The 66,296-nt window shown below is 30.8% G+C and overlaps 3 protein-coding genes and 1 long non-coding RNA gene across 9 annotated transcripts; 1 reads left to right on the plus strand and 3 right to left on the minus strand.

Annotated features, from left to right (window-relative positions):
• Positions 1-5,633: 5,633 nt before the first annotated feature.
• LOC111636648 (metabotropic glutamate receptor 8-like) lies at positions 5,634-20,654 on the minus strand. 4 transcript variants are annotated; one of them, XM_023381931.1, is made up of 5 exons: positions 18,997-20,653; positions 11,447-11,653; positions 9,072-10,045; positions 7,000-7,183; positions 5,634-6,907 (listed from the first exon to the last, which is right to left on the minus strand). In XM_023381931.1, exons 3-4 carry the CDS (start codon positions 10,006-10,008, stop codon positions 7,017-7,019), a joined length of 1,104 nt encoding a protein of 367 aa, XP_023237699.1. In that variant the 5' UTR covers positions 10,009-10,045; positions 11,447-11,653; positions 18,997-20,653; the 3' UTR covers positions 5,634-6,907; positions 7,000-7,016. The 4 variants fall into 4 exon arrangements, with proteins under 4 accessions (XP_023237699.1, XP_023237698.1, XP_023237700.1 ...); XM_023381930.1 differs by lacking the exon at positions 11,447-11,653; XM_023381932.1 differs by lacking the exons at positions 11,447-11,653; positions 18,997-20,653 and adding an exon at positions 10,140-10,381.
• Positions 20,655-30,081: 9,427 nt separating this feature from the next.
• LOC111636640 (peroxisome biogenesis factor 2-like) lies at positions 30,082-42,478 on the minus strand. Its single transcript, XM_023381921.1, has 7 exons — positions 42,217-42,478; positions 40,005-40,082; positions 37,713-37,775; positions 36,564-36,755; positions 35,222-35,269; positions 30,486-30,686; positions 30,082-30,404 (listed from the first exon to the last, which is right to left on the minus strand). The coding sequence occupies exons 1-7, from the start codon at positions 42,262-42,264 to the stop codon at positions 30,315-30,317; spliced, it is 720 nt and encodes a 239-aa protein (XP_023237689.1). The 5' UTR covers positions 42,265-42,478; the 3' UTR covers positions 30,082-30,314.
• Positions 42,479-42,706: 228 nt separating this feature from the next.
• Positions 42,707-54,756, plus strand: LOC111636652 (FAST kinase domain-containing protein 1, mitochondrial-like). Of its 3 annotated transcripts, XM_023381936.1 has the most exons (7): positions 42,707-43,421; positions 44,336-44,397; positions 44,484-44,590; positions 44,875-45,013; positions 45,092-45,191; positions 49,882-49,996; positions 54,594-54,756. In XM_023381936.1, exons 1-7 carry the CDS (start codon positions 43,411-43,413, stop codon positions 54,732-54,734), a joined length of 675 nt encoding a protein of 224 aa, XP_023237704.1. In that variant the 5' UTR covers positions 42,707-43,410; the 3' UTR covers positions 54,735-54,756. The 3 variants fall into 3 exon arrangements, 2 of the variants coding, with proteins under 2 accessions (XP_023237704.1, XP_023237702.1); XM_023381934.1 differs by having other exon boundaries at positions 42,707-44,397; XR_002758564.1 differs by lacking the exon at positions 45,092-45,191 and having other exon boundaries at positions 42,707-44,397; positions 54,594-54,626.
• A 900-nt stretch (positions 54,757-55,656) lies between these two features.
• Positions 55,657-56,343, minus strand: LOC111636646. The gene is made up of 3 exons (XR_002758562.1): positions 56,280-56,343; positions 56,113-56,202; positions 55,657-55,956 (listed from the first exon to the last, which is right to left on the minus strand). It is a non-coding gene; the product is annotated as an uncharacterized LOC111636646 (long non-coding RNA).
• Positions 56,344-66,296: the final 9,953 nt, after the last annotated feature.

The following is a 66,296-nucleotide window of genomic DNA, read 5'->3' on the forward strand; positions in this document are numbered from 1 at the left end:
CAAGGTGATGGAGAGAATTGGCCTTCGAAACCTATTTTAAGTTATTCTTAAATTTCATATAATTTATATAATTAGTTTTCTGCTCTCGAATTGAATATTTTAATGTTTTTTTTTTTTAAATAAGAAAATTAATTAAAAATTCTTATCTAAAATGACATGAAATCTGATATAAATTTCCTTAACTACTAAAATTAAAAACTGAATTATAAGTTAACCTAATTTTCATAAAATTAAGAGTTTTCTCCTAAATAAAGTGGGTTTTTAATCTGACAAGTGAAATAATCTAATAGCGATGTTTTACTTTCAGGTGTTAATATTTTCTCTTTCTTCATCATCATCATCTTCTTCATCATCATCTTCTTCTTCTTCTAGATTTTAAGCAGGTCAGACATTCCAGAAATGAAAATCGAGAACTTCTCGAGTCGGTGACGCCCAAATCGCTTCGAATTTTTCGAGCGGGAAGTTGAGGTCATGAAGGTCAGGACGATGACCCATCATGGGTGGGGTCGAAAACTTTCAACCCCTCAACACCGATGATTGGACGAGTAAATGCGCATGCTCGCTATTTATTTCATCATCAATCTCTATTAAGGTGAGAGAGCTGTAGTTATTAATAGACTGACGTCACTAGTTAGGGCAGGATTTACGGAAGTACAACACTGGCAGATATCCACAAACCTTGATTTTCGAGGTCGGTCGGTCGGTCGGTCGGTAATTAGACGCCTACTACAGTCGAAAAGATAGAAGAAAAAGAAGGGGAGGAGAAAAGAGAGCGCTTACTTTCACTTGAATGCTAAATTTTCCTATTTCGAGACGTTTAAGGAGCGAATTTTGTAATGTATAATCACGCTACTATGATCATTTCGGATCATAGAAGTGTAACCGTCAATCAATTCCACTTGGATTCGTGTGTGTGTGTGTGTGTGTGTATGTATGTATGTATGTATGTATGTATGTACAGTATATAGTGCTGCTTATACTTTGTACAAATGCACTTAAATTTTATTGTTAGCAATCGTATCACGCAAGACCCTAATGCACTTAACACGAAGCATGCAACACTGGTACTAAATTTCTTAGTTAGACCATCGTCATGGGGGTTCTTCGACGTCATGACCTTCAAAATAAGTATAAAATTTGTTTTTAAAGTCTTGATACCATGCAATATCTTAGTTTACTAAAAGATATATGCAGTAAAGAAGATGAATTTCTTCGTCAGTTCCTAACCTTCAAATTTTTCGGTAATTTGGCTAATGAGCGTATTTTTACCCTCTTAAAGTCAACAGAGAGTTGACTATACACTAAGCTCTTTCGCATCACTCGAGATCATAATAAACAGCATTTAACACGTTGCATGCAATACGAGCGATAAATTTATCGTTAAATACAATCAAGGCATTGCTCCAACGAAATTACCTCCTGAATTTTTCAATAAATTTAACTAAACAACGTAATTTTATCCCGTAAAAGTCAACAGAGACGTTGATACAGTTACAAAATGAGGATGGCCGTCTTCAAGAGGATCGTTGCAAAATTAAAATCGATGAGGTGTAATTTAAATCGAGAGATCCAAATTATCTTGAAAATAGCAACGCGTTCTCTCTGAAGTAAAGGTAGAAAGTGAGTGACTTTAGGCTGACAGATATCAAAAGAATGAATGGATTGAAGCATTCAACGAAGTCCGGTTTCTGACAGTCATTGTTAAGAGAAAAGAAATGTTGTCTGTGAGTTTCATCAAGATAATTAATCACTTGTTACAAATAGCTAGAATAGAAGAATAAAGAAGAAGAAGAAAGAAAAAAATCCCCGTTTGTTCAATCAAAAATGTTCTTGGGAGCAACTTTTATTCTCGTGTAGTGATCCTTATCTTTTAAAGTGATATACGCTTTAATAACCCATTAACACTTTAATAACCTACATAAATTGCGGAAAATTAAGCTCGCACACTCGTTTCCTTTCTAAAATTAAAAGAAAATCATGTTTTATTATTATAATTTAATTAAAACTCCAAGATTTTTAAGTCTTAAACGCATTNAAGTTTATTAAAAAAAAAATTATAATACAAGAAAAAAAATGGAATTTGTGTGATTTGTTCTTGTAAATTGTAGTATTTGATTTACCAGAAATTTTATTGAAATGAAAAAGTTATATAATCAAATTTCAGATGGCGCCACTAATCGAAAGCAGGCATGGTAGTGTTTTTCAAATTTAGTTCTGATTTTGAGCACGAGGTGGCGCCACGGAATTAAGTGAAAATTAAAAACTAAACGTCACTAGATCAATTACAAAAAAGATTAATTTTAATAGATGTGGCGCCACCTGGCGACATATTTCTTCGATTTAATTTTTATACATGAAAATAAATATTAAAACGTTAGATGCGTGATCGATTTCCGGTAAAAATTCCCTTTAAAAAAAGTAAACAACGGTGGTATTTTAAAAAGAGACGACTTGATTCGTCGTGGTGTTTACGAAAAGCCCTTAGGTTAATCACGTGGTGCATCTAATGATGCCACCACGCGACGTTGAAGTGGGAGAAGCCACTGATTAATGACTTGTGCACATTTTCGGTTGACCCATCTCGAATTAATATCGAAAATTTGGATTATCAGTGGTAGGAACAAGGCGGTAAATTTTCAATTTTATAATTACAGACTACACAACCAAATGCCATTTCCCTCAGCTTTTGGGATTGTTCACGGTCGTTACCAGTTCTAACCATTTATCTTACTCTTACTCTCTACCAACTCAACTCCATATTACATTTTAATCTAGACATTTTGGTATCGATAATCCTAATTTTCGGATTATCTACGTCAAAATAGTTAAATTAAGATTTGTTCCAAAAAATTTAAGAATTTATTATTATTTTGGATGAAGAAATCATACTTTCAAAAGATATAAGCGGCAAGTCCAAGCATTTTCGAATTGATTAATCAAGCTTTTATACGCAAATGCAGGCTCTAAAAACACAATGGCCTTTATCTGCATTGCTCATCTCACGGATCTGCATAATGATCATCATAAAAATGTCTGCACAACGCGTTATCGCGTATGCTAACGAGCTCCGATGTCTAACCTCCCGCATTAACTAATGTTTCGTACAATAAATGCATTTTCTGAATCTGTACGTTCGGCTGGGCATCCGCAATCCCACGCAAAAATTACTTTAAAATGTACAATATGGTACTTATCTTTAAACATTAAACTGGCTATTCTTGAAGCTAATTAACCTAAATTATACTAATTAATAAAAAATCACTATATAACTTGGTGCAAATCCTTCAATTCCCTATTTCTAGATGTGAGCATTTTGAACCCATTGGAGCTTCGTGATATCAATTAAGTAAATATAATTGCACACAATCTTCACAAAATTAAGATAACGTTGTAAGAATTCGGGTGAGGTGCAAAATTCGAGCCTCATGCGCCAGTTTCAAACTCCCTCTAATATCCTTAATGGACCAGGATATCAAGAAATCACTTACCCCATTTTTTATTAAAGTGTCTTCATTCAATAAACCAAGAAGGGGTATCCTAACTGTTTTCACTTTAAAAAAAAAATCTTCAATCTTCTTAGCAGATCTCTCCGCATTCGGGGTGGTTGTCCGGCCATTGAACTCCATTGACCAATGTCTTTTGTGTAGTTCTGGTGTTTGTGCTATCTTCAGAATCGTTAGAAAATGACCAACGATTATTCACGTCGTAACATTTTCTACCTAACTCTATAATTGAAGCACGATATCCCTTTACGTATTCATAAGTTGCACGGTTATTTTTCTAAGAACTGTTATAATAGGGTCCACTTTCGGGGGAAAAAAAAGAAAAAAATATGTATCTCCGGGGCTGAGTATAATGACGTCATCTATCATAGCTTCATGCAGGATGTCAGTCCTGCCTACTCGAGATAGAAACCTATAATAATTTGTAGAGTGATATTTACCGAGCGGTAACACTAAGTTTCAACTGTGGATCAATTTGCAACATGGTCAATTGCACCGGTTTTAATAGAATAGTTTGCAATTTTCTTATTTTTTCCCCTCCATCTTGGTGAGAGGAGGAAAAAGTATACATATATATATATAGGCCTATATATATATATAACTATACGTATATATGTGTATACTTTCAGCAAAATGCAAGGCATACTCATTAAAGCAACTGAATTAATTCCATACACTCACATATTATGCATATTTAAAGCACATGACAGGTAATAATTAGAGATGTGTGCAGTAAAAATCGTAGAAACCCTATACTTAACAAAATTAGCCTATGACATTATAATGAATTAAAATTCTTATCTGATGGGATTTTTTTACCTTAAAAAATATCCTTATCCAGCAAGTAATTTTTGAAGATAGAAATGTATAAAAAGCAATAAGAGTTTCTTCTTCTTTTTTCCTCACTTAGAAATTGTTAATGTAATAGCATCGGTGGTTATTGTAGGAGCACTTAAAACATGCTACAGAAATTCCCACGTTGTTCATATGATGTAAATCATGCAAACTAGTCAGGTGACTCCCACCTCATAAGGCTCTTAATTGATGTTTGCAACATGAGGAACTTCGGTTAACTCAAGTGCGATGGCTCCGATAAAGATACAATGCTAAAACAAAATAATAATTTTGTAAAAATTGATCAATTTTATAATGTTAAATTTAATTTTTTTTTTAAAGAAAAATTATTTTGCTTAATTATAACTTAGAACTTGTTTCCTGCTGCGATTTTGTTGATGGTGTATGTATTTTATGAAAAGCTTGTTCTAGATCGGTAACCAAACAGGATATTTCAAAATTGATTTAATTGTTATCTGATGTAAGAGATTTTTCAGTTAAAGTTGAAAAACTTGTTTGAATTTATTTATTTTTAATTCTCTGAATCGATAATTAATTCTGACGTTGCAAAATGCTTTCCCTTTTATCAAGAAAAATCAATTTCTGAGTATTGGCTTGGCGTGGTTTTAATTACGTGTTCTTCGAGATTTTAACGTGTAAATTTTTATACTTTTTCCATATATGACGTTTATACTCTCATTTATACAGATCTACGCCCAATTTTTCATTCAATTTATTAATAATACTACGTATTTTCAATATCTCATATGAGTTTTTGGTACCCAAATTTAGTTTACAAACTAATATATTTGTTTAATTTGAATATTTTATGATATATTTTAAGTATCTCATGTATAAAAATCTTTAATATAAAATTTTTAAAAGATTTTCATACATTAATGAATTCATTTCTGATGGTTATGCATGAATATCCGTAAAGGTCAACTCAGGATACTTCATACTTTGAATATCTTATAAATATCTACGAAGTTTTATATGTTAATTAGCATTATTAAGGTTTTTTATAAGGCCATTAAACTATAATAGGAATTTTCGAGTTACTTATTGAGATTTTTAAGCATTAATAACTGGCATTCTGAATTAAATTGAAAATATTTCTAGCGCATTGCAACATAGGTTGATTCATGGTAAGGTGTTTCAGAAATTTAAGGATTTTGAATAGATTTTTCTTTATAATCCTTCAAAATTTATTCATTCGAGTTAGAAATATTCTAATTTAAAGAATTCAAACATTTACGTGATGCATGGATTCTTGAATTGCGAACAAAGAACTCTCTTCAGACCATAAATGCTTCAAGTGTCTTCATCTTATTTTTCACGAGTTATGATAGGAAAAATGGTTATAATTTAAGTATTTTTTACCTAAAATTAAAGATTCGGGATGTATATTTAGTATTATTATAAGTTTCGAAGACACGAAATATGCTTTTTTTTTTTTTTTAAACAAGGGATCCCTTGTTTTGAACCTTATCCCACGTAGAACGAAATCTGTCATCTGAAGGTTATCTTCAGACTTGATAACGAGATATGGAGCCAGCTGTTACTTGTTAAAATGTTTGAAACATGCAGAACAAAATCATCTTCTTCGTACTTTCTCCCCCCGACAAGTTCAAAGTACTTTATGTACTTGTGAATCGAAACAAGGTAAAGTACTGTTACCAGCGAGAAGCATCACTTCGTGATGTTTTAGATACAACACGTTGTTGCGATTCACTTTTCAACACGGGAATTGTAAAAAAAATACTTTAAAAATCTACTCTATACACAAATAAACGTTGGTGAATGATTCTAATTTACAAACTCCGTGTTTTTTACTGTTTATCAAATGCTTAAAACAAAACATCACCTGCTGTACCCCTCTTAAAAAATTGAGTACAAGTCGATTAGAGAAAGTGGAACCACACCTGCAACAGGAGTACTTCAGACAGACAGACGCACCTGCATAGTTAATATTAGGTTATTCGTGAAGGGATTCTTCGTAAGACGTTAAAGATTATGATAAAATTCGACACATCTACATCCCCCTTTTCTATGGTGAATAAAACAATAAAATGTCGACTTAGAAAATAAAATTTAAAAAAAAAATGCTTTTTTTTTATTGGCAAATTTGATGAGGCATCCGAAAAAAACTGAATATATCCAACAAAACATAATAAATTAGTACTTAAGTTGACATGAAAGCTGCGCTCGGTCCTATTCATTGTTCGCGAGGAGCGAAGTTGTAAAATATAAAAAAAAAAAGGAAGAAATGGCATCACTACTGACAAAATGATGGGATGTATTCTGGCATGTGTGACTCGCGTCATTATCAACTTGACAGATAACATGAGTAAACATGATTGAGAATACAGAATGTATAATATCATTAGTGTCTACATTCTCCTCATCACTTTTCTTGAGAGGTGTCTTGAGATCTAGGCAGCAGCAGCAGCAGCCGCGAAATTTAAAAAAAAAATAAACAGTTAAAAAATTTGGTTAGTTATTGGCGATAATTGAAACACACACACGTACACACGAAAAAAAGTATGTCTTTTTCCAAGTTTTTATACCTGAAAAAACAAAATTCAAATATTGCTTTTTAACTTGGAGTTTAATGGATTTTCTGTGGAGATTTGCCATTAAAACAAAAGTGTATACTTACTTTAACTGCTGACGAGATCAATAAAGTGGTCCTCGATAGAATTTGACATTAGGATTACAGGAAAATGTTCTTTCTCCTGGATAAAAATAACTATCTTCCGGACGGCCTGGCAACACTGGCGATTTGGCTGGATGACCGTAACGCCACACCCTTGTCGGCGGAGAAGGAAAATAAAATATGCCTTCTGGAAAAATTTAAAGCCATGACGTCACAGCGGGGTTTATAAATATAATTTTTTTTTTTTTTTTTTAAATTTTCGATATATAAGAATGACGTCTGGAGGTAATTATATTCCGAGTTCGGCCTGGAAGGCAGTAAAATTCAGGTGTTGGGTTGAACCGTATTATCCCGCTGTGCAAAGAATCAAATGTTCTAGACAGGGGTGGAGATTTGAAACTGAATTTTTAAAGAGACGCCCACCCAAGGGGAACCTTCGTATTTATATTATTTCGCTTTTTAAAATATGTATTCTATAATCCGTTCTCTTGAAAGATTTATAATATTACGTTGATCCTTGGATCATAATAGTAGTAACCGTGTATTGTATGCTTTCATTTTCATTTATAATATTCATGCCAGCCCATTTGAAAGCTGCGAAATGTCATGAATAGTAACTTAACACTTCACTTGTATACATTTTCTCTTCAAATGAAGCTACGAAGATCTAATCCTCAACGTTTTGCCTAAATTTATGTGATGGATTTATTAATCGCAATGGATAGTTTTGCCACGAATCGGTTGCTTGCGCTTAATTTAAACGTAATTAAATCACGATATGCGTAAATTAACATTGAGTGTGAGGGAGGTGATATATTCCTACGAGCAGTGCGCGTGGCGTGCTCGCGCGCTCAATGCGGATCCATTCTTTTAGTGACCTTCTAATTCGTATGCGGAAAAGGAAACGTAATGGATAGGTACAAAATTAATTTCAATTATAGTTCTCTAAACAACTGCTATAAATCTATGGTAGAACGTGCCATAATTCCGCAGGGTGGTTCAAAAGTCAATTAACCATTGTAAGGACTAAATTACTGCTTACGAACTTGTAATACAAATTCCACCAGTTTTTCAAAAGAAAATCACGTTTTAATCCCAGTTTACGATTCACATTCGCAAGGGGGCCTGAGACACGCAACACTAAACCCTAATAATTAACTCTTAGGCCATCCTGTATGTAATTTTAACATTAAAATATAGGTGTAAGAAGATTTAAATCCTCAAGCGACACTTGAAACATTAAAATTTGAAAGGTTTGCAACTCAATTTATATAAATAATTAAATCCTTGAACTTAAATGCTTTATTAATTTTGAACAGAAACTAAATTAAATCAAAAATATGATGCATGACAATTGATTCTAACGACAATGAAAGCATTTGGAAGTTAGAATGCAACTGTCTAAGATAACTGATAACTGAATACAATCTTTGAAGGGGTTTTAACCTCCGTTTCAATTTTTTATTATTAATTTTAAAAGTAATTTAATTTTGACACATTCTATAACGTTAAAAATGAACCTTAGACCATTTGTTCAAAAGAAATAGATCAATTCTTCACTACAGAAATGGAGATTCTTCATGGTTCGAGATCACTTTTATAATATGAATATGAATAACTTAAGAAAAACATGTGTAACAAGAGCCTTTACATTTTGTTCTTTTAACATGCGTAACATTATGAAGATTAATGGAAAGTAATACGTGCTTAACAATAATATATGGATCTATATATATAGCATAACATTAAGATTGATGGATAAGAATGTAAAGTTGTAACATTATAACTATACACGGTTACACCCCATTGTAACCAAAAAAAGGGGTTCTTTTCTTTATTCGTCCGTAAGAAGATGGTTATTAATTATAGTAGAAAGAACTAATTGTGAATTGATAGATAGAGAGAAAGATTAATCTGACAGCAACAACGTCCCCTAATGTGTAATAAATAAGTAAATATTTGGCAAATTATCAATAAATATGCTGCACGGGTGGTCTGGAAATTGCTCTTTTCTTTTAAAAAATTGCAGATTTTTCTTAGATACAATACATCAAAAAAGGCAGCTGAGTACTTACCTTGTGACGTAGGAGTGACGGCTGGTTTGATGAGAGTACCTTGATTAGACATGGGAGGAGGTTTCACATGAAGGAATGATGATGTATAGATGGATTGATACGGAGATGAGAATTCGTCTCTGTCTTCTGGATAAAGTCCCTCCCTTCCCATGGCTGCTAACTGACGTCCTTTGGGTAGAAACATGACCAGAAATACCATAGTGGCATTACATACAATTCCGAATGCCACGTAGGGATCGTAATAGGTACTGGAAGCAGTCAATGGTATGGCTATCCACGCACACCACATGGGAATGCTTAGACCGACTGCGATGCCAATAAACATGGATTCACGATGATTCTCACGCAGTCCTCGTGCTTTTATGGCTAAAAGAGCCACTATTAAGATGAGAAACACAATGTATAATAAAGAATAGATGTGTTCTGTCATGGAGGTGCTACATTTGGCCACTCCATCCGTAACGATTACGTCCGAAGGCCTTTGTACGTATCCTTGTATGCTGATGACGATTTGAACGGCCATAGCAAAAAACAGAAGTAGGCCTTGATATCCCGGAGGCAGGTACACGCCAGAACTTAAGCTTAGCAGAAACACGCATTTCACCATTAAAGTCGAGAACACAAGGGCATAGGATAACCCCAGTCCCAGACGGATAACGGAACATGATATCCAGTGGACTCTTGGCACAAAAGCAAAACCTAACGAGGAGCATAGAAATAATCCCAAAAGGAGCATCTGTCCTAGGAAAAGATGTCTGCGATTTGGGTTTGTTCCGTATGCTTTGTATAGAACAAATATCTCGAATACAGTTATGACGAGAACATTGATAGAAGAAACAATAAGCAATGGCACCACCCAAAGATCACTTCTCATCTGAATGCTGGATTCAGTGGAGTTTCTTTCTAAACAAATGACTCCTCCGGAACAATTTTCCATCTTTCCAATGCAGATATCAAGAAAGTAAGCCAAATATCTAAAACAAAAATTATTAAGTTATTATAAATTAATAAAACAGTTTATAAAAATGAAGATTTATAAAGATAATAGTCAATTTTTATCATAGATACCTGTTTTTTGTTGCTTATCCAACTTCGTTAAAGATATCAGAATATCTCAATTAGCCATCGATGAACCAAGAGTTTACAAAATAGGGAAATGAGACTCAATTCTGAGATTTAGTTGACCAAAAATATACCAGAAAATATAAAATTTAGTGATATTTTCGGGTAAGCAAAATGAAATCCACAACAAAATGCCAAGTTAAATGTTAAAGAAATCAAAAAATATAGCTCAATTTCTAGACATATCTTCACTAAAGACACCAAATGCTTCATTAGATGTTAGAAAGATAAGAAAAAATCTGATTAAACAATCAAAACGCTAACTTGGATGCTGGAAAATTAGAAAATTAAGTCTCTACTCTTAAGATATATATCATAAATAAATCCCTCCAAGACATATTCTTCTTGATATTATATACATAATTTACTAAAGAGTAAGTGAAAAGAAAGTTTAAAAAAAACAATTAAAATTCATCCATAATAGAATTACAAAATAATAATAGTTCTTGTACCTTGAAAAAAATAACAATAATAAGCAACTCGGTAAATAATTTGCTCGACAAAAGTTGCGCCATTTTCTTTAACAACAAAGACGTTGTCTATAAATTGGGTGAGAGGTCAAATCCGATCATTTATTACAACTAAGGGGATGTTCTTCCCCATCAAGAGTGATTTATGCGGGATGCTAGCTAATTAACCTTCCCGGCTAGTTCCTTTTAAAGTCACTAGATGGCAATATAACTCAAGAGGTACAATGACATCAAGGTTACCATTTTCGATTTTGATATACTGTATAATATATTTTACGAATTCCTTTCACCCAAAAGTTAATTTACTTCAGGAAGAATTTAGAAATAATGGTTACCATCGCGCGGGTGACAATTTACTCCATTTGCAAAGGGCTATAAAATGAAGATATACGAAAATGGCCACGAGGAAATGAAATCATTGCGTGGTATAAATCCACAGGCTATTATTATACAAATTAAGGTGGAACCGGCATTTTGTCAGAAGCGCCTGACAGGTGCGATTGAGTGTTGCACCTTCTCAACCTTGATGTTAACACACCGGTCACCAATTACACCGTTTCGTCGCCAAATTTTATGATGGTCGTGCCGTTCCCCACCCACCCTCCATAGGGGTTCTGAGGCCACCGTAGGAAGCAAACCGTGGCACGGGTATAAAACCACTCTACCCTCCCAAATAACTTATTCTTATATGATTTATGCAAACCGTATTGACTATTCATGCGCATATTGCATGCGTTCTTAGCATGGATACATGAAGATAAAGAGCAATTGCAATGTACCTACCTGCATACGTCTTGCAAGTATCGGATGGTAGAGTGTGGTTGAGGGGAGGCCACACTTGGGGAATGGGTGGTTTATCTCTCCCCACGACTCTCGCTCTGCTCGTGTGATTAGCTTGAAAGTTAAACGTCTAGTTTCTAGGAAATTGACCGCAGCGACCTGCCTTTATCTTCCTACGTGAACACAAATATGTGGAGACACTCGATGGACCTTGAAGAAAAAAAATCCTTATATTTTCGGGTGACTTTGCATCTCGGATTCTAACTTTAAACGCGCTTGATTGATGTTATTTGCAATTCCATTCGCCCTTATCTAAGTCGTAGTCATTAGTCGATAACGTCTGAACAAACATATCACTATTTAGAAATAAACTACTCGCTTCTAAATCTCTGAAGTGTCAGGCTGTTTATTATACTGCGTAGATAATGCCAAGTAAAATGAACATTGCACTATTTCATTATCACACTCTTTTTGCAATTTCATAAAAAAATATCCAATTAAATTAAAAATTAATAAATAAATTATTCAATTAATTTAATTCATGGTTCTTTACGTACAGTACTTATAAATCATTCTCCAATACTTATCAAACGAGATCTGCATACTTTTTTTGCTACAAGTTAATTGAAAATAAATACCGATAAAGTAAACATAAGAAAAGGAGAAAATTTAAAATTAAAATTTAAAGAAAACAAAGTAAAAATTTGCATAAGACTCGGATACTAAAAGCACAGGGAATCATCTTAAGAACTGTTAAACCCTGACCTAGAAAAATAACTTTTACTGTGGACCACACACGTACAAATTGATGCAGATTGTTACTACTGTCGTTTGTCGAGATGCCATTGTTTGTAATTGCAGCCCTCAACTGTCATATGCCACTCATGGCACTCCACACCGAGTGGATACACACACGGTCATTTCGGAGTACATTCACTTAGCTTTATCCTACGATCAGAAAACATTCAATTTACTAAAGTAAAATAGATTTTTATCGGGTTTTAATATATAGAATTTTCCCCCCGTTTTTAATTTTAAGAGAATACCTAAACGAATACATTCTTCTTTGTTTCTTCTTCCGAGGCTTAAATCATCGTATGAAATGACGTCACGTCTGAACCTCCCTCAACAAGAATCTCGTTATAAGGAGCAAGGTTCGGTCATTGCCTTTTGTTCATCCTGGACATCAAAAGAGCCGTCTGTATGCAACAACTAACTTGTCAGATGTAGATTAACAGATTTCCCGTTTTCATCTTGGCTCAGATGTTACATCCATAAATATATGCATAATTTTTCTTACTTTTTAATAACTATATCAACTACTTATTTATGTATAACGACTAAATATTATACGAAAAATTAATCATAGACGTAAGAGGAAGCTCCCACTTTAAATTATTCCGGTTACACGGCAATTGTTTTCATAAACAAATTCAAGAAAATTCTTTATGTTTCTTCTAAGCTGCTGTCCCCCATTTAAAGGAACTTTTATTTTCCAAGTCCTCATTTTTAAACGCTTGAAACAATCATATTTTATTTACTTCCTTCTAAAGCTTTAAAATTTATTTATTTTATCTCTTCGAGTGGGTTTAACTCGTTTAAAATATTCTTATGTCAGCATTCTCAATGACTTAATAATTACGTCGACATAAATAACGAATTTCTGATATATTTCTGACAAGGTACTTGTCCGAATAATCCTACAATTCATAAACAAAATACGATACCTGAAAATTGTTAAGTTAACAAAAGGATATTTTTTACTATCTCCACCCAAAATGTGTTCACGAAACCAACAGAACAATCCATATTTTCTTTTCGTTTTTTTTAAAAAAATATTTTTAAAATTCAAAACAATTTTATAATTTATTTATTTTATTTAAAAAAAAGGTTATTCAACTTAAAAAATGTCTTTTTCTGATTCATTGATTCAAGAAATTTCTCTATTCTCCTTTAATATCCTAGATTTTTACATTGGAATTTCGATCTATTAATGCATTCTCTTTAATAAATTTCTCTTCCTTCTTCCTTTTTTTTCCCACTAAAATTTCGATGTTTATCGTTAATTTTTCCCCCATTTTTTGACTAATTTTTCGATAATAGCAGTTAAATTTCAAATTATAATCTATTTAAAGATAAATAGAAAAGATTTAAATAAGAAAAACAAAAGCCTAGATATTTAACAATGTAAATAGAAATATTAAATTAATAAAAACAGCTGATAAATAGAAATATTTCAATTACGAAACAGAAATTGAATCTTTTTCTGTTTACAGCTGTTTATCAGCTGTTTTTTAAAGGATTAATATTTCTATTTCAGAACAAAAATAGAAAATTTTCTATTTCGATGAAACAGAAATATTAATTAATCCTTAAAAACAGCTGATAAACAGCTGTAAACAGAAAAAGATTCAATTTCAGTTTTGAAACTGACATATTAATTTTTCATAAAATCAGCTGAAAAATAGAAATTTCAATTTCAAAATTTAAAAACAAATGATTAGTTTAAAAAAAAAATAAATTGATTTCAACAATGCTTTTCCTGAAATCTGAAATAATTTTGTAAAAATTGATCAATTTTATAATGTTAAATTTAATTTTTTTTTTAAAGAAAAATTATTTTGCTTAATTATAACTTAGAACTTGTTTCCTGCTGCGATTTTGTTGATGGTGTATGTATTTTATGAAAAGCTTGTTCTAGATCGGTAACCAAACAGGATATTTCAAAATTGATTTAATTGTTATCTGATGTAAGAGATTTTTCAGTTAAAGTTGAAAAACTTGTTTGAATTTATTTATTTTTAATTCTCTGAATCGATAATTAATTCTGACGTTGCAAAATGCTTTCCCTTTTATCAAGAAAAATCAATTTCTGAGTATTGGCTTGGCGTGGTTTTAATTACGTGTTCTTCGAGATTTTAACGTGTAAATTTTTATACTTTTTCCATATATGACGTTTATACTCTCATTTATACAGATCTACGCCCAATTTTTCATTCAATTTATTAATAATACTACGTATTTTCAATATCTCATATGAGTTTTTGGTACCCAAATTTAGTTTACAAACTAATATATTTGTTTAATTTGAATATTTTATGATATATTTTAAGTATCTCATGTATAAAAATCTTTAATATAAAATTTTTTAAAGATTTTCATACATTAATGAATTCATTTCTGATGGTTATGCATGAATATCCGTAAAGGTCAACTCAGGATACTTCATACTTTGAATATCTTATAAATATCTACGAAGTTTTATATGTTAATTAGCATTATTAAGGTTTTTTATAAGGCCATTAAACTATAATAGGAATTTTCGAGTTACTTATTGAGATTTTTAAGCATTAATAAGGCATTCTGAATTAAATTGAAAATATTTCTAGCGCATTGCAACATAGGTTGATTCATGGTAAGGTGTTTCAGAAATTTAAGGATTTTGAATAGATTTTTCTTTATAATCCTTCAAAATTTATTCATTCGAGTTAGAAATATTCTAATTTAAGGAATTCAAACATTTACGTGATGCATGGATTCTTGAATTGCGAACAAAGAACTCTCTTCAGACCATAAATGCTTCAAGTGTCTTCATCTTATTTTTCACGAGTTATGATAGGAAAAATGGTTATAATTTAAGTATTTTTTACCTAAAATTAAAGATTCGGGATGTATATTTAGTATTATTATAAGTTTCGAAGACACGAAATATGCTTTTTTTTTNCTAACCTTCAAATTTTTCGGTAATTTGGCTAATGAGCGTATTTTTACCCTCTTAAAGTCAACAGAGAGTTGACTATACACTAAGCTCTTTCGCATCACTCGAGATCATAATAAACAGCATTTAACACGTTGCATGCAATACGAGCGATAAATTTATCGTTAAATACAATCAAGGCATTGCTCCAACGAAATTACCTCCTGAATTTTTCAATAAATTTAACTAAACAACGTAATTTTATCCCGTAAAAGTCAACAGAGACGTTGATACAGTTACAAAATGAGGATGGCCGTCTTCAAGAGGATCGTTGCAAAATTAAAATCGATGAGGTGTAATTTAAATCGAGAGATCCAAATTATCTTGAAAATAGCAACGCGTTCTCTCTGAAGTAAAGGTAGAAAGTGAGTGACTTTAGGCTGACAGATATCAAAAGAATGAATGGATTGAAGCATTCAACGAAGTCCGGTTTCTGACAGTCATTGTTAAGAGAAAAGAAATGTTGTCTGTGAGTTTCATCAAGATAATTAATCACTTGTTACAAATAGCTAGAATAGAAGAATAAAGAAGAAGAAGAAAGAAAAAAATCCCCGTTTGTTCAATCAAAAATGTTCTTGGGAGCAACTTTTATTCTCGTGTAGTGATCCTTATCTTTTAAAGTGATATACGCTTTAATAACCCATTAACACTTTAATAACCTACATAAATTGCGGAAAATTAAGCTCGCACACTCGTTTCCTTTCTAAAATTAAAAGAAAATCATGTTTTATTATTATAATTTAATTAAAACTCCAAGATTTTTAAGTCTTAAACGCATTGAATGAGCTTAAACGCATATAAGAAGGTTTACATAAATACAAGTTAACCTTGAGACTTAACTATTTAAATTTACAGAAAAAATAATTATAATAATAAATTCATTAAATAAATAATTAAAGAAAAAGTAGAAAAAGAATAAAATTAAAATCATTTCTCGACGAGAAAATTGGATGTTAGTGAACTCCTTATGATGCATGAGTAGTTTTCTGTCTGCTTTATTAAATTATGATCTATCATCGCTGCCTAGTTATCTTGTTGATAAATAAATCCAGGCTGAAACCAGCAACCGTTTTCTAGATTGTATTATATTTAAAAACTTCACCTTTATCTACGAATAAATACAAAAAAAAAAATAATAGTAAACCACTATGGAAACTAGTGACGAAACGAGTTATAGATCGATGAGCTGTAAAACTTTCTCTGTGTTATCGAAACCGTCAAGTTTAAGCAGTTATTTAACCTTGCTAGCCCAGACGAACCCTACAGGGCACACGGGGCAGGGAGTGAGCGGCACTACGAGATTCCAATGCTTCTCATCCATCAAGGTGATGGAGAGAATTGGGCCATTCTGACTGCCAAGGTTAGCCACACAGTACAGTCCCTATGCTAGTTGATAGTGGCCCCTCTCTCTCTCTCTCTCTCACTCGTTCGAGATTGCTGAAGTTACAACACAGAAACTGGTTTTTGCGGTCATTGCTTATAAATCCTACTTTCAATATGCCAATAAAATGTCAAAAAATATGAAAAATAATCCCTTTACGTGTTATAAAAATATTCATCCATTTATCAATTTCATATTAAAAATCCTTAAGCTCGATGTGAATTATTGCGAGTTTATTGAATTTTGGGGTAAGTGGAAAACCCGACGACTGGTTTAAAATGATAGAATTTATTGGCGATAAATCATGGTTGGTTTACCTGTTATTATCTTAAACCGTGGTTTGATTATAGAGTTGGGTTCTGTTACAGTTTATTGATGCAAGAGCCAAATGAGATGTTAGCTCAACATCACCCTCGGGACCCTAATAAGTGGGTCAGGTATAGATTAAGTAATAGCCAATCTGCCATCGATGTTTCGTAACTAAAAAAGAACAGCAGGAAGAAAAAAACAAGCAGAAAGAATTAGTTGAGAGGTTACCAGATCCAATTATTTTCTGTGATCATCCGAATGTAACTGATTTCGGCTTCTGGATTGAGAGAAACTAAAAACCATTTCATGCGTTCAATTAGAAAAAAAATAAATATAGAAAAGTAATTGTTTTGTTTGTTACACGAAAATTTGATTGATTTTGTATGAAAATTATCCTTTGCATTGTTATTTTTTTATGTAAGATAAGAAGATAATCAACCCAGTTAGACAGAGCTACGAAATTAAAGCGATTGTGGTCAATGGGCTAATGACAAGTTAAGAAAAAAAAAAGAAATGAGTAATAAATGCAGTAAAGTTACCGAGAATAATCGATAAAAAGATTAAAAATACCCATTCGATTCTTTCCGGATGTTAAATAATTCATGAAGAACGTATACGACGAGGGGAAAACCCATAAAAGATGGCGATTAAAAAATTAACTGTTAGTTAAAAAATTTCTTAATATCACTTTACAGTTAGATACAAGATAATTGAGCCAATTTTGTAACCAGCGAACATTTTATCAGCAACAACGAACAAAGAATATAAATTGTATACAAGTCGAGAGAAGACGTTGATTATCAAATCGTGACAATACTGCGTTAGAAGCCACGAATGTCCAAATTATCTGGAAGTTGCGATCGGTTGTTACGTCATGGCGTATGCGGTGGTATTTTCTGACACACGTTCGATGTTTAGTTAGCTCACTTTTAGCAACCTCGAAATGTAGGTAATTATCGTGTGGACGTCATTTTCGTGACAGCTGCGTGTTACACACCCTAAATGTCACCCACACAGCGCTTGATGAGACAACGCCGCGGGCCTAAATCCTAACAGAAAAACAAAGAATAGTTGCTGCCAGAAATGTTTGGTAAGTGGTCATTTAGTAAGGATGGAATCGCATAAAAACAAAAACAAATCAATACTAAGAAGGGATATTTTTATGGCTAGAGGATCCGAAGAATGATTTTTAATGAATGACCTTCCACCAGAAGCATAAAATTCGTGCAAACAGGGAGTTTTTAACAAATCACAATCTACTGATTAGTGTTTCAGAAGATACAGAAAATAAATTTAAAAAAGATTTATGAAGAGTGACGAGGAAATTAGGGTAGAAAGGGTTTTTGGTGATCTAAAAGGAGGGATTTTTTGATCCAAAAGAAACAATAAATAGTTCAAAAACCAAAAATAAAATCTTATTTAGTAGATGCAGAAAACAAGTCCTAACATAGAACTGTGATTAGTGATTACTTCAAAGACACAACCAATTCAAAGAGGGATTTCTTACTTGGTGACCATTTAGCAGAGAGAGATAATTAGTCCAAAGAGGGATTATAGTGTTAGTGACCATTTCCTACAGGCAAGAATCAGAGCAAATGGAAATTAGTGACTATGTATTGCAGGCAAACAAAAATACATACTTTTTAGTAAGTGACTACATTATTAGAGACAGCAAAATAGTCTAAAAGAGGGGTTTTTTTGTTCAGTGATCCATCTACCTGAGACTAAAAACTAGTCCAAAGAGGGGTTAATATTAGTGACTATGTTTAAGGAGAGGCAGAAAATTACTTTCTATACATCAGAAGTAAACAAAAAACAGTCCAAAAGTAGACTTTTTGGCAAGTGACTACTTATTAGAGGCAAGAAATTAGTCCTAACAGGTGGTGTTTTCGATGATTGACAATTTACTAGAATCAAAAACAACAGTGCGAAATGACCAACTATCCCAATGAACTAACGAAGGATTTCTAATTAATTACATAAAAATTAGTTCAACGAGAGTATATTTTTTAAAAATACGAATGCTAAACACAGCGTGACGTCACCGACGAGTAAAATTTCGAGTCCACCCCCAAAAAAATTTAAATATTTTACAGTAAAACTTACTTTTATTTTTATTTTCAAGTCGTTTTGCTGATGATACACATCGATTTCGATCTGAAGTACATTTCGACCAATCGTCTTTGAGCGAAGAAGCAAAATGAAGCTAAAACAAGAAAGGAGAAGCTAAAAAAGCGACATAAAGCCACCTGGTGGCGTTAAGAGGTAACTGGTTGTCAGCTGGGGTTCTTCCACGCGGCCACTCTCTTGTCAAGGTTACAACTGTCCGTGATCGCTGGTTTCTTTCTTTTTTTTTGTTTTTTAATTTTTTTTCTGGTTTCGTCTACAGGTGTGTGACTAGCGGTTATCGGTTCGTAAGACGGTTGAGATATCAAACAGGTTTACATAACTTAAAGTTTTTATTTCTTTGGGTCATTGGGGAACAAGATCGTCGCCGAAACCAGATTGATCTCTCGCATTTACTCAGCAATTTTAAGCGAGGAGAGCAGATTAACAGCAACTTTTAATCGTTTCTCCTTCGAATATTTGAATTCAAAATGTATCCACCGAACTAGTTACAGAGAAAAGATGGTCCCCCGATGTTATGACCTAAATTTAAGGGTGTTTAAAAGTAGCAAAACAACCTAAAAACCTGGATTTGCAGACACTGCCCGAGGAGGAGTCATTTCGATATTTCGCTACCGTTTCTACACACGAAAGGATATTATTATTCACTCCAAAAAGAAAGAAAAAAAACATGCAAATTATCAAAGGCACGTAAGATCTTAAACGTGGTCGACTTAAAAAGATGTTATAAATACAAATTTCTAAAATATCCTCGCATAAATCATAGTTAAAACCAAGGTCGAAAGCGCATCCGAGATTCGAATTTCCACGTACCTAAATGGAATATCTTAACTAACTTACTAGCCGGGTCAAAGGTCAACTTTCTTCTAATTCTATAAAGCGTATAGAAAACGTTAAAGGTCACTCCAAGGGTGCTACTAACGTCGAATAAATATCCAAGACTCTCGGATGTCATTGTACTAAACTCGGCGATTTATGAACAACTGAGAGTTCGTGGGTTGTTGGAGTGTCTTATAAACAAATCAAGGGCATGAGATCTAAATCTGTCCAGACAATAAGTGAGCAACTAGTTGCGTGGGTTAACTTTAGTCTCATTAATAATTTCTCTTACGTTCCTCAAATCTTGATTAACGAATTGGTTTCTTGAATTCTGAATTATGTAAAGATTATTAAAGCTTCTACTCGACACTCCCTCAATTTTTATCTATATCGGTACTTATAAATTATAATGTAAATGTTAAGGAATCAAGAGTATGAGGTGTATTTTTTTTTTAAGCATTGGGTTGGCAAACCACGCACGTTCAATGATTATCCGTGACAAATAGCAGTCGTATTTTTCGCCACATGATCCATCATGGAAGACGTCTTAGAACTTTACAAAGGTGATGTTATCGTAGAGAAAAACACATTGCCACTGGAATTTATTCTGTCATGACTAAATGTTTAACGAGCGGGAAAGTGTCAATGCTTATTTGCACGTGTTTTTGTCTTACTTTAGCCCATCTCAAATTCTTAAACAGTCTTCCAAGTTATGTGAGAAAAATTCAAATTTCTTTCGGGTATAACCGTGCAGATTTTTATAATAGAAATGTGGAATATTTATTATGTTTTTTTTTTCCTTTTTTTAATATGGAAAGTGTGAAGATTATTAGCCGTTTTTAAATGGAAATTACAAAGGTTTATCTAATGGAAATATTGAAACCATAAAGATTTTTTTATATGGAAATGCGAAAACAAATAATTCTTATTACAGAAAGTAGAAAATTTTCCTAATAAATACCAAAACACCGTAAAAATTTCCTAATAGAAAGCAGAAAAAGACGTTGATTTTTCTTAAAAATTCGAAACTCTTGTTACAAAACACGAAAAAGCAAAAATGTTACATCTGTCAGCACACCTTTAACAATGAATAAATTGTGAGTATAACATACAAATTATAAAACAAAAAAATAAATAAGTAAGAAATGACATGTAGCGTGTTTGGTTCATACATATGTAGAAAGTTGAGTGTTTGCTATTGATAAAGATCAAAAAATTCGATTTAAAAAACACATAACTGTGGCTTCTTTACATACAACCCATATTGTATGAGCTGACAAGATAAAGAAGAACATAGAGGGAGAAAAAAAGAGGAGGGGATGATTACAATGGTAAATAACGTGGTACAAAACACTTTTAAGTCATTAAGGTAAATTCTTCGAAATTTTTATGCCACATTCTATTAACAGGATCGTTTTCTATTAGCATTTTATGCATACAAAGTTCGAGAATACGCATTTTTTTTATTGTTGTTGTTGTTGTTGGAGTGTTGTATATTTATTTTTTAATAGAAACTATCCATGTAATAACTGGTGTAAGATTGCGTGCCAAAGGCAACAGAGCAGAAGGCGGTAACTCGTCACGCAAAGATCGGCATTACTACACCAATTTCAAAGAAAACAAACGTGATTTTTTAAGAGAAAAACTTGAAAAAAAGTCGTATTTATATAATTCTTTAACTTCTCAATTTATTGGTTAAGAGTTTAAAGCGTAGCAATTAAGTATTCTTCGTGTACTTCTGTCGGTATGGGGGATTCCCCGCTTTTTAGTTCCGTTTTTCGCCACGGGGGTGTGCTCCCAGCTGCAAGTTGGACAGACTAGCAATTAGGAGTATCAAAGGGATCCGTGTAAGCTCCCACGCCGGAATGTCTTCGGGCATTTTTACGAATGTGATGGAATCTAGCGAGAAAAAATAACTATAACTAGTCGCGTGTGGTTCTGTATAGGATCTATATAACATTATATTGGCATGTGTTATACAGAGGTAACGGTTATATGGGGGGTTATGGTTAGCTTTCACTCGTTTAATTGGGGGTAGCGTTTTATTCTACGAAATTATATGACATAAAACTGTTATAGATCGTAAAATAATCGTTTATAATTATCCTATTTTCAGTTTTCTTTCCGCATAGCTTCGAGGCTGAAATCGATTTTCTAACTGAAAATTATTGTACGGAGGATGGGATTCAAAAGATACTTTTCAACGTGTTAAAAATTATAATCTAGGAAATTTCTTACCCATGACCACTTAAAGCACTTAATTTACCATGTTCTACTCCCAATGATTATTATTTTTTTCTATCGTTATCGGTGGAGCATCTTTATAACAATCTCCGAACACGCAAAGATGATGCTAACAATGTGCCACTCTCCTGGGATTCTTAAGCATCTTGGCAAAATTATCACTTGGTATAACTCACTTCTCGATAAGTAAGGAATATTTTAATTGTATAACAATTCTAGTTTAAGAATTAGGGAAGGTGACAAGAACTGGATCATGTGATAAACTAGTAAAGTGAGTGCCCGCGACCTATCTTCAATCTATCACACGCAAAAGGAACACACGAACGTACGAAAGATGAGAAAATTTTAAGAAGAAAAAAAATTAGAGAGAGAGAGAGAGAGAGAGAAAGAAAGGTCCACTACCGACCAAACATGAAATTTTATGATGAACTTTAAAAGTATTGAAGTCATGCTAGTCATAATTATAGGCCATTTACATCGTCTGGAATATGAAGGGAGGAGAATCATGACAGAACCCTTTTCTGGGAGCGTTGAACTGTTTTTTTAAACATTGAAAAATCCTTTCTCAGGATGGCCATTGGGCTGTAAACGCCTCTTTTTGTATATATTAAAAGCGTAAAATCGTTAATTTGTTACGAGAAATGAGTCATAAGATCACGGGAAAAAAAAAAAAAGTTAAAGTAAAAATTATTCGAACGAATAGAAACAATTCATTGATTTATATTTGTTGTTACGTGATATTTTCTTGCGGATTTCTTTGGAAATTAAAAGCGTACAACTCCCCAATAATTCGTAAAAATCGTGATTTCACGGCTTAGAATAAATTTGCAAAATCGTGGCTTCAAAGTCGAGAAAAATTTGCAAAAATCGTGGTTTGTGGATTATAGAAAATTTACAGAAAATTACGGCCTTAAAAACTGTGAAAAATCTTTAAAAATAATAGTTTTAAGTATTATATGAATAATTAACTTGTGAAATCTCATCCATCGGACAGGATAATTTGCAATTTTGCTAATAAAAATATCGTTGTTCTAAAGATATCAGGAATTTCGAAAACTCATCGTTAAAGACTAATAAAATACGTAAAATTCAAGACTAAAAGGATTAAAGAATTCATAAAATATCAATCACGGCTCTAAAGGCTTCGAGAATTTAGGAAATTAAATTTTACGGCTATTAAAATTTACAGAATTCATGGTTCTAAGAAGTCTGAAAAAATCGTAATTGTAAATACTACAATTTAAGATTTAAAAAATAAAGAAGAGAAATCACGATTCTAAACGTTAGAAGAATGGCCTGGAGGCTGAAAACTCCCACTCTTTAGATACTGACAATTAAGTTATTTCTGTAAATAATTTATCACTTTGCTTTCGGAAAAATCCACAAGATCCTGAAAGTGAAATGTAACTTTCAATCTTATCTCTCGATGTTAAACTTATGCTTATGTCAATTGATTCGTGTTAGAGAATATTTTAAGATAAAATTTAATCTGAGAATGAATCGGCAATTATTTTATTTTCTTTTTTTTTATCCCTCTTCCTCTTTTTATGCAAATGAAGTTCGAGAATCGAAACAGAAACTTGACATTGATAACTACGATGATAATTGAATGCAATGTGTCAGTTGGCATGGTTTTGCATGTTAATGAACCTCACCTAGAAAACACTTCATTATATCAAATCCTTGTTTACTTCTCTGCACATTTTAACAAGTTTTAAGATTTTAATTAATGCAGAGAAGCCAGGCTCGTTTCACTTTTTGATATTATTTTGAGTGCTAGAGTAACGACCCAGACGTATCCTTACTTAAAGGCATGTCATATTTGTGCCAAAATATTGTCTGAGCCAGACTGGTTATATTAGTTTTGCTTGAATACTTTTAGTAGTAGATATGTGGTGAGCTTCTACACCTTATTAAAATCCACCTGAAGAGGTGTAAGGACTAAAGATTTATGCTAAATTAGGCGAAGTGTAACGTCTACAAACTGTTTAGGATGTTAGACTTAACTTCAACTGAAGAATTTAGGACTTCATTCAGCGGGGAGGCCGTTTGTAAAACTACATAAATTACATTACAATTAGCCTATATAAGAGGAATTTATCGAATTTTTAATGTCATTAACCAGTCGAATTAATTAATAAATAGCGAGTAATGGAAGAAGTATCGCGTCAATAGAGAGTTCAACACAATTCAAATCCATTCAAAGGAGCGACTAGCATAAAAAAAAGGGATGCAGTTAGAGCTAACGAGTCGGCATTCGTAGACTGTAATTAAGAAAGAAATGAGATTAAAATTCTAATTCTTTCATAATGTATAAACTCGTTCGATACTATTAAAGATCCATAATACAAAATTTTAACCCCTGAAGCATAAGAAAATATAGAAAGAGGTTTGTCTCAGTTAGAAAAGGACTATTTAAAATAGCAATAATGGCTTTTCTTTTTGTATCTCTTTTTATAAATTATATCGAACATTAATTTGAATTTTAATGGGGTTATAAAAATAGTTTATATAGTCGATTCACTTTAGATCGATATAATAAAAATTGTAACATAGAATCACTTGATGATGCATACTACAAAACCAGAAAAATTACAGATAAATATCAACCCCGGAGCGCATTTATCACTCCAAAATCCATTTCAAAATATATAAATTTCCAAATGTATAATAAACATCGAGCCTATTGTGTCTGACAAATCCGATAAAACTGATAACGATGCAACTTTTAACTCATTTAAACTAGACACGGAGCCAAAAAAATGATACTTAATTAAACCATCAAAGTGTATCGCGGGTTGCCATATTCGTAGAAACGTTCTTCCAATGATTCTGACCTTCTACAAAGATGCTAACTGCGTGTCTATATTCTCAGATGTTCTTCAAAGTCAACGGTCTAGGGTAGAGAGGGTGTTGCATGTAGGGTCAATCAACTAATGTTGTAGGCGTTTGCTGCATCTGCTCGTCTCCAGAGACAGAGAGGAAGAATTCGATACCACTCGCAATTTTATGAATTATTACATTATTATCTAACTTAACTCGTATCCATATCCTACGCTTATTACGTTTTCTTTTGAATCACGTTTTAATTATATGGTTGAGTTTTTTGGAACTTTACCTCTATATAACAGGAAAAACAAGAGGTATGAAGACCTTGCAGCGCTTTGTTAAAACAAAGGGAATAATTCTGATGAAATGGAAAGTACACGAAACGAAAAAAACAGGAGAAGGGGCACGTTAATTGTTTGCATAATTAATTGAGTCTCTTTCGAGACAGACTGCATACCAGAACGATTTTTCGTTAATATATGATAAGGACATCATCTTTATGGTACGGGCAGACAAAATCTGAATTATTGTTTATAGGTTTTATCATACTACACAAGAGAGAAAGAAACAGTTAATAGAATTATCCAATTGTTAGCAAAGAGTTTATGATCGACTCTTGTTTATGAGGGATATAAAACACTCCAATATGGTGTTTTATAACACCTCAGCAACGCCCTGTTGAAATCATATCAACTGATGTTCTGTTTTATAGCCCGCAGCTAACATTAAACGGCTTAAACTATATTAAACGTAAACGAAATGCAAATTTATGTATATATTTTCCTATCTTCCTTACTACACTTGTACGATTTGAAGCTTTCGTAAGTGCCCAACTATCCAATGCGGTGTCTTTCGCGTCACGTGACATTCAATGTGGTCGTTGAACACACGAAACAGGTAAAAATGAGAAAGTCTCTCGCGATAAAATTTCCATTCAAGTCGAGAGTTTTGCGCCTAGAGAGAGACAGAGAGAGAAAGCAATAAAAAGACATTTTAATGACCTATGGAGAATGTTGATTCCTCTTGACCTTTAACCTCGCCTCGGGGATAAGGAAAAATCTTAACGTTTAACGTTTCGAAAAGGTTTTTTCTAAAGAGGTTCTGTTTCATGTCAAGAAAGGCTTGGCTTACGTTTCACTTTCTATCGGTCGTATAAGTCTTTTAATCTAAATCTTTTTTTTCCCCATCCTGTAAATTCTGTTTAAAATTCCTCCCGATTTTAAGTAATTCAATCATAAAAATAAATATATAATTAAATAAAAATTCGAGTAATATAATGTCGCATGACTTGTAACATTTCACTGTCATTGCTTAAGTGAATTTACCTTACATTAAGTGGAACTAATTACACTTAAGTTAAATAATTTGCATCAAATTAATGAATATCCAATTAAATCACCCATAAAAGTTTTTAAAACTTAATTCATCCCTCGTTGCACTATGTGAAGCTGCGTACTGTACATTGCAAGGCAGAACGACCTTGATGAAGAGTGTCAAAAAATTGTTGGACTGGAAACAGAAAGACATAAAATATATATACGATAGCCTATAATTACAAAGAGTTATAAGCTTTCAAATTATTTTTATTTATATTAAAAATAATAATAATAATATATTTTGTTAAGTTATAAAAAAATATATATGCTAGAATTTAACTCTATTTTCGACTTATGCAGGTAGTTATAAAGCTATAAATTGCTCGAAACCAATATCCTTATGGATGTCCTACATATTTTCGAATAATCAGGACAAAATATAAAGGAATTTTCCTTTCATAATTGAAGGTATATTGGATTTTTATAGATAAACCACTACACAGTTGTAAAATGAAGACATTCCTTAACTGTTTAGAGGAATCTCGATACAATTGTACGAATAATAAATAATTTCTCCCTCCCCTAAATTTTCAATGATAATACTTTGATTATAGCTTCGTTGATAGTAGTTAACACTAAATCTATGTTGTTATAAATTGTCAAGGGCGTCGAAATGTCCACGTGGTGCTAGATTGGGTTGGGCTTAATGACATCTTCACTGAGTTGCACCCGTACAAAATTGGGCGGAGCACCAAAGCATTGTACAATGTTTTGTAATTATGAATGCGTTCGCCCTCATTAACGAGTTACTTTTTCATTATTTCTGCTTTAAATGACAGCTTAGAAACGATTTAGACTGATGACGACGAGCATTTTCACTAATAAATAAAATCTCATACTACAAATCGAACTAGAAATGCGGAAAAAAGTCCGAATTCGTGACTCCAACATTAAAATTTGATATATTTAATTTGACAAATTCGATTCTAAACAGGTTTCCAATTATGTTAAAAATCCTAATTAGTGAGAAATTTTATAAAGAAGAAAGTTAAAAATCGAATAATAATAATAATAAAGGGATAATTGCGAGTAAAGAAATAAAATATGAATAATTATATCCAATTTTCTCATCCGTGCGTACCACATGACTCTTCATTGACATCCTACGTGCTAGCTGATAAATCTTGTTGCATGACAGGTGACATATAAATAAAACTGGATTCAAATCCAGAGTTTGGATCATACCAGAGTGAGTACATATTCGTAGTTACTCGGCCATTCCCCGATATTTTTATTTATTTATTATTTTTTTAATGCTTAATCAAAAGTTGACTGACTACACAACGCCTATTTCTCAATAATATATGTTAAGAAGTAGTAATTTTTAAATTTATTTTTTAAAAATAAATATACTAACTTCGAAAGGGTGGTTGAGTTCTACGAATTTCTATAAAAATTCCAAAATTAAATCAGTGTTTAAAAAATAGAAAATTTCATTTTAATTAATAATGCAGATTTTATAAAACACGTGTCTTAAAAATGCAATTTATAAATTAATAATGCCGATTTCATATACAGCATGGCTTTAAAAACTTAATTAATCATATAAAGATGTCAATTTCAAAAAACACGTGGCTTAGAATGTAAATTGATTATTGAAAAAATATTGTCAATTTCACGAAACACGTGGTTTAAAAATGTCAATTTCACGAAACACGTGGCTTAAAAATGTCAATTTCACGAAACACGTGGTTTAAAAATGTCAATTTCACGAAACACGTGGCTTAAAAACGAAATCGATTACTTAAAAATGTCAATTTCACGAAACACGTGGCTTAAAAATGTCAATTTCACGAAACACGTGGTTTAAAAATGTCAATTTCACGAAACACGTGGCTTAAAAACGAAATCGATTACTTAAAAATGTAAATTTCATAACACACGTGGTTAAAAAAAAATACTATCAATTTAATTTATGTCGATTTCGTTAAACATGTGATTAAACAAGCGAAATAGATAATTTAATTATGCCAATTTCGTGGTCTATAAATTGTAGTATTAGAGGATTTTCACTATTGAAAGCTACAGACAAAAAAAAAAAAGGAAAATAATAAAAATAAAAAAAAAGACGACGATGGTCATCGACTTAAACAACTGAATAAATTCGGATAATTTAATTTAACGTCATTAAACGTCCCGAGGAAGAACGAGTTGGCTTAATTAACTGAAGATTATCAGTCACGTATCCAAGTGAAGACAACTATTTCCTTCGACTATTTATGACTATAGAAAACGATGGATTAGAAGAAAATTAAGTAAAAGTACTGATTAAAAGAAGATAATTTCAAATAGTTTCTCCTCTCGAATTTAAATTTACTTGAAGTATACTTTTGATATTTTAGTTTTTCTCTTATGGGATTTTAATTGATCGATAAACGCCTCTTCGAACTTTTACGAGCACGTGTGGGACTATTTTTTTTTTAAATATTATTTTATTTTATTTTTCCTTAACCTGTTTATAAGTCAGGTTGAAAATAAATTTACATAAAGAATTTTTTAAAAGATAAACAAATTTATGTATTAAATAACGAGTAGAGCATTGTTAATGCTCTGGAGAAAGTAACGATTCTCTAAAAACTTCCAATTTTTTTTTTTTTTCTTTTTCTGGTACAGTTGAACTATTGTTTAACTGAAGATGTAAACAATGGTATCAACTCCGCCATCTGGTGCACGAAAATATAATCATTTAAAACCTAATTAATGACATTTATCACAAATAAAGCATTATCCGAGTGAACTGAAGCGAAATAAGTCTATATTAAAGGAAATACTTAAGTTAATGAAAAGATCTTTATGGTGTTTAAGCCTTCATTGTTTTATTTTCTTTTCATCATTTTAATAAGATTATTTTTCTGTTAGAGACATCTATTGTTAGAAAATTAAACACGGGAGCCCTGCAGGTGACGTCACGCCGTGTGTTTTCGTTTTAAATCTCGTTCGACAAAAGGAAACGCGTGAATTGTATCTAAACGTTTCATTTTTTTTTTTTTTTAATTTTTCTGTAGTAAATTAGAGAGACTCTTCTGTTTAGCGATTATAAAAATACAGGAGACAATCTTATCGCAATTCGATTGTTATTTTAAACAGAAAGTAGATTATATTATATGCATATAATACAATTTAAAAAAAATTCCTTTTTAATTAAAATTAATCCCTGGCTCCTGTATTTTTATTATGAGAAACTAATGAGCTTAGCAATGTGTAACTTGTATAACCCCCTTCTTCTTCCTTATCTCTAGAAATTGAAAAGCCATCAGGTTTTCTGCTAGGGGGAAAAGAGGGGGAAAACATTAATTGTAAGGAAAACGTTAGAATTTTGCTTAAACTGTTTAAGTAGGAATTAGTATGCAGCAGCACGCCTGCAGGAAAATTTAACTTTCGTTTAAAATTAGAATTCTGTTGGAGACAGTTAACCTTGAACTATGTTTTTCTCTTCCTACATTCTACCTCATAATTGTTTAATAATTGCTACGATAATAATTTATGTGATAATAAGTGTTATGAAGTATCGTTTAACATAAGCCATACACTTTACAGAAGAGTTTGTAGTTTTAAATTAAAAAAAAAAAGCTAAATACAAAAAAATTTTAATTAAATTCTAACAATTCCTGATTGTATTTTATTTGATGAAATTTTAAAATAATCAATTATCATTAAATTGAGTGAGTAATTAAATACTTTTGAGACAAAAAATCACAAAAAAGCGTGCCGCTTACATTGTATCTAATGTATAATTAAAGCCTTCAAAAACTGCAACATAATAAATATAATTTTTTACTTTTTTCAAAAAGGAATTTACATTTTTACATAATTTGTGTTTACAAAATTTCTAATTTTAAAGTGAAATTATTTTGTATAATTACAAAATTATTAGTTCACCAACTTTACATGTAGGGAGACACTTAACAATGGTTATTAATGGCAACCTTTTTCTTTTTTTTATCAAAAAAATAGGGAAGTTATTTGTATAAATATTACATTGTCCCTTTTTGAGAATAATTTGCACATTAAACTTTTATGTAATGTTCATTATACGGTGTTAGCAGGCCTGACTGATATAACATCCTGTTTATAATTACATATTGGACACTGATAGTTTGGATCTGACATTATATTACTCTGGAAATAATAATTTTTTCAATATTTTACTCACTTTAATAAAGGGTATAAATGTTTTAAAAAAATTATTAAAATTCTTACCATTATGCAATAGTAGCAAAATACATGCTTACAACCAATATCGTGGGGAAACGTTGGCCATTGTTCGCAAATGGCGCATTGTTTGAAGTCTTTTGTCGTCCTCTCGGAAGCATGAAAACTTGTTTTTGATGACGTTAATCTTTTTATTATATTTTTTAATCGTTTCAAATTAATTATGGGAAGTACAAATGATAGGAATTCCTATAAAAAAAAAAAAAAGCCAATNTGCGTTTACTTCTGTGCTAATTTTACTGTCAGCATGCTCAACCTATATACTTTTGTCCGAGTGCTGTGCTCATTGGCATTTACTTTAAAGTTGTGTAATGTCATTTTTAATGGAATTAGTAAGCTGGGAGTGCTAGCTAATTTTGCTGTTGAGCTTTTTGCAAATTCAATATGGTTGCTCCCATGAAAAAATTACTTTCTGTACAAAGTAATTACATGGTTAACAAACACAATCCATTCCAAGATTTTGTTTGCTTATATTATACTTTGATTTAATGTTGAATATTATATACAGGATGACCCAAATGATAGTTAACTGACTTTTGAGCCATTCAATATATAATTTGAAAATAAAGAAAATATGTTTGGATGTCATATAGGGTACATTTACTTCTGAGCTAATAGTGCTATTTCTGAACACCGGAAGTGACGTCATTAACACGTGTATTCATGCTTACATGTTCAGTTCAAAAGTAAACATGAACACTAACAAGAAATATGGCAGTTTCCTGCAAATAATATTGTCAAAACTGTTATTTTAAATGTTACGTTACAGATAGAATTACTTGATTCCGAATCAGACAAGAATGATCTTATTGTGGATATAATTGTGGAAAAAATGAAAGAAGATAAAAAAAAATAAGCTCAAATAAAAAAGATAGAAACTTTTATTGAAGAGACTGTACCTTTTTATAATCCAATCAATTTTAAACAGCATCTTAGACTTACAAGAGAATCTTTTGAAAGTCTCCTTTAAAAAAGAAGCCCAATTTTAGACACAGAAAAATTACTTTCTCTGGAAGATAACCTGCCTCTCCTCAAAAGCAGCTTTTATGCTGCCTATGGACATTAGCAAATCAAGAATCATTCAGGTTTGTTTATACAAAGTAATATATGAAATCAGATGAAGTATATAAGAGAATAGCAGATTATACATATATATATAATACATATTTAATGCAATTGTTTTACCCAGTAAATAGATGTGATGTTGCTCTTTTATGGTGTAACTAAACTGAGTTTAAAATCAACAAATAATTGATATTAAATACAAAACATTTTTTTTTTCTTTCTTTCTTTTCTCTAAGGGTAATGGCGATTGTTTTAATATGCTAGACAAACTGTGTGGAATATTTTAAACAAGGTTGTTAATTCTCTCTTAGTGTTAAATCAAAAAATAATCTCTTGACCATCACAGCAGGATGCTGTAAGAATAATGGAATTTTTTTATACCTAATATGCTTTTCCTGGAATTATAGGCTCTATTGATGGAAAGCATATAGACATTATGACATCAACTGAAGAAGCAGCAGCTTATTTCAATAGAAATAAGTATTACTCTGTCATCATATAAGTTTAGTTTGTAATGAGAAAATGGTACTTAAATGATACAATTTCTTGAGAAGTCATTTCCCATATGTAAGTGAAAATTCATTCAAGTATACAAACTTATGTAATTTTGGAATTATTATTAAATTAATGCTGTTTGTTTCTTTATGATTTATTTAATGCTCTGAACATAACACTTGAAGATTCCAAATGCATCTGTCTCAGATTCATTCTTAACTATTGTGAAAACATAATTTTTTATCAGTAAATTTTCGTCGATGGAGAATTATTTTTCAATAAAAATGAAGACAAAATCTGCCCAAAAATATCACCATTTTATTTTTTTTATGTTCCAAGACAATACACTTTTTCAACAACTGACCTTTCTTCAGTCGCTGAAAAAGTGTATTGTCTTAAAACATAAAAAGAAATAAAATGGTCATCCTTTTGGGCAGATTTCACCTTCATTTGTATTATAATTTTTTATAATTAATCTTGAATATATCTCTGTTCAGCTCCATTTACTCACTTAATGCTAAATGTTAATTAATTAAGTTGATAAATATGGGTGCGTTTACTTCTGTGCTAATTTTACTGTCAGCATGCTCAACCTGTATACTTTTGTCCGAGTGCTGTGCTCATTGGCATTTACTTTAAAGTTGTGTAATGTCATTTTTAATGGAATTAGTAAGCTGGGAGTGCTAGCTAATTTTGCTGTTGAGCTTTTTGCAAATTCAATATGGTTGCTCCCATGAAAAAATTACTTTCTGTACAAAGTAATTACATGGTTAACAAACACAATCCATTCCAAGATTTTGTTTGCTATCTGAATTGTTCATTAACCGATTATCGATTTACCATAGGCTTTTATGGGAATTTGGTTAATTCGTTCTGGAGACCCCAAAAAATAAAAAAATATATACTTTCTTACTACATTTATTTATATGTAATAATAAAAATACATATATACACAAGTCTTGCATTTTTTATTAGTCATGTTTTTTCTGTTTGTGGGGGTTAAAGAATCTGTCTAACGTCGATTGCTTTTCTTTCTTCAAGATTTTTCAGAAGTAATTAATAACATTGTAATTGTAGAGATCCCTAAGCCTATTAACCTCAACCTTGTCCTGGTTTGGATTCTCTTTCAAAAGAAAACATATCTTGCTAAGTTTCTTGGTGTTCTTCATTCAAGGGTTCTTGGTGTTTTTCTGTCATCAGATTTGTTTCAGGTTCCATTACGAGCTCTTCAATGTTCTTTATTTCTCAGATGTGACTTTTGTTACTCCTTACACTGCTTGAGTCCTCTTGATAATACAGTATCTTTCTTAGATAAGATTGAACAGCAACCTACTGTAGACCTGTTCAAGCCATACTGCCCAGCAGCAACAGACATCAGACATCTGCCCACTCTCTACCTTTGCTATTATACTCTCACCTTTCGAAAATAAAACCAACACAAAACTTTATGAGTGCCCACCCAACAGTCTCATGAATACTATAAAAAAATTGTTTCTGTCAGAAAAATAAAAGGCTGGAATTACAAGGGAGAGTTTCAAAGTTCGGAGGAATACTATCCGATCAGTATATACTGAGTTGAGCATTGATGTCGATGTCTCCTGCACTCCAAAAAGTTTTGAATTGTTGTCTGAAGACAAGGGAAGACCAATCAGTATTCATTATTTTATGTCGCTTCTTATTGTGTTTGTTCTGTGAGGTGTTCATTATCCAATCATGTGTTCATTGCCCAAACATAAAAATCTTTAGCAAAAGTGTTCGTTATCTGATCTGTTTGTTAACCAATTACACACTGTGTATATATTATATGTGTCTATATATATAATATGTGTGTGTGTGTGAATAAAATGTGTTAAGCATATGAATATGAATATATTGTATATTTAAATATGTAATAAAATATATATTTGTTGTATACACTTGAATAAATATATATTTAATTAACATATAAGTATACATTTAACTGTTAATGGAATTTGCATAAAAAAATTTATTATTCTGTGTAAAATATTTTAATAACTTGCTAAAGGAATTTTTCCTTCATAACATGCTATTCAACATTAACCTAATTGAGAATTCATAAGTTCTTGTTTCCTCTCTACCTCTGAAATATGCATTGAGTAATCACAATTTTTCCTGAATTTTTGATTGCATAATTATATATAAAAAATGACACAAAATTTGCAATTAAATTTTAATGATATTAAGATTTAAATTGTAAAATATTCAAATTTTGAGATGTATACAAAACATTGCTCTTAAAAATAATAATTAGATAATTCAGCTAAGCTATAATATAAATGATTAAAAATTGTAAAATGCCAATTGAGAAAGCAACCTAAATCTTTGATAATACAATTTTATAGTTTAAAATACTAAAAACCATACTGAAATATTTTATATTTATTTCAATCGTTTTTGGAATTGTTTTTAACTAAATATTTTCTAGAAAAACGCAACTGCAAAAAGAGGTTTTAAACTGACCTAAAATAAAAAATTATCAGAAATTGACAGCAATCAGCAATCAGAAACTCAACTGATGTAATGCACAATTAGCTTACAACTGGCAACTGACATATAGCCTTTACATGACAAACTTTTACCTAGAATAGCTCAGCCCATAGATAGAATTTCAAATTTCTGGCTTTGTCATGACATTGGCCTTCTCAAGTTGTATGTATTTGCAAAAAATCATGTTTTATGGTCATGCAGTTGCTTTAAACTTTGATCACAGACAAAACACTTTCTTTCTTATGCAGAGCTCCATTCTATTATTATTATTATAAGCTTAAAATAAACTGCTGGAAAATGTTAAAATAGTACCAAGTAATCATTTTCATCAACTCCAATTTATTTCCTAAACCAAAAACAAATATTTTTATAGTTAATTATTTAAAATTAAAATTTAGAAATTGACAATCAATCAAATAAACAACTTACAAAAACTTCCACATTCTACAAAGTCAAAGAACCAAACAATTTGAGTTTTGCAAGTTATCTATTTGATCACTCACCAATTTTTAAAAGATTCAGTTTATTCTTGGCCTGAACAGAAAAATAAATGTTCAAAAACATAACTCCTGAAATTTTTAAATTAAATATTCATACAAATAAAAAAAATGTCTTATAGCAATGAGAAAAATAAATACATTTAATGTAAAACTTACAGCAAATCCATGCCACAGCAATTCTCTATTCATATATTCATACTGAATCTAAAAAAACAAATCAAATGTTAAGTTCAATTTAGCTATCTGCTGTTTAATAATCTAAATATATAAAATTACTTGTCCTGACTGACTGACTGATTGATTCATCATTGCCCAGAGCAAACCGCTGAACCTAAAGAGGTGAAATTTGGTGCACAGGGTATGTCATGAAAACGCACACTAAGAAGGGATTTTTTAAAAATCCCTCGCGGGGAGGAGGACTAAGGCTTAACCTAAAGAACAGCTTCTACTGTACTATTTTAGATGCAATTTTTTGTTTTCTAATACGTTTAGTCTTCATTGAGTACTTAGGTGTATTAAATTGATAACATTTCAGACATTGTTATAAATATTTTTATATATTTCGATTTTTTAACNTGGTGCCTAATGTCTACCTCTAATACGAAATTACTTAGTTTCTAATTCTTAATTTTAGCATAATATTAGCCTGATTAATTATGGCAATCGTTTGGCCTAGTATCAATACATTGGGTTTCGAGATATTGATATATAAATAGTTTCATTTTACAAAGCATTTTAAATATCAGAGTTCTCCCTTGGGTTAAAACACAGAATTTTAATATACAAGTGAAAAAGTTAAATATATTCAAATACAGGATGTCAATTAAATATTTATCCAGGGACAAAAGAGATCATTCCAGCATTGGTTATGTGAGGTAGTAAAGTGCAACAGATACAAATACACCAGATATTACATTTCCACTGCTATCTGCAACCAGAACAACATGAAGAGGATGTCACACAGTTATTTGAGTGGTGCACCATCTTGACAAACCACATTCCTTCAGCACATTTTAAGAAACTGATGATAACTTGCCATTGATATAACTAGAGCAGGTTTGTACCAACTCATTAAGTACCATCTTATTTTCAGACATGTCTGTGGCTTATGGAACAGTTTGGCAACCACTGTATAGGGATGACTAAATGGCTATGAGGATAAGGTGACAGCTTACCACTACAGAGGACCCAGGATTGGATCCAGACAGGTCAAAAAACACCAGGAATTTTTCAGGCAGGGTGGTCTGTCCGGATATCTTGAGTCCCCATCCTTCACCACCTCTCTTGACCATTTAGCCATCACTATTCAGTGGCCTGGTTAAACCTATAAATGGCTTTAGTCCCAAAATGCTTCCAATGTATAATTTTGTTTTAATAAAGTAGCACTTTACATTTGAAAGAATCAAAATTTTTTTAAAAATTTTGTGAAACTTTTTCTGTTTTGATTTGACTTTCAATTAATTTTCATGATTTTGATAACAAAATATAAAAAATATTATACCTGTCTAACATATATATTTGATATCAATAGATTATCCATTATCCTTTGTTTTAGCCATGGTGTACCAATTAACAATATTCCTAATAGCCACGATTTCCTTCTTGATAGCAGTTGTCTATCCTTTTCATTTCTATATTCCAAATCTAGCAACTGTTGGCCAACTGTAGCTCCTTTTGAAATAACACTGTACTAAAAATAATTTTCAGCCAATTAATGTTATATTAATAAATTTTAATTGTTTAAATTATTTCTTTATTCAATTTTTAATTAATAGAATATATATTTATTGTCATATTTTTTATATTTTTAATAAAACAGTGAGTAAAAATAAAAAAAAACCTAACAATTGATGAAAACTTTTATTTATAAAATAAAAAGACATCTTAGAATAGAGTGAATTTATTGCATATTTGCTACTTGATTACAAAGAATGTGCTTAAAATTCCCAAAACCACCAGATTTGTTCACTGAAAGGTCACATATGGCATTATATGCTATGAACATTTATTTCAATTATTTGCACCGTAGCAGTTGGCAATTTCTCTATTTTCTGCTCTCTTTAACTCCTTTTACTTTACAATTAACCCTATCTATGACTTCTAAAGAAGTAAGTAAAAGAAAATATAAATATCAATCTACATTTAGTAAATGCTAAATTTAAGTTGCTAGCAATCTAAAGTATTTTAGAGACATGGGAATGGGAAGTGTATAATTAGTGATTCAGTATTTAGTATTAAGATATTATTACATCACTTCAGTTGTTCCAGCAAAAACTGTTATTCTGGCATGGTTCTCATATTCATACACCAGTTTTCTGGCGTATTTGGAACCAGAAAACTGGTGATTAACCTATATTTAAGCTTGTTTCCTGAGAAGAAAAGAATGGAGAAATAAAAATTATATGTTGAAGTAAATTATACATAAATTTTAGAATTAAACATATTTACTACTTTTGTAATTTTCAAAGTTACTGTTTCCAAATTCAGTAAGTTTATAGAGTTAAAAATAAAAAGAAAAATAAATTGTGTCTACTGTAAAGTTTTATAAATAGCACTGCACATGAAAAATAGGATTTTTAACTTAAAATAACAATATAAATTAAAATAACTTACATTGATAATGAAAATATTTTGAAGTTTAGCTTACCTTCCAAACAAAAAGTTTCAATAAAGCTGTTAATTCTGGTTGAATATTTTGAAATGAACTAAGCTAAAATTATAAAAAATTATAAAAGCATTTAAATTTTAATATTAAAAGAAAACAATGTAGGAATATATATATAATAAGTAAAAATATGCTAAAATATAATACATCTACAAACAAAAAGTATTGAAATAAATTTTTTCATTGAAATAAGTAAATAGAAGCAAATGTAAATATCAATGTACTGTACATTTTATATTCAGTGGTAAACTTTCTTCTATCCTTCTCCAGTATTTAAGTGTTTAGATAAATGAAACAACAATTGAAGACCAGAGAAGAATAGAAGAAAGATTACTGCTGAATGTCTTTATATAAGGCAGTTTATACTAATAGTTAAATGCAATGCAAACTTTGAACCCAATCCTCTATATAATTAGTATACTTTTGAGTTATATGTGTTACCAGGAGAGAGGAAAGCAACCCTTTACGAATAAACTTTCCCATGTGGGAAAGTCAATTGGCTTGATCTGACAATGTTGCATACTAGCAGTTGATTTCCTATTAAAACTGTATTCGTAATAATAATTGCATAGTGAGGCAGATAAGCAGCCTCTAATAAAAGGTTGACTCCACAAGAAGACTGTTATTTTCCTTAAGTGCGAGAAAAAGACATCAAAAGACTTGTTATTGTATAGTCTTAAAATGTATTAATTCTGTTTTCATAATGTTGGCAGCAAAACAGAACAGCTTGACCTCTCCCTATGACCTTATTTTTACTTATTTTTAATTAAATATGTGTGATTTGTTATTCTTGTTGTTGTTTGTTTGTTTTTGCTATTTTTTTCCTATATATTCTGTAAAAGGTTTTAAGTTGATATGGAGGAAGGAAATCTAATGTCAAAATATTTCCTAATTGTAAATAAAATAAATAAATAAATTGTATGTAAATATAATCATACATATTGTGTTTAACAATGATTATGACAAACTTCTTAAGAATGATGTGAAAGTGAATTTAGCAGCTAATTACAAAATGAAAGTGTTTATTAATCTTTTATGCAACTTCTGTTAAGTAATTTGACTATATAAATGTAAAAGTGAGAAATTCTAAGACTTTAGTTGTAAATTTTAGCTTATTTTAGAATCCATAATCTATGATTAAAGCTCATAAAAGAAAATATTTGGCAATCCAAGAATTGTAATTCTTGGATTGCCAAATATTTTCTTTTATGAGTTTTACAAATATTTTCTTTTATAATTTGGTTAAATTATCCTACAACATTAAATTTATGAGGATAAACATGTATCAGTTAATTATAAAAATATATAGATACTATTACTTCAAAATCTTATAGCTATACTTAGATTCTTTTTGTATTTTTATTTTGTGTGATAATTAAGAGCATCTTTCATTGCTCTTTCTTCATCAAGAAAATGTAGGTAATGCCTGTAATCAAATGTTGCAAGAAGCTTATTATAAGTAAAGGACTGAGGAAAAATATTAGTTAAATCAGGAAAATAGCTGAATATAAATTTTCAATATTTTGTGTTTACCAAAGGCCAATACTAAAAAAAGGCAGCAAATCAAATAAATGGATTTCTGGATTAATTTTTGGACTATCAAGACTAAATAATGACTATGCAATTTATGGTAAAGGAATCTGGCTGTTTGAAATTCAAAGTAATTATAAGAGTGGTTTATTCATTACATATATATAAGACAGGAATTATACTCACAACTGAAAAGTACTTAATAAAAAATGCAAAAAGGATCCTAAGTAATTAATAAAAAAGGTACAAGAAAAGTACCTAATTGACCTAAAATTTATTTATTGATTTGAAACTAGAATAGAAATTTACAATGATTTAGGTAGTTCTTTCAACAGTGATAAATATAAAAAAAAAAAAAAATGATTGTAAAGGTTTCATTATTTACTTTCATTGAAGTAAAACCTGTGTATCTATTGTAAATAGTGTGTATTAAAAGCCTTATTAATACTTTTGTTCTGTTTTTCTGTTACTAGGAACAGAAAGCTAAGATCACAGTTGTCTTCATTCATTGATATGTTTAACATTGAAAACATAAAACTTCAGCATTATGTATGACAGTTCATCTTTAGGAGTCAGTAAACATTCAAAAAATAGTTTATTGGCTCCTAAAAATGAATTTTTAGTTCAAAAATATTTGCATGTACATTGTTTTAAATTTTGTATATCTTTTAGATTTAAATGGCTTCTGGACATTTTGATTTATGTAATAGTATTTTATTATACAAAATTATTGTAATTACTCACCTGTAAATATTGAAAACAATTATCTATCTGTGATTTAAATAACAAGTGCAATTCATTATCCAATGAAATAGAATCTAACTGCAAAATAAAATATGAAATTAATGAAAAAAGTAATAACTACATGTAGTTATATTAGACAAATTCATAAAATTTATTAATTGAAGTGAAACCTTTTCTATAAGGCTTATAGAATTGCGTTTGTTCTCAAAATTCATTCAATAGATTTTTATTAAACTTTGTCATTTGCCATTAATTGTAATGCAGAATCCAAACATGCAATAAATAATGGGGGTCCGTAACTTTGTTTTTCAGATATAAGGTCATTTCAGGAGCACATGAAACAAAGCAATATTGAAATAATCACACTACAAAGTCATGCGATATTTTACAGTCGCTGGCATGTCTTGAATGGGCTTATAGAATCATGTTCATTCTCAAAATTTAGTGGATAGATTTTGATAAAACTTTGCATTTTTCATTAATTAAGATGAGAAATCCCGTGGGTCCATTTAAATATAAAAAATCCAGCAATGAATTGTTTAATTTTCCAGACAACATTTAAAATTCTGATGAAGCTATCTGTTACTATATTTCATTAAACAAACTGTTTACATTTTCAATTACTATAAAATTAAATTTTATTTTTTTTGTAATTGTTAAATTTGTTTTGTTCTGTTTTAAAATTTAGTTACACTGTATCTCATCATTTAGTGAACCACTCAAAATTTACACTTTCCCCCCATTTAAAGTTTGATTACTCTGTCATGTATCAGATGAGGTTAAAATGGAACGGAAACATCACGAATATGGCAAAATACACATGTACACATGTACATCCAGAACTCCAATACGTCACATGCAAGTTGTCTATAAGGTTCCACCTGAAAACATTAATTAAAAGATACATTTTAAAACTTAGCATTAATTTTTGAGCATCTCTAACAAAATCAGAAATAAAATAAGAAAAATTATGGAGAATAGCATGTGATGAAAGATCTCTCTTAGAAGAGTTATTTTTTGGATTTTTATTATTTAAATGGCTTAAAACTCTACCCAGAGAATACAAATGCAGATCTGAATGAGGTAGTTGGAACCTTTTCAGAGTTGTAGACCATAACCATAGATAGGCTGACTATAATATTTACAATCCAACTGGGGACAGCTTTCAGAATCAGTGAAAATGGGGTCTAAAACTGATTGAATGTCGGTTATTTTTTAAAATTTATTTATTTATTGATCTATAAATTGATATTATTATAATAACATGCTAATAAAACTGCTTTATTCAACAACTGATTCTACCACCAAATATTAAAAATAGACAAAATTGGAGACGGAGACAAAACTGGGATGTATGGGTCGTGTTCAGTAAAGCTAAACACTAAGTCAAAATTCTGAGGGGCTAACTGGGAGGAACTCAGAATGTACCAAGCATTATTGAATGATATTCTTTGCCAGACAACTCGGAAAACTGGTAGACAAAGTTAAAAAGTAAATATAATAAATTAAAACAGTAATTTCTTTACCTTTAAAAATGAAGTTATTTAATTCTGCACAAGCAGTCATTACAGTTGTAAGCATAAAATTCTTCAAAGCAAAAACAAAGAGAGACATCACTAAGTCTACCCAAAGTAGTCTGAGTAAACAAGTAAAAATTCTTACAGTGAGCAAAGTCAGAATTACTAAGAATATCATCCAATATCACAGCACAGCCTGACTGAGTTGGAATTCTGCATTACCGAACACGACTCCTGGTCACCCTACAATAGGAGTAAAAAACTGAAACGGAACCGATGGTCTACACCTGAACCTTTGCAAGATAAAGACCCCAAAACCAGTCTACGTAGACAATTGGTTCCGTTGACATTTTTTACTTCTATAGACATGGTCTACAGCTCCAAAAAGATCCCGATTGACTCGTTCATACCCAAAATTTTACCAATGCATGTTTCATAAGCAATAGTAATAACAATTCTGAATTATCCCTGTGTAAACACTGTAATTACGTAAGTGTTAATATATTTTTCTTGTATCCCATAAATTATATCATAAATTACCTAAGAGTAACTTCTATTATGATGTGGAAATGTTGATTTCCAACATAATAAAGTAATAAAACGGATAATTAAGAACTGTATATAATAATATTTAGCTGACATTTTGTTTGCTTTTAATTCTTATCAGACAGTTATGTTTTTTGTTGTTGTTATACCTGATTTGTTCGGGATCCAAGATGTTTACTTCTTCCATCTGCTGCCATATTTGTTTACTCTGAAAACGCGCTTCTTCCCGTTCTATTCGATTAGCATAGAGTGTGACGACAGGTATATAACACAAGTTGTAGAACTGAGGAAATGACGTCAAATTGACGTAGTAATATATCACATCCCAAGTAATTGAACGAAAATTTTATTTATTTTTCAATTATTTTTAAAATTCTCATGTTAATAAAAATAAATTGTTTGTAAACATGTCGTCACGTGATATTTGTTTATTCTGCCCTATTGTATCTGTAATATTAATAATATTTTCTTACTTACTATTTCTTTAGTGGTATTTAATTATAAATGTTTTAATAAAATTTACATAAATATTTTGATGTCAATATTATTTAATGTTACCCTTGGAGATTATGTACAAGAAAGAAATGTTATTATCACGTGACCCTTTCATCTTATTCGTGCATCAAAGCGCCTCAAGTGGTAATTCGAGGAAATAATCAGTAATGGCGACGTGGTGTCCATGTGGTTTGTGGTGACTTTATACCGTATGACTTCTTTTAAAATGTATGTCTCTCTTTGTGTTTTCACGACTTTCTATTGATTTTAGTAGGAAGATAAGATAGTGATTACCAGAAGAATAAAAAAGATATGGATAAACGTTTACGTATAGAGGATACAAACGATATATATATAGGTTCAAGTTGCTGCAGATGTCATAATTTTTTAATAAGAATGTGAAATATATGAACGAAGTAAAATAATTATTAAATTTACTTTTATATTAGGAATGCTACGGAACAAGTGTGCATTTTTACAGAAAAGACAATCATTAAAATATATGTGTTTGTTTAAAAACATTTACAAAAGGTGCTTTTCGGTTGATTTGCCATGTTCCTTAGTAAAACAAATCGAAAAAAATACAGATAGGGTACTATATAGGAACAAAGAAAACTTATACATGCATTCAATAATGGAAAATATAGTTAATTATCAAGAAAGTGTTGTTAAACATCCTTCTGTTAGTAAGATTTCATTCAAAACTATAATAAAAGTGGAAGAAAATTTTATAAGGTCTCAAAGTAATGAGGAATCTGATAACTATAATGTAAACAAAGCTGTGCAAAGATTCTGCATTCTCTCTGAAGAAAATTTTCAAAATCCTGTAAATATAGAAGATCCTAAGTATGAAAATATGGTAGATATCATTTCTAATAACTTGTCTGTGTTGAATAACAATATGCTAATTAGTATTTTGCATTGTTTTTGCTTGTGGCCAGTAACTGCCTCTACAGAAACTCGCAATTTCAAAACTCTATGGAATGCACTTGATGAAGAATGTGCAAATCGTTTGACAGATTGGTCTAGGAACACACAGTTTTTAGTAGCAAATTATTGGTTTCATTTGAGACTGAGCAGGATTACTAAATATAATAGACGATTGATAAGATTATTATTACATACTGTGGATACTTTAAATCCTTCTGAATTTGTTCAATTAATGTTTTATATCAATTTACAAAGATGGACAAATGAAAAGTCTCAAAATAATGTAGAAAATAAAATTAATCACATAATGTATCAGATTAGTATAAATGAGCTGGCAATTATAAGCATGGGACTTTTTAAATCTAGAAGTAAAATTAATAACTCTTCTGTCTTGAAAAATATGATTAATTTAGTAAAGAAACAAATACCAGAGATTAATAATAATTATTCTCTTGCTTCACTTCTAAAGCAAATTAGGTACAGTTCTCAATCTGAACATGTTAAAGATATTTATGATTTGCAAACCAAATGTATACCTTTTGTGGATAAGTGGAATCCTCCAGCATGTATTCATGTAATATTGTTAGGGACGAGTATCAATGTTCGCCACACACAAATTTTAGATGCTGTCGCTAACAAACTTTTAAAAGATATTAAAGAAGTACGTTTAAAAGAAATTACAAAATTATTACATTGTTTATCAAAATATTTTCACAAACCTGATACAAATGTTGATATATTTCATACATTAATTAATGAATTAAGAACTCCTCTAAGGGAAGAAGAAATTTATCAATATCCAACATGTCTTTTACAATTTCTACTAAGCTTATCTTTTTTCAGTTCATATCCAGATGATCTTTTAGCCAAGCTTTTCAATTTGGATTTTATAAATTTAATTAAAGGTTATTTACAAATAATTATATTTTAATAGATATTGGTTATATAAATATATAAAATATTTTCATTCTTATTGCTTATTTTCTTACAGAAAAATCTCAATTGGATACAAATGAAGAACTGTTAACATTGTATTATGCAGTACAAATTGAAATGATGAATAATAAAATTAAATTTAATGCTGATGAAATATTAAAGGTAATTATTATTATCATTTGATTTTTTTTTATGCTGAGAATGCTAAGAGTGGCTTTTTTCATGCCCATTATGGGTTCAACCAGACCCTATAATGGAGGTACTGGATGGTGAGGAATGAATGCCTAATGTATTCAGTCAAGTTAATCGTGAACATTTTTGAGAATCTCAATTTCCAAAACAGCAGACTGAAATTTTTAGTCTCCACCATTTTGGCATTTCTATTTATGTAATTTAAAATGGAATTTGTAATTATTTTAACTAATTTTTTAAATTATTTTTTAAAGGATTTTGAATATTCTTCAAAGCATTCCAGTTATACCCATCAAAATCAATTTTTAGGTAGTATCTGTGAAGAACTGAATAAAATTTTTTCAAAGGAATTTTTCTCTGTTCGAAAAATATTACCATATTCTCGTTATCAAGGTAATTACAGTTATAATTTATAATTAATTTTTAAGATAACAGTAGTTTTTTTCAAATGAAATATTTGTTGCATTTCAGAAATAATCCTAACACAAAATAGAAATGGAATTTTTATACCATTACCAGTATTAGAAGAAAAATCTTTAAAATTGTTGAAGCCTTCATTAAATAATAATTGGTAAAATGTTTATTATTATATATGAAAAATTTCTTGTATTTTTATGGAAGAAATTTTTTCAATTCTAATATAATAAATATTCAAACATAAATATGTAACAAGTTTATAATTAAGAAGTTAGTGAGAAAAATGTTGTTTTTCAGTTTCAGAATGAGTAATGATAAACTTTTAATATATTCTTTGCTCATTTCTTAATAGTCTGCTAGAATATGATGCATTGTTAGCAGACAGATGCACATTAGTTTTATTAATAAATTTCAAAAACCTTGAATATATGATATCATCAAGGATGTGTCAAAGAATTTTGAAATTTATTAATAAAACTGACGGGTCTTTGTCCATTTTAGATACTTTATCAAGGTCAACAACTGAAAATATTTTATGATGACAAAATTCCTTACAGTTGAAGTAATTTTGACATTTATATGCTAGCTGGATGTTTTGGTTTTGATAAATAACAAGTTAAATTTTCCTGTTCATGTTAATAAAAATTCTCTGTTTGATAGAAATATTTTTATGTATATTATAGTATATTTTCTAATAGTTGATTGTTTTAGAATAATTTTTCATTTTCATAGCAAATAAATACAATAGATATTTGATTAACTAACTTCTGCTTAACCAAGATTTCATATTATCTGAAGTGAACTGTAGAATATTTTGTCAAAAAACTCAAGATATGGAACTGATGCGATTTAGAATGTACAGAACAGTTAATTTCATGAATTTCAGTTGAGCAATTTGTAGTACTTAAAATGACTAGATGTTTTTAAAAATAATTTACTCTAGTGATATCTTTCATCTATCTTATTAATATTTACTTATCATCTATCTAAATATATAAAATTGCTTGTCCTGACTGACTGACACTTATTCACTCACTGATTTAGCATTGCCCAGAGCAAACCGGTTAACCTAAAGAGGTGAAATTTGGTAGACAGTTAGGGTAAGTCATGGAAACGCACACTAAGAAGAGATTTTTCGAAATTCCCCTGCGGGCGGGAGAGGGAGAGGATTTAGTCTTCATCGAGTACTTAGGTGTATTAAATTAATAGCATTTCAGACATTGTTATAAATATTTTTATATATTTCGATTTTTCATCCAAATGTTCGAACCATTTTAAATTCAAATTTGTTATTGCATATTGGTTCAATTATAGAACAATTGTAAATGTCCCAGAAAATTGATCAAATCGAAAATAGTTCATTTGATTCTTGGCAATTCTCATCATTCTCAGCGGTAGGTGTTATATAACAATTACTATGGTTGTTGAAATACTGAATATAAATGGGGTTTGCTTGCAAAATTTTCGCAGGCAAAGTCACGGGTAACAGCTAGTTTTATTAATATTTACTTACTACTAATTTTCATTTTATATTATCTTTGAATATTTTATGGAAAAAAGATGAATATTATAAAATCACTACATTATTCTAGTTATTTTTATAACATTCTTCTATTCAGTTGATCACATTCTATCAAACTTTCTATGTTATCCAAGATACCCTCAGTCCGTATTATTTTGGATAATCTACTGTATCAATGTAAATAAATAACTTATAATATTCAAAAGTAATGTGAAATGAAAATTAGAATAATTTTGTAATTTATAGCATTATTAACTAAAGATAATACTGTAATATAGTACTGTATGTAATAAAATAATGATGATAAAGATAATTATATAGCCTTCTCTGTGTCTGCCTTTTTGTAAGTTATGTTTTTAAACACCAAATGTTGATACTAGACACTGGACTTTTCCATATCCACTTTATTCTCCTATGTACTTTACAGTCTAAACTAATTGTTTCAAGTGCCAATATGTGTTTTGGGCTGGTGCCTGTAATTTGTTGGTTGATACACATTCTTTACAGCAATTTTTATTCTATTGTCAACATATGAAAAACCAAAAAATTACCAGGTACTCAATGTAACTTTATTTAAAGAATTCTCGGACTATGCTAAACCTGTGTTAAGCAGTATATGACTGTGTCCAATGGTGTGTGCAATATTATTGGTACTAACAGTCTTCTTCTCAAAAATACTGGAGTGAGAAAACGTTCGGAAGTTAAGTTTTAGTTCAATTACTGGTTAAAAAAGGTTTTGTTTATGACTGTTTATTATTGGTACTGTGCCCAATGTAGAAAATGGAAATTTACAAGTAATTCTTTAAATAAAAAGTTACATCAAGTACACAGTGATTTTTGGTTTTATGTACATTTCCAATAGAATAAAAATTGCTGTAAAAATGTGTATTAGCCAACAGATAGAGTCACTAGCCCAAAACATGTATTGACACTTGGAACAATTAATTTAAAGACTGTAAAGTATATAGAAGAGTAAAGTGGATGTGGAAAAGTCCAGTGTCTAGTGTCAACACTTCATGGTGTTACAGTTTGATCATATAATTTATAATAAAACAATTATAGTAAATTTTTTAATTTTAACAATATTAATATGAACCTATAAACTTTAATTTAATATAAAAAACAAATAACATTTTTAATTAACTACAGAAATCTTAAGTATAAGATCTAATTAAATTAAAGATAAGATTTAAAGTGTTTAAATCAGTTAATTAAATGCTTTTACTTGTTTTTAAGACTTTGTATATCACAAGGAAGTGAAATTTTAAGATTTAAATATAATTTAATAATTGTACATTTATAAAAGCTTAGTTATGTGCTGAATATCATTGTTGTTCTAGAAATATAGAAATGCTAAAGTAACTGTTAGTACACTGAACATCTACTAGGCAATACAAAGCACTTCTTTGCTTACAAGTGTGGTATTTTTATTTCTTATTCTTTGAAAGAGACATAAACACTGTATATTGTGATAAATATAGGCTGTTTATGACTCTAAGCAAAGTTCATTTTGTCATTGACTATGATATTTTCTGATACAATGGACATTTAATGTCAGGTAAGCCTAACGTAGGTGTCCAAAAGATAAAGCGATTTTATCTTCCACTTGGAAGGATCAGTTTTCCAGAAGGGGTGAGTTCAGCAGGAAGCATATTTAACAAATTTGTCAGGAATCCCAAACAGGGGTGGACCTGATGGAATGCTAATGGCTCAGCTCTGGATTGGACAATCATTAGGCCTGGAGAATCCCTTAAAAGGAGGAATGATGATGAGAAAAGGAAAGTTTTGTCTGGACTTCAAAAAGAAAAGCTTCCTTCAAATTGCTAAGAGAGAACAAGAAAAAAGAAAACACAGCAGAAAGCCTTGTCTGGACATTGGGGGAAGAGAAGGAGGAAAAACTTTTATGTTTGGACACTATGGACTCATTTCCAAGTGCAAGGGTGGCCAACAGTTTTTGCTCCCGTGCCGAATTGGAACGAAAACTTTTTTCATGGGCAGAACCAGAGGCTGCCCTAGAAAGATTTTGAGGTGGTGCGAGATCTCATTGTGGTGTCACCCCATAGAGACTAAATTGTACATAGAGATTACAGATACATTTTTCACTTTATCGTGCATTATCAACATTGTACTTAAGAGATTTGTAATGGAGGGTTAAGTCTAAACACACAGTGAGTTGTTGACCTTTTTTCTTTTAGACGTCAGAAATTTTCATCGAGTATTCGGACTTTGGTAGCTAATATTGAAAGATTAATCGCGGGCCACATAAATTCATTAGAAGGGCCAGATCCAGCCCACGGGCTATATGTTGGCCATGCCTGTCCTAGTGCAATCTTTATATATGCATTAAATAAAAGATGGATTATTAAAATTTGGATAGTAAGATGCTTTTTGATGAATCATTCATTAGTCATTGGTAGTCAGAGGAGAAGAACCATTAACAGGCTTTTCCAAAATGGGATCTTTTTGAACTTAACTCTCAGCATTATCAGATCACCACTTCTCTTTGTTAGTTTATTATGTAGGCTGTTTTCTTTTTTCAAGTTTTGATGGTCCATGAAAAAAAGACAAGTGTAAATAACAAAACAAATTTATTACCAAAAGTTAGGTACAAACATGGTTACTTTTCGACATTATCACTGTGAATGTTGAGGCATTTGTCGTATCTGTGGACGAGGTTTTCCATCCCCTTGTCATAGAATGTTGCCGCTAGGGAATTGAGATAGGCCCTAATGTTGTTTTGAAGATTATCATTAGTCTAGAACCTCTACCCTCCTAGCCACTTTTTCTGTTCAGGAAAGAGGTGGAATTCACTCAGCGCTAAATCGGGATTATATGCTGGGTGTTTAAAGGTGGTGAAGACTTCCACCCAGCTTGGATCTTTTTAACATATGAAGACTTTTACCTCTTTCCTGAACTGAAAACATGGCTAGCAGGGCAGAAGTTTGAGACTAATGAACTAATGATGATCTTCAAAACAACATTGTTAAGGCCATCTCAGTTCACTGGCAACAACATTTTATGGCAAGAGGATGGAAAGCTTGTCCACAGATATGACAAATTCCTCAATCTTCACAGTACAGTAATTATATAGAAAAGTAACCATGTTTATACCTAACTTTTGGTAATAAATTCATTTTGTTATTTACACCTGTCTTTTTTTTATGGACCATCGGAGCTTGAAAAAAAAACTGCCCTCGTATATCACGAGTCAACAATACTCAAAAATGAAATTTCTATTTATGAAAAAAAAAATATATATATATATATATATTATTTTGTCATAATTTACAATATAATAATACAAATTTTTTTTAAATTTTAGGTTATGTATAATGCCATTAGGTAGAAACCAATTTTCTTCAAATGATCAGACTCTATTGGGTTTACCTTCCATGAAGAAAAGACATTTAATGAAATTGGGATATAAAGTTATTGAGGTAAATCAAAAATATTTATTTATTAGATTTCTAACAAGATCTGTAATTGTAAATAGTTTATAAACAAAAGAAGGAACATTTCTTCATTATGATTATAAAATTATTCTTACTTGGAGTTCTATATATATATATCTACATACAAAGACAAAATCAGGAGGTTAATGGTTAATACATGAGTTGACACCAAGAGTGACAGACTCAAGATTTAATTTTGGGGAGCCAAGTTGAATGTATTAAAAAAACATTTTTGGTGTGAATTCAATAAAATTCTCATCTTGTGATCGCTAATTCATAAATAATATAGAAATAGAATACACAAAACAATTTAAATAAAAATATGAATTTAATTAGGATAATATTTTTGGAAAAATTTACTAGTGTTTCTTTTCATTTTACTTTGGGGTGCCAGGGTCCCTTGGCCCACCTTCTGGGTGTGTCGCTGACACCTAGCCTCATACCTGTTAACAAGAGAGTGAATTGTCACACTCCAGCATGTAATATACAGTGTTCCTATTCATCACAAATCAAATTTTTTCAAATAAAACCAATTTTACTAGCAAAATTACACATGCATTCATCAAATTGCAAAAGGACATTTATTATCAGGCTTCAAGAGTATTTTCTAACAGCTATTCAAATACCCATCTACAAATATTGGCTGTGTGTTCTCATTGTGACATCTGTTCTCATTTTCCATTAGGCATCAGTTATGTTGTTTCACACAACAGTGCTTTTTTAGTAAATACTATAACTATAAATAGCTATCCATTGTGTTTGTTGTTAGGTTGCTGTCTGCCAACATTGAGGCAGTTCAAATCGGAAACTGTTCAAGAAAAAAAAAAGTCAGTTTAGAATTCATTGAGTCTACCAATTTAATTCAAAAGAACATGATGACAAACTTGATATTGTAAATATTGTATTGTAAAGGCTAATATACTTAGTCACACCTGTTCTCAAGATTCTGTAATGTATGTGAATGGCATCAAAATACAATCATTTTCCTGCAAATCATTTTTGTTTTCCAGTTTTTTCCCTTTTCTTATCCTACACTCTCAATTGCTCAAAAGTCATGCTTTATATAGACACTCCATTATAGTAACTTCTTAAAACTAGATATCTGCAATCACTTGTTTTGCTACTTACATCAAATACTCCACAAGATTATTGTAATGTTTAAAAATTTATCTTTTCGAAAATTGTCATTTAAGTTGTTAATTTTATGTACTTGGAAACAACTATATCATTTAATAACAACCAAAAAAATGCAGAAGAGATGTCCCGATATAATGTTAGTTTTCTTTGGGGCATTGTGAAATAATTTCTCAACTGAATTTATCTTTATTGTAGTTGAAGACTGAAAAGTGATTATCAAAGACTATTTTAATAAAAACAATTTTGCCAAGATAAAGATTAGCTTGACACTTGGAAGCAAAATGTAGAAAGAATAATACAGGTAAAAATCTTGTGGGTACTGCTTCAAAGCACCAAGCTTATCTTTACCAAAGGAAAACTCTTAAAAACAATTTTGACTGTCGTATAATTGTCATTAGTTTCTACTTGGAAAAATTTTTTACATCTCGGATGTTTTTGTTTGGATATTAATTGTTTTTGTTTAATAATTGTATTATAATGTCAAGACATATGATGATGATGCACAATTTGGTCAGTGCTCAGCAACCACTGACCAAATGCACTGCAAACTGAATGCTTTCAATATTCGTTTCAGTTGGCATCGATCAAACATACCACCAACCAATGCTTTGATACACTGTTTAGCAAAATCGTTATAAAATGTTTTAATTGGCATAAATTTCAGCTTTTGTAATTCTGAGTAAGTAACATTTTGAATAAAATTTATTTCTTTCCATGCAATTTTATCTTTATAAGCATAAAATTCAGCTGTAAAACTGAATTAACTCTGTGGGAAACCATGTGAATGTTGACCTATCAACCTGGAAGTTATGACACCACCTCACTGATAATGAGAAAGGCTTAAGTTTAAAATTTGAGCTTTCTAGACACAGTAGTTTTTTTTATGAGCATCTGCAGTGCTGGATGAAGAAGGAGAAGAAGAAAATACAGCTTTCTTGGCGATTTTTACACTTTTCAATTGCTTATGTTTCATCAATCGCAGTACAAAAAATCTTGAAATTTTGCACACAACTTAAGAAAATCATTTTCTTTTGAACAAGATATTTGGAATAACTTCAGCTGTTTGAGGAGTGGAAAAATCAATCCCCAAAAATTTTTGTGGGACAGTCACTGATCATCCAAAAATGCTGATTTTTGGATGATCAGTCAGTGACTTTTTTACTTGGCAGGAAGTCACTGCTGAGACTTCTGATAATTTTCAATGAAAAGTTGGAAGAAAATGTCCTGACTTAGGGAAAAAATGAAAATTTGGGTAGAGAATGGAGAAAATGCTATGTATTTTAAATTAATATGCATAGAGATTTCATCACCACTATGTAATACTATTTTTATATGATAAATTTATGATGATTACAAATTATTGTCCTTTTGCTTTGTTTATTTACCTTTTGTTTTCAAACAGATTGTTTAGATTGAATTAGATGATGTATGACATCAGATTTTTATTATTATTCACAAAAATAATTATTCATTTACCAATTATTAATATTTTAAGTTAACAAAAATTTTAATGTTAAATATTTTTTCTAATATGATTTTAAAATTAGTTTTATTTTATTTGGAAACAATTTAGCTTTGATATTTTAGACTTTATAAAAATGGTACAAAAATGAACGTTCTGTATATTAGTTTCAAAATTATTTGTGGCACAATGAATAGTTCAATTCTTATAAAAAAGTAAGTCAAATTTTTGTTACTTTTCCTCCTCATTTGCTCAAACCATTGTAATCATGTCTTGCCCATGTTAGTTACAAATTGCTGTTTTGATATTATTCTCAGTCTTCATCTACACTACTTACATCAGTTAGGGTTTGGTACTTTTGCTCTGCTTATAGTCCAGTTAATTATGAACAATGTATAGTAGACCCACCTATAACATGGGTTTGTATAATACGGATTTGTATAACACAACAAAAAAATTGCAATCATGTTCATATAAACACGCTAAAAGAGACTGGTATAATATGGTAAAACGTCATTGTCAACTCATGTTGCGGCAGGATTGGTCGAATCTAGACCAATTGCAGATATTGCACAAACCCGTTGAGTTTAAACAAGCAGCAGACCTACTAAAAACCATTTATTATATAACGGCCGTAAAAATTATATTTATATTAATGATGTCTCCAAAGTTCAGCGAATTTTTCGCAGAAAAATAACTTATCAGGAAACACGCACCCGCCATTTGATGCACCACTCCATGACGAAAACAAACTTAAGCAATGGTGTCATTGAACGGTGCACACTTGGTAAGTAATCCTACAATTTTTTGTTTATAGCATAGTTTATATGGATTATTCCCAAAAAATTATACGTGTTTTGGAAATGTTGAGTCAAATTAGTCTAGAATCGATTAATTTTATGGAAGAAAACCTTTCAAACAGCCATAGTCCCTAAACTGCACACGTGCCGGGCTGTGATTGGCTCATGTATTTAAGTGACTCATAAAACACGGAATTCATATAAAATGGAACGTATCTACTGTGTTATAGGGGGGTCTACTGTATACATATTTACACTATGAGTATCCCAAGGTTATGTAACATATTTTCTCAATCAACTCTCTTAATTGTACTAAGGAATCATGCATAATAAAGGGTATTGAATGTTACATTATTTTAAATTAATTAAATGTTCGTTTAATTAATAAAACACAGTACAAAGTGGTGATGTAATAAGGTTTGCTAAGCAATACTTCAAAAACAAAAATTAATCATTCTCTTATCCAAATGTTGAGACCCTACCATTACATAATATTATATAAACACAACAATCACCTGCATTACTCATATATACATTACATAATTTACAGATAGCTGTTTTATTTGAAGTGATTTCACAACAAAATTTATATTACTTATAATTTATTATTTTTCCAAAAGTTGCATTTACTGTGGAAAGTTTTGCATAAATCTATCTCCATGACAAAGTGCAACAAGCCATTGTAGTTAGTCTAATGAAGTAAACAACATACTTTTACAACAGAACAATAGTGTATATGTTTTCTTCCTGACTAACAGGAGTTCTCAAGTATGGACAGATGAAAATGGAATCACTTTCATCTATTCATGTGTGAAGGTTCATATTAGAAAAATTGGAAACTTTAGCATTTTTTTAAAATAACCTACCATTAAATCTATTTTTTACTTCATTCTGTTTTTATGTATCTAATAGTAATAATTTAATGAAAATATATATAGACTTACTGTTTGGATTCTTATGCTTGCTAGGCACAGTATGGCCCAGGAGACTCCTGTGCTGATAAACCCATTATTCAATTGTAATGAAAATGGGTTCATAAATATTGCATAAAAATAAAAATTGTATTAATTATTTCTTTTCGAAATATATTTGTTAAAATACTGCATTTGTTCATTATTTTGTATCAGAATGTAATAATTTTAATAACTAAAACTAATGGTTTTGATTTAAATGTTTCTTACAGATTCCGTGGTTTGAATTTCTTCATCTTTCGACTAGTGCAAGATTAAATTATATTAAACAGAAACTTTTTATAAATAAATCAAATTTATCTGTTAGAAAATCATTTGATATGTCAAATCTAATTAAAAATATTTTGAAATAAATATTAATTTTATTTACTAAAATAATATTTAATGCTTTTGTAATTTTTACGTGCTACAATAGTATATCAACTCATTTTAACCCATATATTTCAAATTCGTAACTGCATCAATTAATTAATATGAAAAATATGTTTATGTTGTTTTAAAATATATTTGTAAAAGAATTTTTAATTGTCTGTTAGCAAGTAAAACGAAGCAACGTGGTAAAAAACTTCTCATACGATGAGCATTTGTATCTTTCAGTTTGAAGTTTATAAGATTTCCTCTCAATATTTTGATTTTTCCTTTTACTTGAAAATGCATCTGCAATGATGTGTAATAGAAAAACAGCGTTTTAATGTCCGAGATGGTAACTTGTCAGTTCTTTAAGGCCTATAATATTCCGTATGTTTCAACGTTGCTTCTGCTATGTTTTCCCGATACTGACTGATCCTTCATTTGCACGGTATCGTGTCTATAACACTTTTTCAACATTTAATAGGCTGTACTGCAACTCCGAACAATTTTTTAAGAGACTAGACGTTGTGACCAGAAGATTCTCCCGTTTTAGTACTCAATGGTAGTTACTTACTTACTCTGTACCTCCAACTGGACTATCTAGTTCGTGAACGTACTTTTATTGCCCACAGAGACAAAAGTTAGAAAACTATAATTTACTTTAATTACGTTTATTTGCTATTATATTTATATGTATAGAACAGGATTAAAGAAAAGGTGTCCGCGGTTTATCAGTTTATATATGGTGCACACAAGCCATCGGCGCTGCGCTTGATGCGCTCTTTACAAACCGCGAAGAGAGACGATGTGATAATAAGTGAGAAGCTGTTGGCATTTCAGTTTCGAAATGACGACGAAGAACAATGTCCAAATGTAAAAAAGCAGTACTCTTGACATGATTCTAACCTGCAATCCCCTGTTTAGGAAACTTATGCCTTATCCATTAGGCACAAGTGAACCAATAAATAATTTTTTTAAATTCTTTTTGTATATACAAAATGACATTGAAGAAAACCTTTATACAATCTGTAAAGTGCATTTTAATTAACGTACGGATCGCCATCGCCGATCCGGTACCGATCATCTGATGACATCTGTTTATATTCAATAAGGCAAGACAGCTTATTGTATTAGATCTTCAACCCTAATTTTACAAGGAGGTTGCTTTTTGGCTATTAAAAGTTGTACAAAGAGAGACAACGCTGAATATATGGCACTGAAAAACTGTAACAGATTATTCAAAAATCATTATATATACCTAAAAAGATTTTTGTATTAAACACGAATTTTAAAAATACGAATTGATTTGTGTACATGCAATTATAAATCATATTTATACAACTTAATTAAAGTATAAGAGAATGTATTAAATGAACTTACTCGAATGAAGAAGTTCTTTTTAACATAAAAAAATCCGCCGATGTTTATTCCAAATGGAGTTTTACCATATCTTTTCATAAAATTCAGCATCTTTTTAAATAAATATAATCATTTTTAATACATTAAATTAATAGATCAATTGAAAACGTTAAATTAATTTGAATTACCCTCAGTTTGGTTTCTAACGGCAGATCAGTAGAACACAATTTATCTATTTCAATGAACTTTTCATACATCTTGAAAAATTAAAACTAATTTCANGCTTGCTAAGCACAGTAAGGCCCAGCAGATTCCTGCGCTGATAAAATGGGTTCATAAATATTGCATAAAAATAAAAATTGTATTAATTATTTCTTTTCGAAATATATTTGTTAAAATACTGCATTTGTTCATTATTTTGTATCAGAATGTAATAATTTTAATAACTAAAACTAATGGTTTTGATACTACAATAGTATATCAACTCATTTTAACCCATACATTTCAAATTCGTAACTGCATTAATTAATTAATATGAAAAATATGTTTATATTGTTTTAAAATATATTTGTAAAATAATTTTTAATTGTCCGTTAGCAAGTAAAACGAAGTAACGTGGTAAAAAAATTCTCATACGATGAGCATTTGTATCTTTCAGTTTGAAGTTTATAAGATTTCCTCTCAATATTTTGATTTTTCCTTTTACTTGAAAATGCATCTGCAATGATGTGTAATAGAAAAACAGCGTTTTAATGTCCGAGATGGTAACTTGTCAGTTCTTTAAGGCCTATAATATTCCGTATGTTTCAACGTTGCTTCTGCTATGTTTTCCCGATACTGACTGATCCTTCATTTGCACGGTATCGTGTCTATAACACTTTTTCAACATTTAATAGGCTGTACTGCAACTCCGAACAATTTTTTAAGAGACTAGACGTTGTGACCAGAAGATTCTGCCGTTTTAGTAATCAATGGTAGTTACTTACTCTGTACCTCCAACTGAACTATAGAGTGTGAAAACACACTTTTTTGCCCACAGGGAAAAAAGTTAGAAAATTATAATTTACTTTAATTACGTTTATTTGCTATATATATTTATATGTACAGAACAAGATTAAAGAAAAGGTGTCCGCGGTTTATCAGCTTATATATGGTGCACCCAAGTCATCGACGCTGCGCTTGATGCGCTCTTTACAAGCCGTGAAGAGACACGATGTCATAATAAGTGAGAAGCTGTTGGCATTTCAGTTTCGGAATGACGACGAAGAGCAATGTCCAAATGTAAAAAAGCAGTACTCTTGACATGATTCTAACCTGCAATCCCCTGTTTAGAAAACTGATGCCTTATCCATTAAACCAAGGCCAATTCGTACATCTCGGGTTTCGTAGTATTCAAATCGCCTATCTCGTATTAAATGCACGATTGCAGAGAAGATGTTTCTCTAGAGCGAAACTCAATCTCTGATGCATCGACAAACATTAAAGTGCGACGACGGTTAAAATGACAATGTCAAAGCCTTTGCATCATTGATAAATGTGGCTTGCGGATTACTAATTTGAAAACATTCGGACAGGAGTTTCGGAAAGTTCATCAGTGTTAATCACCAATATTTAAAAGCATCAATTTCCCTAACACACAAACTTCCATCATGCATAAAAAATCCCTGAATTTTTTTATTTGCCCTTGAGTCCAAAATTCTAAAAAACTTGGGGGGCATTTTTTGACCGATCTCCATAATTTCCCACTGTTATAAATAACAGCGGTAAAGGTAAAACTGACATTGAAGTAAATCATTTGTTATAAATCGCTCTTAATAGAAATGTACTCGATTTTACGTTTAATAGATAAAACATATCATCAATAATTTATAATTCTATTTTGTTATAGTAACTTTAATTTATTATGTCTTTAATTAAAAATGTTATATTATAAACGATTAATTCGCAGAACCATAACACACATATATATTGGTACGCGCGAGCGCAAAATGTTTGAAAAGCGCTGAATAATATATAGAATATATATTTATTTATTTTACATACTACGATTTCTATAATTATGTATATTAAATAAGCAATCCATAAATAATATTTTAAAAATACGGTAAAAAATAATTTGTGGGGAAGCAAATTAAGATGCAGTTTATTTATAAAATAGTGCTGAGTAATATATACAAAAATACAACACAAAATATAATACAGGCAGATAAATTAATATACTACAAGTGAATCGCTAATCGAACCTTGACGTTTCGTAAGACGGAAAATGGTTTGGTTTGTTTCATTTATGGGAACGCGACACGAGTGATTTTACCTAGAGTGGAATGACTTCCGGGAGGTCTTATTTAATGGAAACTAGCCCCTCTAGGCGTTACAAACAGAGAAAACCCGGAAAACTCCACGTCCGAACTACCAGTGTTCAAGGAACGAAAACCGATTGACCACTGGTGAACCGTAAAATATTTGACTTTTTTAACTTCGGATTTTTCTTGAAAGTCCGTCTTTCTTCGAACGCAATACTTCATTTTTCTGTAATACTCTCTGTGAGAGCCCGGATAAAATGGGATTTTTATTTAACCACAACTTTATTATAAAAAATTAATTAAAAATAGCGTTAAAATTTATTATATTATATAGAGAAAAATCTTCCAACATTGAATAAAAGAATGAAAGGATGTGATCGCATCTTTTCCTGGAATTACTTCCCTTCAAAAGCTGGCACGTATGTGTCAACAGAAACTTTCATCCGAAATTCATCTATTGATAAAAAAAACCTAGCATTGCCTAAAAAGACAAGGGGAGGACCCNATGTGATAATAAGTGAGAAGCTGTTGGCATTTCAGTTTCGGAATGACGACGAAGAGCAATGTCCAAATGTAAAAAAGCAGTACTCTTGACATGATTCTAACCTGCAATCCCCTGTTTAGAAAACTGATGCCTTATCCATTAAACCAAGGCCAATTCGTACATCTCGGGTTTCGTAGTATTCAAATCGCCTATCTCGTATTAAATGCACGATTGCAGAGAAGATGTTTCTCTAGAGCGAAACTCAATCTCTGATGCATCGACAAACATTAAAGTGCGACGACGGTTAAAATGACAATGTCAAAGCCTTTGCATCATTGATAAATGTGGCTTGCGGATTACTAATTTGAAAACATTCGGACAGGAGTTTCGGAAAGTTCATCAGTGTTAATCACCAATATTTAAAAGCATCAATTTCCCTAACACACAAACTTCCATCATGCATAAAAAATCCCTGAATTTTTTTATTTGCCCTTGAGTCCAAAATTCTAAAAAACTTGGGGGGCATTTTTTGACCGATCTCCATAATTTCCCACTGTTATAAATAACAGCGGTAAAGGTAAAACTGACATTGAAGTAAATCATTTGTTATAAATCGCTCTTAATAGAAATGTACTCGATCTTACGTTTAATAGATAAAACATATCATCAATAATTTATAATTCTATTTTGTTATAGTAACTTTAATTTATTAGGTTTTTAATTAAAAATGTTATATTATAAACGATTAATTCGCAGAACCATAACACACATATATATTGGTACGCGCGAGCGCAAAATGTTTGAAAAGCGCTGAATAATATATAGAATATATATTTATTTATTTTACATACTACGATTTCTATAATTATGTATATTAAATAAGCAATCCATAAATAATATTTTAAAAATACGGTAAAAAATAATTTGTGGGGAAGCAAATTAAGATGCAGTTTATTTATAAAATAGTGCTGAGTAATATATACAAAAATACAACACAAAATATAATACAGGCAGATAAATTAATATACTACAAGTGAATCGCTAATCGAACCTTGACGTTTCGTAAGACGGAAAATGGTTTGGTTTGTTTCATTTATGGGAACGCGACACGAGTGATTTTACCTAAAGTGGAATGACTTCCGGGAGGTCTTATTTAATGGAAACTAGCCCCTCTAGGCGTTACAAACAGAGAAAACCCGGAAAACTCCACGTCCGAACTACCAGTGTTCAAGGAACGAAAACCGATTGACCACTGGTGAACCGTAAAATATTTGACTTTTTTAACTTCGGATTTTTCTTGAAAGTCCGTCTTTCTTCGAACGCAATACTTCATTTTTCTGTAAGGCCCTGTACACACTAGGCGTTTTTCAACGCGCGTTAAACGCTCGTAAAACGCCGAGCTAACGCGCGTTAGCTCGGCGTTTTACGAGCGTTTAGCGGAGCATGCGCACTGGCTCGGTTTGGAAATGGATGTGGAAGTGATTGCTTGTGTGTGGCTCCTCTATCGTCGCTATAAAAGACGACGGCGGAGGCAAAGAGAATTTTGGGTGCACCCAATATTACGAGATAGACTGACGCATGAAATGTTTGCGACGTTGTATCCAAAACTAAGACAAAATAAATTCAAGTTTTTTAATTCTTTTAAAATATCTATAAAATCCTTTGACGATGGTTGGTCTCTTTTAGATTTCATCAATAAATAGATCAGTATCGAAATGATCGTTCTCCATTTCAGCACATATATCTCAAAGCGCTCGGCTGACGCCCGCAAAACGCGCGATCGCATGTACGGTAACATGGCAGCACATATATCTCAAAGCGCCCGTAAAGCGCTCGCAAAACGCGCGTTTTAACAAAAATCTATAAGCGCTCGCAAAACGCGCGTTTAACGCGCGCTTGGCTTTTGAGTGTGTACGGCTACATAGAACTCTTGGTTCTTATAAGCGCTCGCAAAACGCGCGTTTAAAAGCGCTCGCAAAACGCGCGTTGAAAAACGCCTAGTGTGTACAGGGTCTAATACTCTCTGTGAGAGCCCGGATAAAATGGGATTTTTATTTAACCACAACTTTATTATAAAAAATTAATTAAAAATAGCGTTAAAATTTATTATATTATATAGAGAAAAATCTTCCAACATTGAATAAAAGAATGAAAGGATGTGATCGCATCTTTTCCTGGAATTACTTCCCTTCAAAAGCTGGCACGTATGTGTCAACAGAAACTTTCATCCGAAATTCATCTATTGATAAAAAAAAAAACTAGCATTGCCTAAAAAGACAAGGGGAGGACCCTGAAATTAAAGACGAACATCAGAACGGACAAAGGTAGTTCGCCGATCTCCTCCTTTGCACGTGAGCGTTCCATCGCCGATCTCTTCGACCGCCGTTATCCGTAGACGCTTTAGGAACGTGCATTTGATTGTGAAGTGTATCATCAAGTAGCCCAATTCTACCCAACCAAGAAACCTCTCCACCCCGTCATCAGGACGTTCGCGACCTCAAGACTTCGATCAAGCCGATTCTATCGATCAAGGTATTTAGCATCGCGCGTAATGATGTACGCTCTCTCGGCTAGGAACCCGTTAACTTAGTATAAAGCCTAATCACTGATGTTACGCTTTATCAGCCTTATTCAGTATGTTACGATACACAGTGGAGTAGCGTGGGTATCAGCCGCCCGGGGCGGAAGAAATTTTCGCCGCCCCCTTAAAAGATTAAAATTCAGTGTTGTCACAGAATAAATAATGAAAAATTCCGTGCTCATTTTAATGTCCGAATCTTAGGTACGACAAAAATATGAAATAAAATGGTTCAAATGTTTACAAGATATTATTATCATTTATTGTGAAATATTGCCGTCCTCTAAAAGTGCTGCCCGGGGCGAGCAACACCTGCCGCCCCACTACGCTACGCCAATGACGCTACATAATCTTTATCCCTTTTTGACGCTTTAGAAAAGCTATAACGGAACTCTCTGTAATCTTATGTATACGTAAAAGTAGTTTATATAAATAAACGAGTATAATTTCTTTATAATTAAGTTTTAGTGTGCATTTGGTCTTGTTCTCTCTTAGACATCCAACTTCCCGAATCCGACCGCTCACACACGTCCGCTCGCGCGTTAACGAACAAATCGCCATCGCCGATCCGGTACCGACCTATGATCACATCTGTTTATATTCAATAAGGCAAAACAGCTTATTGTATTAGATCTTCAAACTTAATTTTACAAGGAGGTTGCTTCTTGGCTACTAAAAGTTCTACAAAGACAGACAGCGCTGAATATATGGCACTCAGAAACTGTAACAGAATATTCAAAAATCATTATATATACCGAAAGACATTTCTGTATTAAACACGAATTTTGAAAATACGAATTGATTTGTGTACATGCAATTATAAATCATATTTATAAACTTAATTAAAGTATAACAAAATGTATTAAATAAACTTACTCGAATGAAGAAGTTCTTTTTGACATAAAAGAATCCGCCGATGTTTATTCCAAATGGAGTTTTACCAAATCTTTTCATAAAGTTTAGCATCTTTAAACAAAAAATTAAATTGATTTTTCATATTGAATTTAAAAACCAATGTCTAATAAAGTCTACTACGGTAAGAGAATATATTAAATGAACTTACTCGAATGAAGAAGTTCTTTTTGACATAAAAGAATCCGCCGATGTTTATTCCAAATGGAGTTTTACCAAATCTTTTCATAAAATTCAACATCTTTTTAAAAAAATAAAATCATTTTTAACAAATTAAATTCACTGACCAATTGAAAACGTTAAATTAATTTGAATTACCTTCAGTTTGGTTTCTAACGGCAGATCAGCAGAACACAATTTATCGATTTCAATAAACTTTTCATATATCTTCAAAAAATAAAATTAATGTCATAAACAACAATTGCAAAGTGCGCATATAAATTGTTATATATAATATTGAAATTCATAAAAAATAACAAAAGTGATTCTAAATGCAAACCAAATGAATTTTGTTCAATACTTTTACTTTAATAGGTTTGCTCCACATTTGCTTCGAACATACTTTTTAAGAAAACAAATGACGCGATGTTACAATAATTGTAACATCGCGATAATTTTACTAATTATTAGTAAAATTATCAGACTTTACTGACAGAAATATGACGTAATTTGTTTTTTTATTTTTAAATTATATTAAAGTACGTTCGAAGTGAAAACACGTGTGCTTCATAAGTTTAATGCTTTAGATATTAAATATAAGAGAAAGAGAAAAAAAGATAAACAATACTGATTATACTGTTATGTTTTTAATTAGGTTAAAAATAATTTAGATTTGAAAGATACGGAATGCAAAAACCTTACCTTACTAGAGCCCGATCGAGATAGAAAGTAATAGAACCTAGAAGAACACTACCTGATACCACACAATCTGTGTAATACGATCTGAACTCTCACTGCTCCTAAGATTCAGAAAGGTTGAAGGGCCGAAACCCTTAATGAATACTGTAAATTACGACCACCAGTGAAAGTTTCCACCAACTGTCAGCAGATGTCACGAGGGATCCTCATGACACCTTGCAGATTCTAAGTGGAGAAACGATGTTGTCCAGTCGCGCTGTCAGTTTTCAAGGTTTGGCAGTGTAAATACTTCCAATACCACAGCTTCATTTAGATAAATATGTTTTCTTAAACCCTAATACCAGTGATTTAGGATAAATATATTTATAAATTGGAAATTTTAGTGTTTAAATTATTTAATAAAAATATTTTTAAAATTTAGAAATATTAATTTTTTAAGCATTATTCTTTTTAAATGTAAACTTCATTGAAGGTTTTCTAATGTCTTTCAGGAGGAAATAAGTGAATCATGATATAAATAGAATTTAATAACTTGTCATTTAAAAACATTGTTAACGTGCAAAACCCTCATTGTTCAATTCAAGTGTTAAATTTAAGTTCAGTAACAGATAACGCCCTCAATTATGTATCGCATCATAAATCCAGAACAAGAAATTTCGTTGTAAGTTACCATTATGAAGAAAATTAAATATACTGTTCTTATTTAAGTTTTTAATTTTCCTTAACTCTATGAAACTCTGACTAAATTAATATATAGCATGATAATTTTAACTTAATGTGTGATTATGATCTTATGGGCTGCTTTCATACAACTATAGCATAGAACTAGACTCCATTTTAATAATAAAATATATAATTTTTTAAAAAATCACTAATAATATAGGCCTATAAATACGAGAAAATTTTTTTAAATTAGGCTATATAATTATATAACTTACCACTGTCTGTAGCATACATGACTGTTACTGATAGATAAATGTCCCAATATTTTTAAAGCAACATAGTAAGAGCTAAAATACATAGGTTTATCACTTTATGATAGAAATTTTGCAGCTGCATGTACGCGCTGACGAACTTCTCGGTTCAATTAGTTGGGTCGGGGTTATGTATAACGGTTATATCAACCAACACGATAAATGAAAGGTGGACTATCGCCACCCATTTCACAAAAGAAATATACAGGTGAGTAACACAGAAAAAAAAAGCACAGAAACTCCATTACTCTTCCGCGTGTTTCTAATTCTTACATTTTATCTAATCGATGAACAAAACTGATAAAGAATCAACTATAAGAACTGAAAAATGTACAAATTTGACAGCAAAATATTAATTTAATATTCAAATATTGTTAAATGTTCTATGATCTAAAATCCTTTTTTTTTTTTTTCTTCTTTTTTGATGCTGTCCTGAGAGAATCAGAGCGCATCCGTAAATAAAATATAGTTCATAAATTTAAACTACAAAAATTAATAAAAACTTGATGATCGCATAGAAAATGTGAACCAGAACTATAAGAATTTAAACAAATGTAAATTTAGATTAAATTAAAATTCATAACACAATATAAATCTATTTAACCGTGTGTATTTTTTGTTATGCATTTTAAAATTTTGTATGAATTTACATATTCAGAAGATATGAAAACATTTATAAAAAGACTAACCCATATGTTTAATAAAAATTATAACAAATGATTTCTGAATTAAACTGATGCAGGTTTAATCTGTATCAGTTTAAGTCCAAATTAAGTACATTTCTGTAAATAAAAATAGACTAAGATTTTATATATTAAAGGGAGAAATAACATTTTAGAAATACAGTATTTAATTTTATTTAAATTAACTGTTGAATGTTTTATCCTTTTTTATTTTTATAATTTAATTTGTAATTTAAAAAAATACACTTTCTTGCTACTGTTTACCTCAAGATATGAAATTTTTAACAATTAAAATGATTTTTTAAATCTATGTATACTGATAATAATCAAATACATATAAATCAATAATTTTTTTTTTCATCTGTTAAAAGGAATATGTAAATAATTACAATTCTAACTCACCTCTGTTTTGAAAACTTAACATGTTAATGCTCGTTTTAGTAGAAAATTCTGAAGGAAACGCATTTAAATCATTCGAGTGGTGCTGATTCGTGCTGAATTCGGATATTGGATCTACAAGAGATTCTGGTAAACTATTTAATATAGCAGTAGTTATACGTCTGCGTTGAAAAGATGGTTCCATGTTTTCTTCGCGAACCATATTTAAATCCCACTTATTATCCGTGGCTCTGGCATATGTTCCTTACAAACTATACGTTAGAAGAAAACTAAATGCCCTGATATCGCATAAACGGAGAGATTTTTTTCGCTACAGTTTCCGCGCTTTTTCCTTCCTTCCAACGACCTCAGTGTTTGTGCTTGAACTTGAATTTTATACGCTTCGTTGAATTCTTAGGAAATTCAAGAGATTACACGAAAAACACACGAAATACTTATATTTTATTCTTAAAATATCTGTTTTTTGGATAATAATTTCTGTAATTTCTTTATATTTGAATATTTATGTTAGAAAACGCGATTTCTTTTCAAAGTTACATTTACTTTTTTCCTTATTTTTTTTGTAAAAGACGATAATATATGATTTAGTTTGTAAACACGTTCAGCATTATCTCAACTTGTCATAGAATGACGAAATGCATAGATTGAGAAAGTAAGAAAACGTCTGGGATCCAATTCTCAATGATTTATGGTACTTAGCACCGCTTTAAACTTCGCCCCACACATTCCATTCTTCTCTTGTGACTGAAAGTTTGGTTATAGTTTATTTTAAACAAATTTCACACTCGTTGGCCAAGCTATAATTTAGATCTGGATGCACACAGGAAATTATAACGTCTGTAATAAGAGAAATGTTTCAGGAAATAGATGCAACCTTGAAATCAGGAAGTATTTTAAAACAATAGCTTGTTTATAAATTTGTAAGCCTGTTGTATCTTTTTTTAATAAAGATTAAATTAAATTTTATGAACTAGTTACAATAAAAAAAAACAAAAAAACTCAATTTTTAATAGA

This window comes from Centruroides sculpturatus, unplaced genomic scaffold (assembly GCF_000671375.1).
Source record: "Centruroides sculpturatus isolate CEXI.00-Female unplaced genomic scaffold, Cexi_2.0 scaffold685, whole genome shotgun sequence".
NCBI classification, from domain to species: Eukaryota; Metazoa; Arthropoda; class Arachnida; order Scorpiones; family Buthidae; genus Centruroides; species Centruroides sculpturatus.

What these genes read in the sequence shown, in the direction of transcription:
- LOC111636640 (XM_023381921.1), bottom strand. Translation starts at nt 42,264, where the DNA reads ATGGCAGCAGATGGAAGAAGTAAACATCTTGGATCCCGAACAAATCAG. An exon ending in TGAAACTTTTTGTTTGGAAG is followed by an intron (nt 36,756 to 37,712) that starts GTAAGCTAAACT and finishes AATTATTTTTAG; the next exon opens with TACAGTGTTATTTCAAAAGG. An exon ending in ATATATATGTTAGACAGGTA is followed by an intron (nt 35,270 to 36,563) that starts TAATATTTTTTA and finishes TTGTTTTTTTAG; the next exon opens with ATTCAGTATGAATATATGAA.
- LOC111636652 (XM_023381934.1), top strand. Translation starts at nt 43,014, where the DNA reads ATGCTACGGAACAAGTGTGCATTTTTACAGAAAAGACAATCATTAAAA. An exon ending in ACCATATTCTCGTTATCAAG is followed by an intron (nt 45,014 to 45,091) that starts GTAATTACAGTT and finishes GTTGCATTTCAG; the next exon opens with AAATAATCCTAACACAAAAT. An exon ending in CCTTCATTAAATAATAATTG is followed by an intron (nt 45,192 to 49,881) that starts GTAAAATGTTTA and finishes TTTAAATTTTAG; the next exon opens with GTTATGTATAATGCCATTAG.
- LOC111636648 (XM_023381930.1), bottom strand. Translation starts at nt 10,008, where the DNA reads ATGGAAAATTGTTCCGGAGGAGTCATTTGTTTAGAAAGAAACTCCACT. An exon ending in CGTCACTCCTACGTCACAAG is followed by an intron (nt 7,184 to 9,071) that starts GTAAGTACTCAG and finishes AAATTTTTCCAG; the next exon opens with AAGGCATATTTTATTTTCCT.